Source organism: Lactuca sativa, chromosome 8, assembly GCF_002870075.4.
Source record: "Lactuca sativa cultivar Salinas chromosome 8, Lsat_Salinas_v11, whole genome shotgun sequence".
Classification (NCBI taxonomy): domain Eukaryota; kingdom Viridiplantae; phylum Streptophyta; class Magnoliopsida; order Asterales; family Asteraceae; genus Lactuca; species Lactuca sativa.
Genome location: NC_056630.2, coordinates 249,933,876 through 250,005,964, shown reverse-complemented (window position 1 = coordinate 250,005,964; position 72,089 = coordinate 249,933,876).

Sequence of the window (72,089 nt, the reverse complement as noted above, 5' to 3'; positions counted from 1 at the left end):
TTCATACAACTTAATAAACTTAATAATTAACAGAAAATAATTGTCATTAACACATAAAGATCTTAATTTAACAAGCTTGGCATGATAAATTAAACATAAATAAACAATCCAATATAACAATTAATGCACACATCAAGGTTTTATGTAATCATAAAGTCAAAGGAAATGGTTTTGACACAAAAAGCAGAAAGTAAAAACATAGTAGTATCACAGTGGATTGCTAAACATGGCCACGATAACAAACCACATGATTACCGACACGAATTCACTCTCTAATCCTTCAGATCTTCGCTCTGGTCACCTTAACAGCCTTCCGGCCGCCTTCTAGACCCTCAAAATGGCCAAATATATGTTACTTGTCGACTAAGGATTGATGGTAGTCGAAATCTTTCTTCAGGTTGGCCAATATTCTCTTTTTATAACCTTCAGAACCGACATACGTACGCTGGGCGTAGTGAGAAAACCATCCCGATCCATTATTTGGAATCAAGCCCAGTACTCTGGGCGTATGTAAATCTTTGTGGGGCGTAGTCGTTGTCTCATCAGTACGCTAAGCGTAACTTATATTATGCTGGCTGTAATGGCAGCCTTCAACAATCTTTCTTTCTTTTTGCTTCTAAGCCCGAATTCCGCTCCAATCTTTTCTTTTCCGTTCTATTGACAACTAACAACTATAAATTATAATTCAAATCATTATAAGTACCTTTTAATTCTAAATAAGAATAATAAAGGCTAAAATATTAAGATATAATGTATAACAATATGTATAAAAATACACATATGACTACCGACAAACAATTTACAATTGGATTACGGCATCCCTCTTCCGAATTGTGAATTATTATGTTGGGTCCTACGGTTAATATTTCATTTGGGTGTTATATTAAGGATTGAATCAACTAACTTGAATTTATTCCCTTTAGAGATGTCTAGTCTTGAAAACTATGGTCATCCTCAATCCTTTGGAAAAGGCTTTTCATTCGAAGATGATATTCCACATGACAATCGAGGTGAAAGATCAATCCCTTCTTCGTGTATTGGTGGAACTTATCTTCCTCCAAATCCTCCGATTATTCTCCCTGGCCCATGTGTTTGTCGACTTGAAAAGCTCAAGGTTACTCAAGCCCTGTTAGCAAGCAAACACGAAGATGGAAAGTCTGTATGTGCTCATGTCTTGGAGACGAAGTTGCATATTGACGGGCTGGGAATGTTGGGTGTCGATGTCGCAAGGAAGCTGGTTGTTGACTTGGTTCTTCAATCACTTCCTAGGTCATATAGTGAGTTCATTAAAAATTACAATATGTTAGATCATGACGTGGTCCTTATCGATCTAACCTACTTGTTAATTGTTGTTGAATCAACAATGATTTTGCGCACTGGTCAAGTAAATTTGATTGGAGGTTCTGCTTCCCATGTTTCCATAGATAATTGTGATACTCCCGAAATGATTTCTTCTTCTAAGAAAGAGAAATTGGCCAAAGTCAAAAGGTTTGATTTTAACAGAATGGCCAGTTCAGGAATTGTCTAATGCACCGATGCAAAAGAAGCCATCTATTTTTATTGTCATTTGAAGGGACATTGGAAGCGAAGCTGCCGTATCTACCTGAAATATCGCAAGGATGGTAAAGTCAAATTGTATGACTCTACATTAGGTACATTCACTGTCTAAATTCTTTAGGTTCCTATTTGTAGATTCTTATTATGATGTAAAGTTATATTTTGATGTTTGCAGAATCTAAAAGAAAGAAGGAAGCTTAAAAGAAAATTAAGTTGAGTCTGATCATGAAGAAGTGGATTTCGGTCGCATGGTTCAGTGATCATATTTTTGAGTTGTTGCTTAGGAGTTATGATAGATTGCTTAGGAATACTTAGAAACATAGTTTTCATATGTATTTGTGTTGTAAAGACATGTTTTCTGCACATTATTAATAAAAATGTTTTGTTTACTTCATGTTTCCTTGCAATGGAATTTATGGAAAATTGGTGTTTATATATTTCTATTATTAGCAATGTTGAAAATAGATTTGATTCTTGGTTATATCGCTTACGGTAGTGTCATAATTTTCCAAGTCAGGAAAGATTCTCATCACCCAAGCTTCAATTGGACAGAAACTTGGAATCGTACGATTTGAACTGTATGATGTACGAAAATCTTGATCCTTGGGAAATTGGGATTGATCCCTTATTCATATATGTATGTTAATAAGTGAAAGACTAAAGGATCTAGTACACATTGATGTGTACTGGTCAGATCCATCGCAAAGGACAATAAGTCTATTCGTCAAGATTTACTGATGGTTCAGTAAATATGGTTATGCTTACAAGTTTAAGTGTAATTCTGATACATTGAAAAGTTTCAATATATAGTAGAATGAATAAGAAGAATCAAAATTTGGCAGAAAGATAAAAGTTTCTCCAATATGAAAGGAAAGGAGAGTACTTTAGTATCATGTTTTATGATCTTCTTAATGATTTAGGAACCACGTCACAATTGATCCTATAAGGGCACCTTAGTCCATATGTATGACTAAAAGGAGGAATCAGGAATTGTTGAAATGGTTAAATCAAAAGGATGAGTCGTACTTCATTCTGATATCAAGCTTTGGAGTTATACTCTAATTACTCAAAGATTGTACCTTGAGTAACATGTTCTAAATAGGTTTATAACACCTCATGAAATGCGGAGTAGAATTTTTTTCTAATTCTTGCACATTTGAAATTGGTAGTTGTGATGTTTTGTATTAAAAAAAAGACCAATTAAGACCAATTATATGAAGTGTTTCTTGATAAGAACCCACACTAACTCTTGAATATTTGCTTGTTGAGGAATTCCCTTTGACAGAGAATCTTATATGTCAAGTGGTCAGTGGGAGTCTTAATGGTCTTGAATAGTTTCAAGAACTAATCAAGAATAAACCATTTAGTTATCACTAGCACACGACCTGAGGTTAACAACCTATCATGTTGACATATTCTTATTTATGTGCCTATTCTAGTTAAATTGAATATGCATGTGAGTTCTATGAGTTCTCATTTGATTGCATAAGGCAAATCACCTTGATCAATATAAGTACATTGATCAATGTAGGTGATCTGCTCAATAACCAGGAAGCACTATTAGGCCCTTGTGCTGCTGGATGGCATGAAATTAAGAATAAGCATGTTCAATCCATATGAGTTTGAATTTGTCATAAACCTTGTCTTATGATATTGGTTGGAGATGACAAATTAACATGGATAAGAACACATACATCTTAAAATCTAAGTGGAAATAGGTTTCTCTCTTGTTCATGAAAATGATTGTGAGGAAACACTTTCCGTAGTAGATTTTAAAGGATTAAAGTTAGCAGTTGTGATAATTGCATTCTTAAATTCGAATATGATTACGACATCCCTCTTCATAGTTCCAATTGTGAGAAATGGCAATTAGTTTGAACATTCGGGACTTATTGCTATCAGTTCTGAAAGGTTTAGACACACACATAAGCTGTCTAATGAAAGGTGTATGAGCTTGAGAAGTCTAGGTAAAGAATTATTGAAGCACCATGTATCAAAAATCTGAATGTTGGTAAGAAAGTCAATAGGTATCGATTTCTAGAAGTCCAATTGATCTCTGGGTACATGTGAAAGCTAGTGGGAGCATAAATGTTATGCTGGTAAGAACATAATTGGTATGCTAGTGGGAGCATGATTATTATGTAAGGTGTTACAAGTTAGCAATGCTATTTATAGGAAACAAAGTTATAAATTTGTAAAGTTGCAGAATTTGAAAATTGTTTCACTATAAAGGAGAAGGCCTTTACACTTTATTTCAAATCTAAAAAGCTTAGATTGAAATTTTTAATCAAACTTAGTCATGTTCATATATGAATATCATGTTGGAATATTTCAATATAGGAAATTCTATATATGGGAATATTATAGCGAGAGACCAGTCCAGTATCATGTGTTTATGTTAGACATTATGAATTGTATCCCATATGCTTCGGGTATAGGATCGATTACATATGCTATAATATTCGCTTGTTCTGATTTTTCCAAATGCCTAATGCGTTAAGAGGAAAAAAGCACTGGAACCAGATATGACTAAAGTTGTTAAAAAACTATCAAGGACAATCTAAGGTTTACCGAAGATTGGTTGCTTGCGGACAGTTGAAAGTATAGTAATTGATGGACCATATTGATATAATTATGAATAGATAGGATTCTATTAAGAATAGATTGTCATATGGGAATTATGGACATGTTTCCATAATGGGAGTTGGATACTAAGAATCTATGTGTAAGTTGGAAACTTTTATGAAAAAAGGATGTTTAAGGAATGTACCTTGAATGTGGGACTTCATTTCCGCGGAATTGTCTTGTAACAATCTAAAATTGAATACTTTGTAATATCATTGGTCAAGTCTCTATGACTTTGGAACCTCAAAATTGCAAAAGGATCATTGCATGAAAGGTTAGACTCTAACACATTTTATTAGTGGCAAGAATTTTGTATTCTTACACTTACAATAAGGATTAGGGAATTATGAGATGAGCATCATTGGAAATATGTTCAATTGGTTTATTTCACAAAGGAATCACCATAGATCAACATAGTGTGCATGCTTGGAGCATGGGGTGACTATTGTTTTAATTCAAGTATTTAGTTGATTGATCGAAACATTATACAATGAGTAAGGTCTAATTAATATGGTGATTAAATAATAAGTGTTTATTTATATTCAAAAGTTTGAGACTATTTTAGATTAGGTTATTCTTGTGTTTCACTTCGCATGTTTTACTTCCCGAATAATAAGATTATTCAAGCATCCATAGTCGATCATAATTTGGAAGTAAGTAATCAGGTAAGACTGTCATGAATCCGACTGTAGATTGTCTAAGTGCTTAGACATAGTAAATGTTTGCTACAGCGTTCGTGAGTACTCCTGAAATAAGAATTTGAGTATTGGTTTAAACTCACGCTCCTTTGAATCACTTCATTGATTATATCACGAGTGACTGTGAGACGATAATATCTTATATTCTTGAAACGAAGACATATAGTTGTTGTTTGCGAGTTGGTTGCACATTGATGATACTTAAACGTATCAGTAACTTGATGTTATAAAACATATTGTTGTGTGTGATTTGATGAGTAAATAGTACAAGAATATGAGTCGAATTTTATCCGTTCCTTTTACCTATAATGGGGTAAAAGTGATATATGTGGGCCCCTCGATGATTTAGTGATGACAAGCTAAGCGTTTGGCCAAGACTGGAAAATTTTGATGTGTTCAATTATAGTCTGAGTTAGTCATCATAAATCGGAAGTCGAGAAAGAAACCTTGGACAGAGAGAATGATTATAATCCATGTCTCGTGTCCATACAACATCTTGTAGAATGGAGGAATATTTGATCCTTTTATCTAAAGTACACGTTTATGATATGATCAGAGTTTGACAATGAATTTTGAGAGCTACGATTGCTAATCGAGTTATGAAGTTACATTGGCAATTATAGTTATTAGAATTATCCAAGTGGGAGACTGTTGGATTAGGTGTCTAAGCCTATAACTATAATTGGTATTTACTTGACACGATAGTAGCATGGTGCTTTTGGGTTGCCTTCACGGAGCAATATTATAGGATGGATATTTGAGAAAGAGGTTATTTATGATTTATTAATATATTATATGAATAATATATTAATTGAGAAATCATATTATTTAATTTCTATTGATCAAGAGTTAATTTGGAATTAATTTAGTGATCAAAAGAGACTGATTAAATTAACGGGGACTGATTAGGTAAATCAGTAATACTTATAGTTTGGACTAATCATCCATCTTAATTAGCGATGGACTAAATCTATGTGAGAGTCCATGAAGATTTAGTCCAAAGGGCCTATCATATGGGTTATTGGATTGATTAAGGCCTAATCATATGAATTAGAGTTTCCGAGATGAAACCCTAGAGATTCCACACTATAAATACTAACCCTTGCACTCCCAAAATCGGCACTTGTGTTCCAAGAAGAAACCCTAGCCGTTTTTAGTGCCTCCTAGCCTCACTCTCATAATACTCCATTTGCTTTTGGTGTTTGTGACTTATTAGAGGTATCACATTTGAGGTACTCAGCTCTTGAAAGGCCAAGAAGTACAAGCTACAACTAAGAGGTATTCATCAAACTATATTTTTTTGTTGTAAATCTCCAATTGTTTGCTAGTTAGGGTTTATGCTTTGGATGAAATGAAATTGCATGTACAACTTAAGAAAACTTAGATCAAAAGCATTAGGATTGTATGTGCACCATAGGATTGTTATGGTGCTCAAAACCCATTAGAAATACCATAATCACCATGTTTTCTTTCTTTCCTTTATCAATTATGTGAGACATACACTAAACAATCACACACTTAGATACATATAATAAGTTCTTTGTTCCAGATCTTCGACCTAGAACCACTAAACCTCCCTTAATTTCCATTTATGCTTCTAATACTAAAAAAGACCACCATCACACTTCTCAAATGTCCTCTGCGTTTAGTGATCCGCTTCAAAATTTTCTTATCCCCAACTTTTTATTCTGAATGTAAAACGACAAAGGAGACAATTCATGTTTAGGTTCAATTAAGAGTAACAAATTGAAGTGAAAACATATATTTATGAAAGGAAACAAAATAGGGTTTGGCCTAATTAATTACAAACCAAGAGATGTTTCAATGCACACAATGTATCACACCCTCGGTGGTCGGCGAATACGTCGGGTTGTGCGATGTTAGAATGTTACATCACAAATATTGAACAATAAAAAGACAATATATAACATAAATATCTCTCCCATTTATTGGTAAACATTACATCGAAAAATGTTTTGAAATTCTAGAGTTTCTAAAACAAAAGGGTGCATTAACACTTAGTTAGGAATAACACTAAATGATGGTCGACTTGTAGTAGTTTCATCGATCCACAATTGCTCAAGGAGTGCAATCTTCCATCTCTTGGTTTCCTAAGAATACATGTGGCTTTAAAAACGTCAACTAATATTAGCGAGTTCACAGGCTTTGTATATTTACACTTTAAAAGTACTTTTTGTATATAACTTTGTTAAGTTGTAAAAGTATTTTAATTCTTTGAAAAGAGTATTTTACTATTCATAGGTACTAGGATTTCCGTCATTCTCACTCATCTTATATACTATTAGTATATCCATATCTTAGAAGTATAATTAAGGAAAGGAGTGATTTTTAAGACCAGACTAAATTAAGAGTGAACTCAATGTAGGTTGGTTGGATACAATCCAACCTTTTCTTATATAACTATATACTTATGACTTAAATAGATTTTCCATGTTTCATTGTATAATTATAATTAATATATATATATATATATATATATATATATATATATATATATATATATATATATATATATATATATATAATTATTTTAAATAGATTTTCTTAGCGAAGCCAAACTAGCAGAGTGACAATATAGCCATTATTAGAGTTGAGTGACGACATGACATACTATCCGTAGTGATGGTATAATATATTACTATTAACCGTTTAGATTGAGGGTAGCGACGGTATAATATACTACCATTATATGTATGCAGTGACGACATGATATACATTCTTGTGCGAAGTAATGGCATAGTGTACTATTATTAACCATTTAAATATTTGATAGAGTAATGATTTGGTATAATGTTATTCTTTTGGATATACCTCTAGGTACTATGTTACCCTATAGAAATGGCCTAGCATAATGTTTACGTATTAAACTTATTCTTTAGATTTGGGCAGCACTAGGTACTATGTGCCCTAAAGAAGTGGTTAGAGTAATGACTAGATACAATACTATTCTATAGACTTGATAGACTCTAGGTACTATGTTAACCTAGAGAAATGGTCAGCGTAACTACTAGGTCTTATGTTATCCGAGAGGTTTGGCCAGAATAACGACCCGGTACTAAGTTACCCTAGAGATATGACCAGTATAACGACTAGGTGTATTATTATTTATGAAGATTTGATAGATTATTTACAAGACATTATATTATATCTTAAGAGTTTAGCAGAGTAACGATAAAGTATACTTTTTATTATTTTATTTGAGCAGGGTAGCGATATAAAATAAATATAAATTTTTATAGTGAACGATATAATAATTATTCATGTACCCCTACAATAAATTTGATAATTTTTTTTGAAAATAAGGTCGTGAAACTCACCATAGCATGCTTTAGTTGCTCCCTAAATATGATCAGAGGCTCGGTTTACTTAGGCTCTAGGGAAAAAGAGAAAATAAAAATTAAAAATAAATTTTAATTGGAAAAAGAACGTCTAAGTGGGAAATAAGAAGACATGTATTTAAGTTGGAAAGTGATTCTTGTGATTCCACGTTAAACGAACTTGGGACACCTTATATAGGCACATTTTTGGCCTTGTCACGTCGTGAAAATATGTCACTTTGTGGAAAATCCATAGGGCTATATTAGATGCCGTCATGTGTCTGATTTTTGTAGGTCCGCATACCCCACCTTCTAGAAGGTGTGCGCACACTTAAAACGCTACGAGTTCCATTTTCAACATTCTTTACATCCACGTGTAGCTCGATAAGTACTATAACTTTACTTAAGGTTGCATTGGTTAATTCTAAATTTACTTTTAGCCTTATTTTTATACGATTTAATGATTTTGCGAAAATCATATATCTCTCGTACTAACTTCGTTTTTTAGATTCATTTTCTCAAATATCTTATCTCAATGAGTACTATGATTATCCTTTTGATGGCTTTGGTTAAAGTTAGCCATTATCTTTGTAGTTTTTTACGTCGTCTGTTTCTTGTGTGCCACTGACTTTTATATCTTATAAAAATCATATCTAATAACATTACTTTTTGTACACCTATTTTTACGGATTATATGCGATCTGGTTGATTTTTCCTATCTAACTTAATACGAAACTTTATATTTTATCATATATATATATATATATATATATATATATATATATATATATATATATATATATATATATATTACATAATAAGTCTATTATACTCGACGTTTGTTACTTTTCGTAATTAATGATCGGTAGCAATTATCACAATTGATACCATTGGAATCAATATCTCCCCTTTGTCCTTCAACCAGATCGCAACCACTATTCTTGTCAGGGAGTATGAGATCTACCTCGTGTAGTTTGTGCCATGGTGATACATGTGTGGAAGTGACAAATTCTAAAAATAATAATGGTTATAAGGTAGATTTAGGAGGAGACCATGGAGTGCATGCTACCTTTAATGTTAGAGATCTTTCACCTTATATTGATGATGATGGACTTGAAGAATTGAGGACAATTCCTTTCAAAGGGGGAGGGGATGATCCATGCATGGATCATGAAAGCCCAAAAGGTGATGGATTAGTGATTACTAGTGGGCTAGAAGGTAGTTTGGGCTCAATGGTTGGATTGTGCATGGTAACCCACAAATTGAATTAGGGTTGCATGAAGGCTAGGGCAACATTTTTAAGGCTTCATAAGTGCTAAAAACGTTACTTTTTACTTCATAAAGCCTCATAACCGTTTTTATCACTCTTTGGTGGATTAGGGTTACACTTTAATGCTTATGATGGCTCATTAATGCTTCTTATGGCTCCTTAATGATGCATAGACGTTTTTTCTTCATCCTCAAGTGTCTTGGACGTTTTTTTTGTGTTATTTCAAGAGTTTCCTTAATTTTCATTTACTAGTTTTAATGAATAAATGGTTGGTTGGCTTGTAACCACCAAATTTGTAATAAAGGCTTCATATAAAGCCATGTTTATGCATGGAAAAAGTAATAGACGAATTTCTAACAAAAAAAACTTTTGTTCACTTGGAATTATTGTTATAATTCACAAATTATCTGATCCATGCATTGATCATGAAAGCCCAAAAGGTGATGGATTAGTGATTACTAGTGGGCTAGAAGGTGGTTTGGGCTAAATGGTTGGGTTGTGCATGGTAAACCACAAATTGAATTACGGTTGCATGAAGGCTAGGGCAACATTTTTAAGGCTTCATAAGTGCTAAAAACGTTACTTTTTACTTCATAAAGCCTCCTAGCCGTTTTTATCACTCTTTGGTGGATTAGGGTTACACTTTAATGCTTCTGATGGCTCATTAATGCTTCTTATGGCTCCTTAATGAAGCATAGACGTTTTTTCTTCATCCTGAAGTGTCTTGGACGTTACTTTTTGTGTTATTTCAAGAGTTTCCTTAATTTTCATTTAATAGTTTTAATGAATAATTGGTTGGTTGGCTTGTAACCACCAAATTTGTAATAAAGGCTTCATATAAAGCGAAGTTTATGCATGGAAAAAGTAATAGACGAATTTATAAGAAAAAAACTTTTTTTCACTTGGAATTATTGTTATAATTCACAAATTATCTTGTTAGGACGTGTTCTTGACTTGATACGAACTCAATCCAATAGGTCTTGGATTGTTTTCACCGGTATACAACTTAATAGGTCTTGAGTTGTTATTAATCTATCCATTTCTTTCCATTCACATATCATTTGTGGTTGCTATTCTTTCTTAATTTACCTAAACACTACCCTTCTCACCAAATCAATCCCATACACGTATCATAGTGGTATCAGAGCCCAGTTCCGATTGGGTGTTGTTGAGTTCTTGTTTAAAAAAATCCCTACTAAGTTTGTTTGATTTCAGTTCCTATTCAGAAGTTGTTGTCCAAAAATGTTGCACAAGTTATATGATGAAGAAAACATTAAGGAGGAAGAGGAAATTGAAGAATAAGAGGAAGAAGATTCTGGTCCCATCTACGACACCGATGGGGAAGGGGAATTTTGTGAAAGAATAAATTTCTTGGTTGAAGAGGAATTTATTGAAGAAATTGAAGAAGGAACTAATTTTGTGATTGGAGATGAAATTGTCGAAGCAATTGTGGAAGAAATCAATTTTGTTGATATGCACAAAATTGTTGAAGAAATGGTGATTTTTGTTGAACAACTAAAATCATTCCGAGAGCTCACAACCTTGAGAACCAATGACTATAAGTGCCACAATTCCTTTTCTAGAGTGTGGGGGATTTTCATTTTTCATCTTTATTTTCGTTTCAAAGTGTGGGAGATTTTTACACTTTGGATGCCATGGAATGCTTATATTTTGCATTCTGAAGGCCTTGGTGACAAGAAGAAGTATGGTGAGAGGTTGGATTTTTACTAATTATGATCTTAATAGTGATGTTTTTGTTTTGTCTTCATTAATTGATCAAAAGGAGAAAAAAGACTTGCATATTACTTTTGATAAAAAGTTTTGTGCAATTGGAGATGTAGACTTTTCATTCAAGACTCAAAAACAGCAAGACCAATTATTTTTAGATGATGACAGAATTTTGTATGCTCCAAAAGGCAATATGATGATTTCCAAAACAAGATGTGTTCATGGTGGTGGCAATCAGTCACGAAAAAAGACATTGTGTGACAATTCTTATGCCAATTTTTTGTGTTGTCCACAAACAAAAGATATCTTAATTATTTCTTCATTCGTTGTTCAAAAACACCAAGAGCGAAGGCTTGAAGTTTGTGGTGAAAGAAAGACGAACGATGGTATCCATCTTTCTACAAACCATCTTTCTACGAGCAAAGAAGAAAGAATTAATCAATATGAAGATCTAAGTCCCAAGTATTTACATGGGAGGGTGCTCATGAAGTTTGGACTCATATTCTTTTGGTGTGCCTTAAATTGGGAAACCATGATATTGAGGCATACAGCTCATCAACTTACAAATACAAACCACGATCCATTCTTTAAAATGACTGGTATTAACCATTTAAATTATTGCAAGGTTAATTTGCATGGTCAAGTTCATGAGAATGTACAAACATGGTTTTTGATCCAGAAATGGAAGATAAGGTTAGGTTTGAACTATATGAGTTCTTTGAGTTGTTTGAAGAACATGTGTATGTGGAGAAAAGACCAACTTGGAGTAAAGAAAACGTCAAGGAATTGTCCTCAATTCAATAAGCACCAAATTGTGTTGTTTTCCCATATGAACCTTCCATGACAGTAGGTCTTGAAAAGAAACTTTTATTGCAGAATGTGACGTTTTCCTTACTCCAAGTTGGTCTTTTCTCCACATACACATGTTCTTCAAACAACTCAAAGAACACATGTTCTATAAAATATTGTGTTATGCTTATTTTTGTACCTCTGTTAGGTACTTTCTTAGTGAACTCAATCCCTGTACGTGTATTGTTTGACTCGAGCGTGAGTCTGTCCTTTGTATCTCGATCGTTCAGTCAGGAGTTTGTCTTGCCTATTCGGGAGTTAGAGTGTCCATTGCGAGTCTCTATCGCCAACGAACACAAGATTTCTACATCATCAGTATATCATGGATGTGTTCTGGAGATCTTCGGGGGTATCCTTTCCGATCGACTTGATCTTTATTCCCATGGGGGATGTCTGCGTGATTGTAGGGATGGATTGGCTTAGCCGTTTGGGTGCTATGATTGACTGTGGGGGACAACACATAGTAGTTCGGACCCCTAGTGGGGGAGAACTGATTATCTATGGAGATGACACCAGGATGGGTTCAGGGTTTTGTTTTGCAGCCAGAGCTCGACAGTATATTCAGCACGGGTGTGTGGGTTATTTGGCGTATATGGTGGATACGCAAGTCAGGGATCAGGTTTCAGCTTCAGAGGTCTAGGTGCTCAGTGAGTTTTTCGATGTGTTTCTAGAGGAGTTACCCGGTGTGCCTCCTAAGAGACAGGTCGAGTTCAGGATCAACCTCGTGCCAGGTGCGGCCCCTATTGCCAAGGTGTCGTACCGTTTGGAACTGCCTGAGATATAGGAGCTGTCATCTCAGCTGCAGGATCTGCTAGGCAAGCAGTTCATCCATCCGAGCAGTTCTCCATGGGGAGCACCGATTTTATTCATCAAGAAGAAGTATGGTTCACACTTGATGTGCATCGATTACTGTGAGTTGAGAAAGTTAATGGTGAAGAATCGTTATCCCCTTCCCCGGATAAATGATCTCATTGATCAGATACAGGGAGTATCTTGGTTCTCTAAGATAGATTTTAGGTCTGGGTACCATCAGGTCAGGGTGAGAGAGGAGGACGTGGAGAAGACCATGTTCCGAACTCATTACGGGCACTACGAGTTCGTGGTGATGCTATTCGGGCTCACCAATGCGCCTGCGGTATTTAGGGATTTGATGAATCGGGTATGCAGGTCGATGCTCGATCGCTCGATTATCATGTTTATTGATGATATCTTGGTGTATTCCAAGACCAAAGAGCAGCACGAGGAGCATCTTCGCGAGCTTCTAGAGGCTTTATGGCGAGAATGGCTTTATGCTAAGTTCTCTAAATAAGAGTTTTGGTTGTGAGAGGTTCAGTTCCTCTGACACTTCGTTAACCAGGATAGGATTTTGGTCGATCCGGTCAAAATCGAGGCGGTGATGCACTGGGAGGTTTCGAAATCTCCCTCGGATATCAGGGTTTCTTGGTTTTGGAAGGATACTATTGAAGATTTATTTAGGATTTCTCCAACATTTTAGTACCCCTCACTCATCTGACGAGGAAGGGGGTGGATTTCTGATGGAGCCCCGAGCAACAATCAACATTTGATACCCTTCGGTAGAGAATTTGCGAGGACCTAGTTTTGACCCTCCCTCAGGGAATCGAGGATTTTGTGGTTTTCTGTGATGCATCCATCACAAGGTTGGGGGTAGTTCTCATGTAGACAGGACGAGTGATAGCTTATGCTTTACGGCAGGTGAAGCTGCATGAGACAAGATATCCCACGCATGATCTTGAGTTGAGGGTGGTGGTTTTCGCCCTCAAGATTTGGAGGCATTACTTTTATGGGGTCCATTGTACTATCTACACGAATCACAAGAGTTTGAGGCATGTTATGGATCATCCAAACCTGAACATGAGGTAGCATAGGTGGCTAGACATAGTCAAGGATTATGACTGCGAGATACTTTACCATCCATGTAAAGCGAATGTGGTGGCAGATGCCTTAAGCCTCAAGTCGGTTGAAGCTTCTGTTGAGGTGTCATGTATGAGGATATTTGTGGATTCTCCCCTTGTGGGGGTTAATTAGGGAGGCTCAGGCCGAGGGAGTGCAGGAACAAAATTGGAAGATTAGGAGGATCAGGGGCGAGATCACCAGGTTTGTTCCGAACAGTCGTGGTTTGTTGACCTGTTGCGGTCGGGTATGGGTTCCTTTGTCTGGTGGGGTCAGATAGATTGTGTTGGAGGAGGCTCATAAGTCTCATTTTTCTATCCATTCGGGGCCACCAAGATATATCAGGATTTGCGGTTGCGCTATTGGTGGCCTTTCATTAAGAGAGAGATCGCTTGGTACGTTGAGAGGTGCTTGACCTACAGTATGGTCAAGGATGAGCATCAGAGGCCGCATGACAAGCTGCATATTCTGGAGGTTCCCATGTTGAAATGGGAGCATATATCGATGGATTACGTCACCAAGTTGCCGAAGAAGGTAAAGGGTTTTGATGTTATTTGGGTCATCATGGATCGATTGACCAAGAGTGCCCATTTCCTGGCGATTCGGGAGAGCTCATCGGCCGAGAAATTGGCCGATGTGTGCATTTGCGAGATCATTGCTCGCCATGGGGTTCTGGTCTGCATTGTTTTAGACCGTGATTTTCAGTTCACCTCGCATTTTTTTGGCAGAAGTTCCATGAGGAACTGGGCACGAGGCTGCACTTCAGCACCACTTATCATCCGCAGACTGATGACCAAAGTGAGTGGACCATTCAGACTCTCGAGGATATGTTGCAAGCATGTGCATTGATTTTGGTGGGAGTTAGAACTCCTACCTACCTCTTGTAGAGTTCTACAATAATAGTTTCCACTCCAGCATTGGTGTTCCGCCTTTTGATCTTTTATATCGATGGAGATGTCACACCCCATTCTGTTGGGGCGAGGTTGGTCACAGGGTCATGGGTCGGTCTGTGGTGGTTCTTCAGACTATAAAGATAATTTAGCAGACCAGACAGAGATTCCAGACTGCTCAGAGTCGGTAGAAAAGCTATGCCGACCGGTGCCGATCTTAGTTGGAGTTTTAGGTCGGTGACATGGTGTTGCTGAAGTTCTCACCTTGGAAAGGTGTGATTCGCTTCAGGAAGTGGGGGAAGTTACGCCCTCGATATTGTTGGATTAGGTGTCTAATCCCATAAGTATATTTGGTATGTACTTGATTTGATTATGAGCTTCGTCCTTTTAGGTTGCCTTCACTCATGCAACTTGATATGATGACTAGAGGAGAGAGAGAAAGAGAGAGAGAGAGATAGAGTAGGATTTATTATATGATTAATAAATTGGTACTTATAATGATTTTATTAATATATTACAAGATTAATATATTATTTGGAAATCATATTATTAATTAGTAATTAATCAGAAATTAATTTGATATTAATTTTGTGATTAAAGGAATTGATTAATAAAGTATGGGTTATTTTGCAAATCATTGGTAGTTGTGAAACTGGGCCTAGGGACTTCTTGATGGTAGTGGCGAAATTTATAGCTTGGACTTATAAGATTTCGTCCAAAGGCATCTTATGGAGGTCTATGGGTTGCTTTGGGCTTAAGTTACGAACTAGGGTTTCCTTATCGAAGTCCAGCTTCAAGACTAAGCAACCTAGCCATATTTAAACCCAGAAAACCCTAGGATTTCCGGAGCTAAGCATATGATACTTACCCTGGCTGGAAATCCTTATCTCCCTAATTCATCCTTTTTGTGTTGAGTGTTTGTGACTCCATTAGTGGTGCAACACTTGGGGCACTAGGCTTCCAAAAGTCAAGATCTAGCAAGGATCGTTCTTGTTATTACAATATAACAAGTGACGTAATCTTCTAACCCTAATATATATATATATATATATATATATATATATATATATATATATATATATATATATATGAATTTCAAATTGTATATACTAGATCTAGGGTTTTGCTTTGGATAATTGATTTACATGTATAACTTGAGAAAAACCAAGATCCAAGGCATTAGGGTTGCATGTGCCCCATAGGAAATTTTGTAATGCTCAAAACTCATTAATGATATCAGACCCTAGGGTGTTTTTGTGTTATATTTGATGCATTGATGATTTCTTCAAACCTGAAAGAAAAAAATCATTTTTGTCTCTGCCTGATCAACACGACGTGTTCATAGATGAGCACGACGTGTTATGGGATGACACGACGTGGAGACTCATCTGTTGGCAGATTTTCGTATTTTTTGGCCTAAATTAGATTTGGATAATTACCATAAGTTTTTTTTTACTAATTAAATTTGAATTTTCTGATATGGTAATGGATATCCTCATCTAAGTGAAACATAATTATTAGATTTTAAGATAATTATGAGATTTTGTGAAATATTAATTATTTGTAAAATTTGATTTGAATTTTCTTACCAAGTAAAATAGATAAGGTCAAATGTATAATAAGGATAATATATATGATTAATTTAATTGTTTTAAATTTGATCTAGAAGTTTTGAAAAGTTTCAAAATTTTCCCTTAAGTTTTGGAATTTAAAATATGATTAAAACTTTTAATTTTGAGATATTAAATTCTAAACCCTCAGTACTTTAAAAGTTTAAAAATATACCCACATGTATTTTATTAATTGTTTAATTAAATGTTTTAATTAAAAGACTATTAATAAATCCATAGATAGGTTTAAATTTAATTAAATTAAAAGATTAATTTATTAAAAGTTAAACCACTTAGTATTTTAAAAGATTAAAATACACCATTATACAATTATAATATTAAAGGTTTAATTTATATATATATATATATATATATATATATATATATATATAAGAAAAAGGTCAGTCTTGCCGTTAGTAGGCCTCATTCACGAAGCTGGTCTATAAGAGGTGTTTAACGGAACGAATTGTAAAATGACCGTCATTGGGTATCCACTCTTACCCATCGCACACTTGACTAGTGGAGGTTGTTAGCCGAATAGGTAGGATAGGACTCTACACTCTCATTAAAAGTATAATGAATTATAAGGTAACTAAATACTTTTATAAATTCCCAAATCTTAGTTACTCTAGGAAAATGTGAATCTGATGCTAACCCATGAAATTGCACATTGCACCCTATTGGTTAGTTACTGAGGTGTGTGTGGTTAACCGGCACACTAATATGGATTAATGAAGGATGGCGATGGATTTCTCGTAAATTATCGTTGATCAATGGAGCGTGTGTGGTTAACCAACACATTAATTAGGTGATAAATGACATCGAGAGTACCAAGCAAATTCCCATGGTTACTCACACCTTTTTTGTGATCATCGGTATCCCAGTCACAGACTTGAAGGGCATAATCGAGATTAAACATGCCATTGAAAAAATTTAATAAATCTCAAAGGATCTAGGAATTTCATCTAAAACCTAATTCGTTTAAAATTTTGTATTCTTGGTAGAATTGGTAAATCATCATTTACCTACCTTCAAAAAATTTATAATTGGGTTACAACATCCCTTTTCCGAATTGTGAATTGTTGTGTTGGGTCCTAGACTTAATCTTACATTTAGGTGTTATATTAAGGATTAAATCAACTAACTTGAATTTTGTCCCCTTGTAGATGTCTAGTTCTGACAACTATGGTATTCCTCATCCTTTTGGAAAAGGATTTCCTTCTGAAGATGATGTTCCAAGTGTCGATCAACATGAAAGATCATTCTCTTCTTCGAGCATTGGGGGAACTGGAAATCACACTTCTCTTCCTCCACCTCCTCCAGTGATTCTCCCTGACCTACGGTTTCACCAACTTGAAAAGTTCAAGGTTACTCAAGCCCTATTGGCATGCAAACATAAAGACGGAAACTCTGTATGTGCACATGTTCTAAACATGAAGTCACACCTTCATAGACTGGGAATGTTGGGTGTCATTTTCCCAAAGGAACTAGCAGTTGACTTGGTTCTTCAGTCACTTCCTAAGTCATATGGTCAGTTTGTTAAAGACTACTATATGGAAGATCACAACGTGACCCTTATTGATCTGACTTATTTGCTAATTGATGCTGAAGCGGCAATCCTTTGGCACACCTATCAAGCAGATTTGTCTGGAAGATCTACCTCCCAAATTTCCATGAACATTGGTGATGGCAAAGGTGATATTCCGGAAATGGTTTCTCCTCCTAAGGGAGAGAAATCAGCCATGGTGGAATAGTTTGATCATAAAAGAAAGGCAAATTATGAGATAGTCCCATGTGTCATTCCCAAAGAGTCCATATGTTTCTATTGCCAAGGGAAAAGGGATTTGGAAGCGAAGCTGTTGTACCTACCTGAAAGATCACAAGGGTAGTAAAGTAAAACTGTATAACTCTACTTCCAGTAAATCCACTATCTAACTCTATTAAGTTCCTATTTATAGATTCTTAATACATGATGTCATAATATTGCATTTTGATGTTTTATAGGATAGAAGAAAATGAAGGAAGCTTAAAAGAAGAGTACGTTGAGTCTGATCGAGAAAAGATGGATTTTAATCACATGGTTCGATGATCGGATTTTTGAGCTACTGCTTAGGAGTTATGATAGATTGCTTAGGAATATTCGGAAACATAGTTTTCATTTGTATATGCGTTGTAAGGACAAGTTTTTCCGCTATTTTTTTAAATAAAGTAAAATTTGATTTTATCTTATTTTACGTTTCCTTGCAATGATATTTATGAAAATTGGTGTTTATATTTCTATTGTTAGCAATATTGAAAATGGATTTAATTCTTAGTTATATCGTTTGTGGTTGTGTCTTAGTTTACCAAGTGAGGAAGGATTCTCATCGCCCAAGTTTCAATTGGACAAAAACTTGGAATCATGAAATACTGAATTGTGTGATGTAGGAGAATCTTGATCTTTGGGAAATTAAGGATAATTCCTTGTTCACATGTATATATGAGTAAAGTAAAAGACTAAAGGATCTAGTACACATTGATGTGCACTGGTCAGATCCACCACAAAGGAGGATAAAGTCTATTCGTCATGATTTACTGTAGGTTCAGTAAATATGGTTATACTTACAAGTTTAAGTGTAATTTTAATACCTTGAAAAGTTTTAAATGAATAGAAGAATGATTAGGAAGAATCAATTAGGCAGAAAGATAAAAGTTTCTCCAATCTGAAACGAAAGGAGAGTACTTTAGTATTGTGTTTTATGATCATCCCAATGATTATGGAACCATGTCACAATTGATCCTCTAAGCACCTTAGCTCATTGACTAAGAAGAGGAATCAAGAATTGTTGAAATGGTTAAAATCAAGAAGATGAGTCATACTTCATTCTAAAAACAAGTTTTAGAGTCGTACTCTAGAAACTACCTTGAGTAACATGTTCTAAGTAGGTTTATTACACCTCATGAAATGTGGAGTAGAAATGTTTCTTACTCTTACACAATTGAAATTGGTAGTTGTGATGTTTTTATTTAAACAAAGACCAACTAACTCTTGAATATTTGCTTGTTGAGAAATGTTCTTTGATAGAGAATCTTATATGTCAAGAGGTCAGTTGGAGTCTTAATGCTCTTGAATAGTTTCAAGAACTAAACAAGAATAAACCTTTTGGTTATCACTAGCATGCGACCTGAGGTTAACAACCTATCGTGTTGACATATTCTTATTTTAGTGCATATTCCAAGTAAATTAACTATGCATGTGAGTTCTATGAGTTCCCATTTGATTGCATAAGGCAAAGCACCTTGATTTGTGAAAGTAGATTAATCAGTGTAAGTGAGCTGCTCAATAACCTGGAAGCACTGATAGGCGCTTGTGCTGCCGGATGGCAGGGAATTAAGAATAAACAGGTTCAGTCCATATGAGTTTAATTTTTCGTAAACTTTGTCTTATGATAGTGGTTCGAAATGACAAGTTCACATGGATAGGAACACATACATCATAAAATCTAAGTGGTAAGAGGTTTCTCTCTACTTCATGAAAATGATTGTGAGGAAATGCTTTCACTAGTAGATTTTAAAGGATTAAAGTTTGTGATAATTGTGTTCTCAAATTTCAGTATGATTACAGCATCCATTTTCATAGTTCGAATTGTGAGAAATGTCAATTAGTTTAAACATTCGAGACTTATTGCTATAAGTTATGAAAAGGGTTTAGACGCACACATAAGCTGTCTAATGAAAGGTGTATGAGCCTGGGAAAAGACTTATCAAAGCACCACGTATCAAAAATATGAACTTTGGTAAGAAAGTCAATAAGTATCGATTTCTAAAAGTCCAGCTGATTTATGGGTACATGTCAAAGCTAGTGGGAGCACAATTGTTATGCTAGTGGGAGCATGATTATTATGTAATGTGTTACAAGTTGGCAATATATTTATAGGAAACCAAGTTCTAAATTTGTAAAGTTGCAGAATTTGAAAGGTGTTTCGCTATAGTAAGACTTGAGGGATAGAGCACTAATTCTTCATTTCGGATCTAATAGCTTAGATTAAAATTTTAATGGAAGTTAATCCTGAGAATATATGAATGTCATGTTGAAATGTTTCAACATAGGAAATTGTATATATAGGAATATTTTAGCAAGAGACTGGTCAAGTATCATGTCTTTATGTAAAACATTATGAATCATATCCTATATGCTTCGGGTATTCAATCAATTACATATGCTATAGTATTCGCTTATTCTGATTTTTCCAAATGCCTAGCGAATTAAGAGGGAAAAGGGACCGGAACCGGATATGACTAAAGTTGTTAAACAACTGTCAAGGACAATCTAAGGTTTGTCAAAGATTGGTTGCTTGGGACAGTTAGAAGTATAGTAATGTATGGACCATATTGATATAATTCTAAGTAGATAGGATTCTATTAAGAATAGATTGTCATATGGAAAATATGGAAGTGATTCCATAATAGGAGTTGGATATTGATATCTGTGTGTGAGTTAGAAACTTTAATGCAAGTATGATGTTTAAGGAATGCTCCTTGAATGTGAGAATTCATATCCAGGGAATTATCTTATAACAACCTCCAATGGAATGCTTTGTAATATCGTTGACCAGGTCTATGTGAATTTGGAGCCTTGACATTACAAAAGGATCATTGTTTGAAAGGTTAGACTCTAACACATTCTATTAGTGGAAAGAATTTTGTATTCTTACACTTGTAAGGATTAGGAAATTATGAAATGAGCATCATTGGAAATGAATTCTATAGATCTATTTCACAAAAGAAGGACCATAGATAAACATAGTGTGTATGCTTGGAGAATGGGATTACTATTGTTTTAATTCAAAGTATTGAGTTGATTGTTTGAAACATTATACAATGAGTAAGGTCTAATCGATATGGTGATTAAATAATAACTGTTTTATTTATATTCAAAAGTTTTGAGACCATATCGGATTAGGTTATTCTTGTGTTTTCACTTTGAATGTTTTACTTCCCGAATAATAAAATTATTCAAACATCCATAGTCGATCATACTTTGGATGTAAGTAATGAGGTAAGACTATCATGAATCTGACTGTAGATTGTCTAAGTGCTTAGACATAGCAAATGTTTGTTGCAGTGTTCATGAGTACTCCTAAAATAAGAATTTGAGTATTGGATTTAACCCATGCTCATTCGAATCACTTCATGGATTTTATCATGAGTGATTGTGAGATGATAATATCTTATATTCTTGAAACAGAGACATATAGTTGTTGTTTACAAGTCGGTTGTGCATTGATAATACATAAACGCATCAGTAACTTGAGGTTATAAAACATATTGTTGTGTGTGGTTTGATGAGTAAATAGTAGAAGCATATGAGCCGAAGTTTATCCGTTCCTTTTACCCTAGATGGGATAAAAGCGATATCTGTGGGCCCGTCGATGATTTAGTGATGACACCTTAAGCTCTTGGCTAAGCCTAGACTAAGTTAATGTGTTCAATTGTAGTCTGAGTCATTCGTCATAAATCGGAAAGTCGAGAAACAAACCTTAGACAGAGAGAATGATTACAATCCATGTATCAAGTCCATACGATATCTTGTAGAATGGAGGAATATTTGATCCCTTATCTAAAGGACGCGTTACTGATTAGATCAGAGTTCGACAGCGACTTTTGAATGCTACGATTGCTAAATTAGATTTTGAAGTCATGCTTGCAATAATAGTTATTAGACTTATCCAAGTGGGAGACTGTTGGATTAGGTGTCTAAGCCCATAACTATATTTTTTATGTACTTGATTTGATTATGAGCATGGTCCTTTTGGGTTGCCTTTACTCATGCAACTTGATAGGATGACTAGAGGAGAGAGGGAGAGTAGAATTTATTATATGAATAATAAATTGGTACTCAAAATGATTTTATTAATATATTATAAGATTAATATATTATTTGGAAATCATATTATTAATTAGTAGTTAATTTGAAATTAATTTTGGGATTAAAGGAACTAATTAATAATGGAGGTATTGTTTTGCAAATCATTGGTAGTTGTCAAACTGGGCCTATGGACTTCTTGATGGAAGTGGACGAAATTTATAGCTTGGGCTTATAAGATTTCGTCCAAAGGTATCTTATGGAGGTCCATGGGTTGCTTTGGGCTTAAGTTAGGAACTAGGGTTTCCTTATTCAAGTCCAGATTCAAGACTAAGCAACATAACCATATATAAACCCTCAAAACCCTAGGATTTTCTGAGCTAAGCATATGATACTTACCCTGGCTGAAAATCCTTGTCTCTCCAAGTCATCCTTGTTGTGTTGAGTGTTTGTAACTCCATTAGAGGTGCAACACTTGGGGCACTAGGATTTTAGAATTCAATATCTAGCAAGTATTGTTATTCTTATTAAAATATAACAAGTGAGGTAATCTTCTAACCCTAATATATATGTGAATTTTGAATTGTATATACTTGATCTAGGGTTTTGCTTTGGATAATTGATTTGCATGTATAACTTGAGAAAAACCTAGATCCAAAGTATTAGGGTTGCATGTGCACCATAGGAATGTTGTAATGCTCAAAACCTATAAGATATATCGGACCATTCTGGGTAATATCTAGGGTTAGCAAGGTTGCCTAATGATTAGACCTTCCCGAGGAGCTCAGTCAGATCCATAGCACTTTGAATTTTTTGCAGCTGCAGAAGTGCGTATTGGATGAGGATGCGGTTGTGTCATTAGATGACATTTAGGTCGATGGGCGCCTAAACTATGTTGAGAGACCCATAGCTATTTTGGAGAGAAAGGTGAAGGTTTTGCGGAGTAGGAAGTACCTCTGGTAAAGGTACGATGGTAGCATCAGAGGGGCTCCGAGTGGACGAGGGATCTAGAATATGAGATATGGGAGCATTAACCAGATCTCTTTTATGCATCAGACTTTAAGGACGAATTCTAGATTAAGCAGGGGAGAGTTGTAACATCCTGGGCTTTCATGTATTTTCAAATCATTCATTTTGCAATTTAAATTTGTCATTTTCGCCCTTGAATTGGTTGGAATTAGCCCTAATGGCAAATTGGTAATTTCTTGGGAGCATGAGTAGTATGATGGGTGTACATGTGGCTAGGCTAAGTATACTAGGTCACGCCATAGTATGCTAGGCGTATGTGTGTCCGGGTGAAAACCCTAATTTTTAGGGTTGATGGAGTATTTAAGCATCTTTATGGACCCTTTACCCCCATCTTTTCAGCCTCCAAGTGCTAGAATCATTTTTGGCAAATCTTAACTTCTCTAGTGTGTATGTGTTTGAGCTAAGAGTGTGTTTCTTGTGTGGTTGAAGAAGAAGAAGTTGCATCAATGTGATTGGAGATTGAAGTAAGCTAGTAGATCTTGGATTATCACTTCATAAAGAAGCTCCAGAAGGTAAAAAGTTACCACCTTTATGCTTGGTTTGTTTGGATCTCATCTCGGTAGATTTATGGTGTTATTCTTGTCCTAAAAGTCCCATTGATATGCATGTTTTGTTTTGGACGTGTTGGGTTGTCCTTTCAGACCCTAGGATGGGTCCTAAGACATAAAAATAAGGTCCCTTTAGCTAGTTTGGTTCCTTGTTCTTTGTTGGAGGTCTTAATGGATTAATACCATGTTTTAAGGACTTTTTGGACATCCAAAGTCTTAAATTTTGAGACTTTATGATTCTAGAGTACTTTTGAGTCATGGATCTGAAGTTTGAACTTAGGTGGTTAATCCATTAAGCACTTATAAGGATTTTAAGACCTGCGAGGGTACGCCCCACGTAAGGTGATGTACACCCTGCATACTGAGTCAACCACCCTAATGTTGGTCAATGCGAGATGGAGTACGCCCAGCGTGCGAAAGGGTTACGTCCTGCATACGCCTCCTGTTTGGACTTCGGACTTTGGGCTTCGGGTTTTGGGCCACTTTTTCGTCTTGAATGCTTGGGCCCTCTTTGGACTTTTGGATATGAGTCTTTGGGAAGATTGTAGAGTTGGACCTTAGGATAAGGCCCAATAAGGAGTTGCACCCAGTTTGGAAATTTAGGCAAGGTGTGGGCCTTGAATTAATCTAATTTGGATCAAGATTCGAACTTGGGCCTTGGCCCAATTAGGGAAAGGGTAAAATAGAAATTTACCCTAAGTATGGATCCTTAGTCAAGAATGGTATTCCAATTGTTAATTGGATGTTTGTTTACTGTGATAGTTCAGGATTTTCTATGAGTCAGCAGTAGGAGGTTTCAGCACAGTTTGACATTGTGAGGTGAGTTTTCCTCACTATACTTTCGGGTCGAAGGCACCAAGGCCGGCCCATTAGTTTGATAACCTGATTTTGTTGATATTCTGAGTATGGTATAGATATGCATGCTAGTCTTCATATTCTTGTCTGATAGATCTGTAGGACTACTTGTGATACTGTCTGTTTATCATTATATGATATTATCTATTATATGTCGACATATTGTGTGGGTTGGGTTGAGGTTGTACTGCTCCGTTTTCTAGCCAACAAACCCTGGGTATGCCTTATATGAGTTGAAGGTTAGGGAGGGCATGCTAAACTCATACTGAGGACTCATGAGCATTACAGATATGAGTTCAGGGCCGGGAAGGGCAAACCAGACTCGTATTGAGGGATTAGCAGTATTCAGTCCAAGGACAGATTAGGCCAAGGAGCAAGCCAGACATAAGTAGTGGGCCAAGGGCAAGCTAGACTTATGTTGTAGGTTCATGGGTAATCCAGTCTGTTAAGTTATGTACCCATTACATGCTGTTATTATATTTGTGCTATTTGTTATGTATCAGTATTTTGGAGGAACTCACTATGCTTTGGGCATACAGTTTTGGATTGTGTTTAAGGTACCTTAGAGGATCGCGGCAAGGCGAAGGCGTGACCATGCACCTCCTCATGTTTTTGTTTAACGATTTTGGGATTTCTCTGATGTGAAACGTATTTTGAAAACAATTTGTAAAAAGTAATGGTTTTGGGTTTGTTTAAAGACTATGAACTTTTCAATAATTTTATGAATGTTACAGGTTGGATAGTGTTGAGTTTTTCAGTATTGGGACTTCGACAATACGAAGCCCCCGACTTTTTGATGGGGTGTAGGACCCGATCATTGCCATGAGATGGCTGTCTGATGTGGAGGGATGTTTCTTCACTTGTTCGTGTCCAGTTGACTAGAAGTTTAGGTGCGCTCTGAACCTTCTGAGGACCGGAGCAAAGGATTGGTGGAGGCTTGCTACTAGTTCATATTCTATGCAGTAGAGAGCTGCTGTGTATTAGGAGCAATTCTCTAAGATGTTCTGCTCTTGATATGTGTCGCTGGTGGTGTAACGTCCTAAAAATAAAGAAATAAAATTTCATTTTTAAATTAATAAATAGTTAATACATCTCATTTCCATAAAAACAAGGTAGTCAAGATTTAGAAAAACATCATTAAATCAGGGTAAATCACAGAATGCGGAAACATGCAGTGTGTGCCTGCAATCATCCTAAGGTCTTCCATTTTTTGAAAACCGGACCACCTGAAACATTAACTGTTAATCGTAAGCACAAATATTAGTGAGTTCTCCAAAATACCATATAACATACATGAAAATAACACGTAATGGGCCTTGCCTTGTCATCGGGCCCCGCTTGACATTGGATCACGTCCGGCATTTGGCCCCGCCCGGCGTCGAGCCCTACTTAGTAATAGATCGAGCCCCTCCCAACATACATATATCAAGTAAACATATACACATGAAATAATCACAATGATATCATAAATATTGGTCATCAAGCCCCCCCCCCCCCTGCGGCATCGGGGCTCGCCCGACATCGATCCCCGCTCGGTAATAGATCAGGCCCCGCCCAACATACACATATCAAGTAAACATATACACATGCAATAATCACAAGGATACAAAGCATACAAAATGGTCATCGGGCCCCACCCGACATCATGCCCCACCCGATAAGCACATAAACACATAACACATGCAAAAGTCTTGCAGACAGCTAGCATACTAACATAGCATAAACATGGGTTAACATTGGTGCCTTTGACCCGCTAAACCCGGTGAGGAAACTCACCTTGATTGACTGATAACATAATCCCTCACTCGTTGCTTTTGCATACTGGCTCCATACACTAAGCCATGCCAAACTGATCTAAATTAATAATCACGGATAATCCCAAAACATAGGACCAATGATGGCCCAATCTAACCCGACCCACTAATGGCCTAAAACAATTGGGCCTACTAAGGCCCAAACCTAATTTGGGCCCACTAAGGCCCAACCTAAACTCCTTCGGCCCAAACTTGGATATCCAACTAGATAAGTCCGAACATGGCCCAAAACAGAAAGTCTAACCCCAAAATAAAGTCCATATCAAAAAGCCCAAAGAGTCAATTGAGGACCTGAACGTGCGGCGTTCCCGGCCAGTGTCCAAAAATTGTACTAAGTGTAGCATTGACTCTTCAAGAAGTTCATTCTTTCTTTTCAAGCACCAAAACACACAAAAATCACCATGAAGCTCAATAAATACACAAATGGGGGATAGGATTTTGTTCTTAGGGTTAGAGAGGATGGAGGCTGAATGAAATGAGGGTTAGAGGTGAGTTAAGGTCTTTAAATAGGGTCCAAGACCCTAAATTAGGGTTTTAATCAGGCCTAATGAATGCAGAGCATTCCCTTGGGGAATGCAGGGTGTTCCAGAATGCTCCCATGTCCAAATTCCTGTGTACGCCATGCGTACCACCCTTGTACGTCATGCGTACCCGGTTTGGTCCAAACCTTTCTAGCTTCAAATGATCATAACTTTTGCATCCCTTATCCGTTTTCGACGTTCTTTATATCCACGTAAAGGTAACAAGAAACCCTACACTTCTATCAACTTTATTTAACCTAAAAACAAACCGAAATTAAATCCAAAATTCCTAAAATGCCCGAACCAACACCTTTATTGATACTCTTGGGCTATAAAACACAAACCGAACCCTGTCATCACATAACTAACACCACCCACATCCAAATAGGTCTAAACCTTTCTTCCCAAAGGCCTTGAGCCTTATGATAACTGATGATCGGGCCATGGTATTTAATAATAAAGTGATTTGAAACAGGGCATTACAACTATCCCCCACTTAAATTCAATTTCATCCTCGAAATCATTCCTTACCATCCCCAGCAATCCTAACAGCCCGAGGGACATAATCACAACCTTGAGCATACAACAACCTTCCCAAGGAAACCAAACCCAACCCAAATAGAAATTTTCAACATGAAGAAGGCGAATCCATAATCCTATGTAGAAAACCAACCCTACTTTACCTAAAATCTGAAATCTCGAATTGATCTGACTCCCCGAGAGACCGCCCATACTATACCAATACCAGACCAAAACCTCACTGAATCCCAGGCTTAAATAGAACACTTCCAACCCTATATTGACTTGATGCTTAAAAAGAAGACAAAATCAATAACCATTATTGATGTGGAACACTCATACTTAGCTAAAGGCTCACATAATCCGTTGAGTAGAAGACTCATCCCTGCAACAATTAGACTCAAACGAGAGCTATGTTAAAGGGTCAAATCTTTGACTATGAGATTATTTAACCCAAACTGCAAGTGACCTAACATATTCTCCGAACGAGCGACTCCATACACAAGATCCAAATTGCTAATACTGCCTTGACTTATCTTGACGCCCTTCACCAATAGAACCAATCCAAGACACAATCACAAGAGCTTGATCTATCACCATAACTGAATCCATTCCTTACCCTTGAACCATTATATCGATGTCCTCGGCATATAGATACCCTAAATTCTTATCCCTTGAAAAGAAAATCCTGCACATAAACACTCATGATTCCCAACTCGAGATCTCACCAAAAAATCCAACCCGATACTTAACTCATAACCCGAAATCCATGGATTTGTGCTTGTATTTCACCTAAAACCTTCTGATTCACAACAACCCTTCACTAGAATGAGATATAAAGCTTCCCAAACCATCACTGAAACTACAAGTCTTTCACCTGGTCCAACCACCAAGTTCCCAAGAGTCCAAATAACAAGGCTAATCAGCCTGTAAATCCCTATGTGTCACACACTGACTCCCTCACTTGATCTTGCAACTTAACATCCAAAAACTTAACCTAACGGTCTCTAACAGGTCCCACCTGTATTGCCATAATTACACAGGCCTCGCCCACGGGTCTCACCCAACTATACCACGGAGCGGCCTCGCCCATGGTCCCACCCATCTAGAGTTACACAGGCCCGACTATGCTTCAGACCCCAATGGTCCTCAACTCAATCAGAGAAATACTCCTTGAAAATATCGTCCGTTGTGCCTAAGGAACGAACTGATTCCCCCTTTACGCTCATGACCACCTCCAATGGTAGTCTACCTCGAACTGGTGAATGCTACGATCCCATCGCATCCTTATGTCACACCCCCAAACCAGAACGGTGAAAACGTTCGGGGGCGGACGACGTCATATTCTGTATCATAACAGTTCATAGTAAGGAAAGTACACACCACCATATATATAAAGGTTTCAAAATGTTTACATAATTGTATTTGTTACATGTTCAAAATATAAATACATAAACATCTTTCAAAAGAAGTAATTAATGCCAGAGCGTTAATCCCCAAAAGTTGGTTTCCAAACCTGCTTAGCGGTTCCCTGAAAATACAAGTTACTTCAAGGAAAAGTGTCAACAATTAAGTTGGTGAGTTCATAAGCGGTTTTGAGAAAATGTATGTCATTCCAAAGTTCGTGTGTTTTCCAAGAAAATCCCTTATTTTCTTATAAAAGTATGAAATGCATATGAATGTTCGCGTTGTGAATTGTAAATAGTTGTACCAGGAAAATCCCTTATTTTCCTATTAGTTGATTGTTTTGGATACAAGAAAATCCTTATTTTCCTAAAGTAATAGGCAGTCTCTAATGTCCAAGCCCAAAAATCGCAAGCAACTAACATGCTTAAAAGGTTGAGGCGTAGTTTTATATAATAAAGCTATAAGAAGATCGCACTTGTTAGATGAAGAATAGTTTTAATAGCTACTCATTCATAAAATCAGAATACCATAATAATTGTCTATCCGGTGAGTTTTATAACCATACTAAACATAATATGCCTGCGGCGACGGTCTTCAAGCGTCCAAACGTTATGACAAACTGTCACACAAAGGACTGTAGCTAACAGTCAGGATGCGGGATCATGACTTCCCGTATAGATCTGTACACATTTGACACGCTCTCCAAACGGGAGACTCTGGTTATAATAGATAGGACTTTAGGTAGTACCTTTTAACAAAAAGGTAGCATTGAAGATGTAATCGTCTCACGGATTCTCAACTAAGTCTGTATTAAAATAATAGTTTTGTATGCAATGTTTATCCTCTTTCACAATGTTTGACAAACCATAAATCATAAGTTCTTTGAATGCATAAAAATTGTTTAACAAGGATGGCTACACTGGATACTATGCATTTTGTATAAATTTAATGCATGCAAAGTATAACAAGAGTTTTCACGTTTTCACTTAGAATCAACTGTGTGTTTACTTGTATTCTCCCCCCGAAATGTATTAAAAGTACATTATAAAGTATTTGAAAGTGTATAAAAGGGGGTATGAACTCACTTGATTGAAGTGGTTGTTTTGAAGTAGTCGAGAGAAGAATCGAGCAGGACTTCGACTAGTGAGAGTTGAATTGTCGGGAATCTCAGGAGTGTAGAACTTCCTTCTGATCTTGAGTATGAAAACCAGGATGTCGGGATGGCTTCGAGTGGAAAAACGCAAAGCAATAGCGCGGGAAAAGAGAAGAATTGCACCAGAAACTCGGAACCCTAGCCTGCCTTTTATAGGAGGCTGAACCCCCTTTGTATGCTAGGCGTACACTCTTACGCGGGGTGTAGCGTACGTCAGCGCTTATGTAAGCCTCCTGACGGATGATGGGATGTCTGCTGCCGAAGGGACTACGCCCTTATCACCTGGTACGCTGGGCGTACCCCTTTATGTGGGGCGTAAATCGATTTCCAGAACTACTAAATTCCATAACTCTCGCGTACGAGCTCCGTTTCTGGCATTCTTTATATCCACGTGTAGGTGAGACTGTACTCTAAAACTCTTATTTAGACTCCATCGACTATTTTTGACTTTATATTTAATAATACCTTTTTAGCAGGCCGAGACTGGAAAAGTCCGTTAAAAGTCCATAACTTCGTCATCCATCGTCCGATTTTATCTATCTTTTTACCGTTGTATTCCTATGGTTAGGGTCTTCAGCTTTCGTTTAGGCTGTGTTAGCTAAAGATCGCTCGATCTCTAATTCGAGTTTTTAGCTATCTACTGCTAGGTTAGAAACTTTGTAAAATCATAACTTCCTCATACGAAGTCAGATTTGGGCGTTCTTTTTATGTGTAACAGCCCAAAATCTCAAGTATTGTTAAATTGCATTTTGGGGTGTTTTAAAGGGGAGACTCGGCGAGTTGGAGCCAGACTCGCCGAGTAGGGTCGCAGAGTTGGTCGCGGGTTCGCGACTGGACTCGACGAGTCCAGGTATGGACTCGGCGAGTCGACGCTGTTCAGCAGAAACCCTAGCCGTTTCGTATTGGGTCGTATTTAAGGGTTGTATGTCGTCATTTCACGTCTTTTGGCCGATTGTGGAGAACCCTAGACGACTGTGGCATTTGGAGCAAAACTTGAAGGCCATTATTGACTTTGAAGAATTTGTTAAGCAAGAAGAAGAAGAGTTTTGGCCAAAGGAATATCAAGGGATCGAGTTCTGAGGTTTGGAGACACAGAGGGGGTGTTATTCAGGTAATATTCCGGATCATTTCTGCTATATTGATGTGTGCACGATTTTAGGGTTTATGAAACCCATTTGGTGATTTGATGGATTATTATGTTGTTATACATAAGTTTATACCCAAGTAATAGGATGATTAGAGGTCCAGAAGTCCCATGAGTGTGTATTGCGGGATAATATGTATCTCAGGAAGCAGTTTGATCGACTGCATGGCATGGATTCGCCGAGTCGGATGATCAGACTCGGCGAGTAGCTTGAAGATTCACTGGGACTCGCCGAGTTGTTCTTCAGACTCGGCGAGTGGAGTCGGGGTGGCCCCGCGATTCTTCCAGGAGTGACTCGTCGAGTCAAAGAGGATACTCGACGAGTAGAAGGGGAATCCCAGAGGATTGAAGGACGACCAGACTCGCCGAGTCGCCAGGGAACTCGCCGAGTCCAGTCGAGCTGACAATGGACTGTTGACCAGAGTTGACTGGTGTGATTTCTTAGGGTCAGTTAACGTGGAAGATAGAAGTATTAAAAAGAGATGTATGATGAGACAGGGAGCTTGTAGCTCGGAGGATCAAGTGCAAGAGGTTTCAGGAGTCGCTATCTTCCAGTGTCCGCGAGGTGAGTCTTCTCACTATACTTCACCCGGAAGGGTTTGATTGTGTGACCGGAAGGTCAAGTATGTTATGTGTTATGTTTATATGCTATAAATGGAAAGTTAGCTGCTACGCGTGATATACATGCTTATATATGGGCCGGAAGGCAAAGTATTATGTGACAGAAAGGTCAGGTATGATATATGGTGTATGTGCTTTATGTGTTAGAGTATTTGCATTATGTGTTATATATATGTATGGGCCGGAAGGCGATTATATTGTGGACCGAAAGATCCGGGGCGGAAGGCAATGTTATGTGGATCGAAAGATCCGGGCCGGAAGGCAATGTTATGTGGATCGAAAGATCCGGGCCGGAAGGCGATATGTTATGTGGACCGAAAGGGCCGGGCCGGAAGGCGATATGTTATGTGGACCGAAAGGTCCGGGCCGGAAGGCGTATGTGCGTAAGGTATATTGGGGAACTCACTAAGCTTCGTGCTTACGTCGTTTATGTTACGTTGTTTCAGGTTCTCACAGTAACGCGGGATGGCAACGGTTCGATTGTACACACCGAAGAAAGAGTTGTGTTTTGGAGGATCCTGGTCTTCTTTTATAACGGAAATGAAACTACGTTTTGTAATTTGAATGTGAATAAGATTTTAAACAAGTGTTTTTAATATTAAAGTGATTAATTAAATGAAAATTTTATTTTTGGAAATCTGGGTGTTACAAATTGGTATCAGAGCCTTGGTTTGAGGGATTCGGACGCGCCTACGGGTAAATCTGGACTCAAACTGAGGAAGTAAGAAAAAGTTTTCCAAATAAATGGTTTTCTAAAAGTGAATAAGAGTTCAAAGGGAAAGCAAGAAAGAGCAGTGTGTACAATCAGCCAGAGCCAGACGGTGATTTCCCAAAATACCCTTACTTTTGTATTATGAAATATCTATTATGCACTTTATGAGACATTATTGCATGCTAGAGACAGGCTAGGTATTTCACACCTTAGGACTAGAGTGGCCTGATTTGTGATGCCTTAGTCTAGGGTTGCTGTTATATGTGCGTTATGCTCTTGTGTGTATGTGATGAGTGAGGGTATCTAGTTAGAACGCACGAGGGATAGAGCTACAGAGTACAGTAGCACATCCGAGGATGAGCCGAGAAGGTGGAGCTATCACAGCTAAGGAGTCCTATGTATGCTTCGATGCTCGAATGCTGCTTGCTTCGTGCTTTGTGGAGTTCTCGATGATGGGAGACAGTTACTAAGTGAGTATGACGATACTCAGGAGGTAGATGTTTGGCATCATCAGGAGCTCTTCAGCAGCTGATGGCAAAGAAGTGGGAGGACGGCGGAAGGGGCTAGAGATTAAACCTAGCCAAGATGAGTGCGCTGGTAGAGTAGAGGATTTCGCTGGAAAGCGAGCACGCACGATGAGATGGGTGAAAGAGCAGGTTTATCAGCTACTTAGGAGCTCTGGGATGGTCCGTGTGGAAAGTATGGGTAGATGTGGCAGGTAGTATGGGCCCGTACTACTGAAAGCAGAGGACCCATACTTGATACAGGGGGCATTCTAAAGGTCCTAAGGAACAGATTGAGGGGTGATGTTATGGTTCGGATACCATACATCGAAGCGGATACAGAGTGATGTTATGGTCCGGGCACCATACATTGGAGCAGATTGAGGAGTGGTGCTGTGGTTCAGGTACCATACACCGAGGCATGTTGAGAAGGGATGTCATGGGATGAGTACCATGGTTCGTAGTGGATGATGCTTGTGGCTATCTTGTTATCCGGTTATCGATCGGACGAGCACGAGCGAGTGGGATGCGAGGATTCGCGAGATCCGGCGTGATGAGGTTGCTGCATTGTTGCGGGTTGAGTCGCCAGAATTGTTGGGTCGATCAGGACCACTATGATTGAAGTAGTGGGATGAGCGATATGCGGCTTTCGCAGAGACGGCTGCCGCGGCGGTTACAGCGGCCGTAGCAACGGCAAAGAAAGGGGCTAGTCGGGGTTTCAGTATCGGGACTTCTATTATGCGAAGCCTCCCGCATTCGATGGAGTTTAGGACTCGATTGTTGCTATGAAATGGTTATCAGACATGGAGGGGTGTTTCTCCACGAGTTTATGCCCTGCTGATCAGAGGGTGGGGTGCGCTCTGAACCTGTTGAGGCTCGGGGCGAAGGAGTGGTGGAGAGTGACCATGAGGTTATTTTCCGATGCGCAGAGGGCTGCGGTTTCATGGGATCAATTCAGAGGGATGTTCAGTACTCGCTATGTTCCGCGGGATGAAAAGGAGAAATTGGCTCGGAAGTTCTTTAAGCTGAGGCAGGATTTGGAGTCGGTGACTGAGAGCACCGGGGTGTTTATTGAGAGGGCGATGTTTTGCCCTGAGTTCGCTTCGGAGCAGGCTCAGATGTCCCGAAATCCGAGTATGCTCAAGAGGGGGAGTATCAGACAGTTTGTGTCTGCGCAGAGACGCGAGAGGTCTGGTGTTTCAGTTTTGGGTTTGGGAGTACACCCTGCAGGTAGTTATTGATAATGACTTTCCTCAGAGCATCAGGTAGCGGGTGTACCGCGAGACAGAGATTTACCGTGAACAGACAGTCAGTTGGGGCTGAGATAGTCGAGAACCACACCACACCTAATTGAGAATAACAGGTTGGGTTATAGTGGTAGCAGTGAAGAGTTCAGACGAGTTTTGCAGTGCGGAGACTTGTCGTCTATGTTATGAGTAAGTCCCTGTCCTTGGGACAAATCCGGCGTTGGATACGGGTTGATGGGCTGAGATGAGAGGAACGATGATGCTGCGGTGCAGTCTGCGAGCCAGATATGTTATCGAGCAGTGCAGGTGCTTAGTATTAGATCAGTATGGGATTTGGAGCGATTAGAGGCAGCCGTGATAAGAAGTTCTTGGAGAGTTAGCTAGAGGATCAGAGTATAGGGGATTGATTGACTCCATAAGGGGAGGGACTATCGGGTGTTGCACAGCACTTTTTCTGGATCAGATACGACTTCGCTGGTGAAAGATAGTCGTGGGTTGATTGTATACTAATTGGTGTTGGCTCGAACCCTAGTGGGGGAGAACCGGGTGCAGTATGTAAGAGAGTAAGAATTGTCAGGAGTAGTAATAAGTGGAGTATAGAGATGCAGTAGGAAAGCATGAGACTATAGGTGTCGATGATCGAGTAAAAAAAAAGGGGTTACATCGGAGCTTGCGGGTCCGGTGGTGCATGCCGCAAGTGCGGAAAGGAGGGGCACTGTGCACGGGATTGTTGGCAGTCAGTGCCAATTCGGGATTTGAGGAGGACAGGATGAAGCGGAGCCCCAGAGGGCTCAGGGTCGTGTTTATCTGCGTGCGACAGAGGGAGACGGAGCAGTGCCGGAGACAGCTGCGGGTATGATGCTTTCATGATGTCTTAATTGCCTTGCATTGTTTGGGCGTATGGTTTGTGCTGGTATCTCGTATGGATTTCGATGCGGTATTCGTTGTTCCGCGGGTCTGGCATGGTTATGGATTGGTACTTCAGGTTTTCGCTTTGGCATTCGTTATTCCCTGATGGTTGGGTATGGTTATAACTGGTATTTTAGTGTCAGTAGTCTTGTACGGTTTTCGTTGTGATGTTCATCCTTGGGCAGGTTGTGAGTTTGGTTATGGGTTATTGTCGAGGAATCCTTTGGTCATTGTTCGTGAGGGTTGATAGTGGAGATGCGGCACTGGGTTGAGTGTCGGGTAGCATCTGCAGTTGTGGAATGGATAATTGAAAGATCAGAATCTTGTGAGTGGGTTGATCAGGGAGGAGGTGTGTTTTGCTGAGGGTTGCTTGCGCTTGTGGGAAGTAGTCAGTGGGTAAATGTTCTCTTTGTGCAGGATGGTTCTGAAAGGTCGTTAATGACGATCGGTGGCAGTTAGTCAGTGCTTTAGTGGGGGAAGAACTAGAAAATTTTCCGGGAGATCGATGAGTATATGAGGGTGCGTAGCTGCCGGGAATCAGCAGTGTTTGTCAGCGCAGAGTATAGGCTGACGAGAGCGAGTGTCGGGTATGCGGGGCGGGATACAGACCTAGGGCATTCGATTGTGGAGGCCTGAGAGAAGGTAGGGATCAAGTTTGAGTAAGTGACCGGGGTTATGTGATCAGAGTATTGGTATGTTAGAGATACGTGATGGGTTGTACTGCATTAATCCCACGGGATTATGTTGTGCATGTTTCTAGAGCTGGAACCGGAAGGTTCCGGAGTTAGAACCTGAGGGTTCGCAGAGTTGGGTGTACGGACCCACAGAGACATAGCCTCGAGTGGCTAGTATGTGTTATGAGAGTCGGTCCAGTCATGCTGGAGACTCTGTTGGTATTGCTGGATCAGTTTGAGATTGCGGATGGTGTATGTTGCAGTGTGATTGCGTTGGAAGGTCTGGCCCCGGGTTAGTGATCTTGTTTAGCTGAAGTAGTGATCTTGATGAGTGGAGAGAGTGCATGAGATTGAGAGCCCTGCAATGGGAATCAGAGTATGTGGATAGCGGTTATGCAAAAAGGGTGGTGTCGCCTGGGGCGAGCACCGTGGCACCGGTTGGAGTGGCGTTATGGCCAGGAGGGTTCCTTGGAAAAAGGAAAAGAGGAAGGTGTGTAACTCCGAAGGGGTGCAAGTTCACGAAAGTGAAAGCTGCAGAACAGAGTTATAGTTAGAGTATTTCGAGGATGGTTTTGAGCATCGTGTTCGCGGCAGTGGAGTAGGAACCCATCCGGTTGGGATGTCTGTTGAGGCTCAGAAGGGATGCATGGAGAGAGAGAATTTTAAATTCTCAGAGTGAATCTGATCAGAGCGTAGGGTGGATGTAGTGGTTCATCTTGGGAGGTGTTCGAGGATATCATCAGGGTATCGGGTCTTTCCACCTGCGGGTGTTGGGACTAGTTCAGTATGTGTATGTAGTGGCAAGGGGAGAACTTGTGAGAGTTGCTCTGAGAGTGAGAATGGATCTCTCACTCGGTCCGGAATGGACAAAGTGGGCTCCGGATCGGGAATCCGGTGGTTTAGGGTTTCCTAACCCTCATGGGTTGAGTGATCGTTGAGGTTTGGAGCAGAGTGCATCTTGGGTAATTTCCGATTGCAGGGAGTGATGAGCAGTTCAGAGTTCGTACTTTAGTTGGCAGGGCAGAATCAGCAGGTTAAAGAGAGTTAGTGATCGTCTAGAGTTAACAGGAAAGTTATGCAGGTAGACGTCGTTACGAGCATGTGATTCCGGTCGGCGACTCCGTATTTCTGATCGGGTGCTTCGATTTAGGAAGAAGGGTAAATGGGGGGCCCCGGTATGTTGGGTCTTTTCGTGAAGGTGCGAAGGTAGGAAGGCTGGCCTATCGTTTGGAGCTGTCAACGGAACTGGGGCGGATCCATGACACTGGTATGTGTCGCAGTTGAATAGGTGTATAGCGGATGAGTCAGCAGTGGTTCTACTAGAGAACGATTAGGTGGATGCGAGCTTGTGTTACGTCGGGAGACCAGTGGCCGTCGGAGATCGGAAGAGCAAGGTTCTGAGGAACAAGGAGGTACCTCTGGAAGTGGTTCAGTAGCGACCTTGGAAGATATCGGAAGTGTTTAGGGAAGCCGAAACGTGTGATGCGGGAGCAGCATCCAGAACTATTTGCAGAGTGAGACTTCGAGGGCGAAGTCTAATTCTAGTGGGGGAGAATTGTAACAGCCCAAAATCTCAAGTATTGTTAAATTGCATTTTGGGGTGTTTTAAAGGGGAGACTCGGCGAGTTGGAGCCAGACTCGCCGAGTAGGGTCGCAGAGTTGGTCGCGGGTTCGCGACTGGACTCGACGAGTCCAGGTATGGACTCGGCGAGTCGACGCTGTTCAGCAGAAACCCTAGCCGTTTCGTATTGGGTCGTATTTAAGGGTTGTATGTCGTCATTTCACGTCTTTTGGCCGATTGTGGAGAACCCTAGACGACTGTGGCATTTGGAGCAAAACTTGAAGGCCATTATTGACTTTGAAGAATTTGTTAAGCAAGAAGAAGAAGAGTTTTGGCCAAAGGAATATCAAGGGATCGAGTTCTGAGGTTTGGAGACACAGAGGGGGTGTTATTCAGGTAATATTCCGGATCATTTCTGCTATATTGATGTGTGCACGATTTTAGGGTTTATGAAACCCATTTGGTGATTTGATGGATTATTATGTTGTTATACATAAGTTTATACCCAAGTAATAGGATGATTAGAGGTCCAGAAGTCCCATGAGTGTGTATTGCGGGATAATATGTATCTCAGGAAGCAGTTTGATCGACTGCATGGCATGGATTCGCCGAGTCGGATGATCAGACTCGGCGAGTAGCTTGAAGATTCACTGGGACTCGCCGAGTTGTTCTTCAGACTCGGCGAGTGGAGTCGGGGTGGCCCCGCGATTCTTCCAGGAGTGACTCGTCGAGTCAAAGAGGATACTCGACGAGTAGAAGGGGAATCCCAGAGGATTGAAGGACGACCAGACTCGCCGAGTCGCCAGGGAACTCGCCGAGTCCAGTCGAGCTGACAATGGACTGTTGACCAGAGTTGACTGGTGTGATTTCTTAGGGTCAGTTAACGTGGAAGATAGAAGTATTAAAAAGAGATGTATGATGAGACAGGGAGCTTGTAGCTCGGAGGATCAAGTGTAAGAGGTTTCAGGAGTCGCTATCTTCCAGTGTCCGCGAGGTGAGTCTTCTCACTATACTTCACCCGGAAGGGTTTGATTGTGTGACCGGAAGGTCAAGTATGTTATGTGTTATGTTTATATGCTATAAATGGAAAGTTAGCTGCTACGCGTGATATACATGCTTATATATGGGCCGGAAGGCAAAGTATTATGTGACAGAAAGGTCAGGTATGATATATGGTGTATGTGCTTTATGTGTTAGAGTATTTGCATTATGTGTTATATATATGTATGGGCCGGAAGGCGATTATATTGTGGACCGAAAGATCCGGGGCGGAAGGCAATGTTATGTGGATCGAAAGATCCGGGCCGGAAGGCAATGTTATGTGGATCGAAAGATCCGGGCCGGAAGGCGATATGTTATGTGGACCGAAAGGGCCGGGCCGGAAGGCGATATGTTATGTGGACCGAAAGGTCCGGGCCGGAAGGCGTATGTGCATAAGGTATATTGGGGAACTCACTAAGCTTCGTGCTTACGTCGTTTATGTTACGTTGTTTCAGGTTCTCACAGTAACGCGGGATGGCAACGGTTCGATTGTACACACCGAAGAAAGAGTTGTGTTTTGGAGGATCCTGGTCTTCTTTTATAACGGAAATGAAACTACGTTTTGTAATTTGAATGTGAATAAGATTTTAAACAAGTGTTTTTAATATTAAAGTGATTAATTAAATGAAAATTTTATTTTTGGAAATCTGGGTGTTACATTATGTATGTTGGCGGTTTAATGATATCTACGACTTTCATTTAGATACCTAAAGCTAAAAGTATTTTATTGAAATTTCTCGTTTTATGCTTAACAACGCTTTACCGGTAGTGTTACGAATCTTTGATTGGTCATAACTCATTCGTTATAACTCGGATTTTAGTGTTCTTTATATTTTTTGAAACCTTATCACGGTATCTACCACATAGTGTACTCAAACGGAGCTTTTTGAACATTTCATTTTCGATGATATTCTTATTACTTCACAAAGAGGTTACAAGACTCAACTTTTAGACATGACATTGACCTGAAATAACGTGTTGTTACACCTTACAACACTATAAACCAACCATGGTTACCACCCATGGCCTAACCATACTTTAACCATCACAACCCCACCTATTCAGAGCAAAAACTTGCATCCAATCAGGTGTTCGGGTCATGCTGCGAACCCCAAAGCCTTCATCAAAGAAGAATAGGCAGCGAGGCTCTAATGTAACTCTCGTCCTAGATCCATTCGCAAGCCTGCTATGCATAACAAAAAAAGGTGCCGACCAGATGTTGGAAGTTTCCTAGACTTCCAACTTACACAACTTCAATCCAGAAGGCCACTTATTTCGTCTCTCCTCCTGATTGGGTTGTGAAACTTACCCTGGTTTCACACCCGATCCGACTCCCGAAATTTCTAATCGATACTCCCCCACGTGGACTCGACAAAGCTTTCTCATTCCTTAAATCTGATGGATTCCCAACCCATCAACCTTTTATAGCATGAACCGTCTATAACCTACACTAATCAATACTAACGCTCCATTACTAGCCAAACTCAAGGATTCCCCACTCCTTAAATCCTGGAGAATGCCCTTGAAATCTTAACTCGTCTGGTAATACAAATCACCTGCCATGATACCATACCAGATCCTTGGGTTCTTATGTTGGCAACTAGAAACCACAACCCTTGACCTGCATCGAGGAACATCCACCCAAACTTTTGTTCTCAAAGAACCACTAAACTCTAACCGTCTAAAACTCATGTGAATATACAACTCACTTGACATATCCAATAACCAACAACTCATGCAACCGACATCACTATCTTCCTACTACCGCACCTCCCCAAGCAACGGTAAGGTTTAAACCCAAAAGTTCTTTCATAGACGACTACCAATCCCACCAAATCAAAAGATAAAACAACTGAACCCTGACTTCACTAGAGAACGAACCCGCTAATCCTAACCAAAGATCCTCTAAACAATACCCCTGAATTTATCCTAACATAGACCCGGATCAGCAACCGAAAACACTGAAACCCGCTCAACAAGATACGACCCTCTAATGATTCATTGAAGACTCTCGGCATGAAAAAAGGCATATAACAATCCTTGATAACCCAAAAAATAGACGAGAACTGACCCAAAATATAACTTATTCAAACCCAATCAAAATTCCAAAGCAATACAAATTCCTGATAATCACCTTGAAGAAGCGGAAGATAACATACCCACAAAACATCTGAAGGAATCCTGACCTCCTCCTCCTGAGTTACCCCGACCATCCTGAGGACATGGTGCAAAGCTCGCCTACAATAGCAAATGTCAAGATCCAACAATATGATCCTTTTTCCTGAAGGATTCTAGAGATCCACAAGCTTCGGGCTCCAGATGAGCCCCCAACTGCCCTGTTATAATCTTGGCCCCAAAGGCCCCGAGACGACCATCCAGAAACTCCAAATTCCCTACCTTGACTAAACCAAAGATCACCAGGGTCCATTCCAGGATACTGCGAGTAACCTCTAATGAGATGAACTCGCACGTCTGCGGATCGATGGGCTCAGTACATGCTACTAAGTCGGGACTAGAATCTAAACCCCATACCTGAGTGCTCAACACCATACAAAAAGCAACATGCAAGAGATCCGAATATACCCATGAATCCTCATCCCAAAGGCTTCCTAGATTCTCCAAGACTCTCCCTGATTCGAGTGTGGATCATGTGCTTTCAGTCGTACGGGCCCAATACTACCTTCCACACTTATCCATACTTTCCTAGAGAATCCTCCCGAATCCTTTAAGTCACCTTCTCAAATCCATACACCAAACACTCGCTAACCAACGCAACGAAACCCACTAAAGAAAACCCTAGGCCTTCCTAGGTTCCCAACCTCACCCTACATCAACTGCTAAAGAACTCCCCATAATGCCAGTCACCCACCTCATGAATACAATCATATGCAAAAAAGCTTAGACAATCCTTCAAGTAATAGACTCATCCCTACAACGGTTGGACTCAGACAAGAGCTGCGCAATAGGTTCAAATCCATCACTCTGAGATAATTCAACCTTTGTCACATATGACTTGACATATTCACTTAGTAGATAACTCCCATCACCTAAGAGTTCCACAAAGCACAAAGCAAGCAGCATTCGTGCAGTAGCACTCCAGTCCACCGAATAATCACAAGCATCCTATCCCACATATTGCAACTCATAATAGGAGCTCCCACTCCTGCTATTGATTGCCTCACACATACAAACTATACTCAATCTAGCATCCCATGCTTCCTGGGCTACAAGGCATCACATATCAATACCACCTATCAATGGCAAATCAAAACTAGCTTGCAAGTCTACAAGCTAATACAATCCGCATGCAAAAGCATCTCTCCTAGCATTCTACCATGCAAAACTGAGCAGATCCTCAGCCTTAACTAGCATGTGATTCATAGATTTACAGATCAAATCATATCAGATAACATGTATGGGTAATTTGGGAGAAACTTACTTGAGCTCAGCTGATTGCATACACCACACCCTTTCTTCTTTTAGAAATATCTTTTTTCTAAAATATATTTTTTTTTTGAAAAACTTTACCAAATCCTCAGTTTGAGTTTAGACACATCCAGATTGTGTCCGAATCCCTCAAACCAAGGCACTGATACCAACTTGTAACGTCCAAAAAATAATGACATAAATTTTCATTTTTAATTTAATAAACCGGTAATACATATCATTTCCATAAAACCAAGGTGGTCAAGATTTAGCAAAACATCATTAAATCAGGGTAAATCACAGAATGCGAAACATGCGGTGTGTGCCCTACAATCATCCCGAGCTCTTCCATGTTTTTGAAAACCGGATCACCTGAAACATAAACCGAAAATTGTAAGCACGAAGCTTAGTGAGTCCCCCAAAATACCACATACCATACATGTCGACAACACGTAATGGGCCCCGCCCTATCATCGGGCCCCACCTAACATGGAGCCCCGCTCGGTAGTAGATGGGGGCCCGCCCAACATACATATGTGAAATAAAGATATATATATATATATATGCAATAATCACAAAGAGACATAGCATACAAAATGGTCATCGGGCCCCGACCGACATCAGGCCCTGTCCAACATACATATATCAAGTAAACATATACACATGAAATAATCACAAAGAGACATAGCATACAAAATTGTCATCGAGCCCCACCCAATAAGCACATAAACACATAACACATGCAAGAGTCACGCAGACAGTTAGCATACTAACATAGCATAAACATGGGCTGATATTAGTGCTTTCGACCCGCTAAACCCAGTAGGGAGACTCACCTTGATTGACTAATAACGGAATCCCTCACTCGTTGCTGCTACAAACCGACTCCACACACTGAGCTGTAACACCCGGTTTTGAAAGTGTTTCGTTGCTCAGGGCAGCGGCCCAATTATCATTTGTAATGAGATTTAAGGCCTTGGGAAAGGAAGTATTTAGCCTAGTTCGAAGGTGGGTGTTATAGTATAAGTGATCCGAGCGTACACTTATGTCTTCAGAAGCCAAGGGTATAATTGTAATTGGGTACCTCGGTCTTTTATGCATGTTGGGTTTAATCTGGATAGGTTTAAGGATTGGGCGAGTTATTAGGAGTGTAGGGATTCTCGCCACCTTTTCATGGATTTAAGGTTCGTTGGAAAAGGACCTCGGAAGAGGAAGTTACGGCACTTTGAAATTATTGACAATTTTAGTCCCTAATGGAGATAAGTGGCTAGCCAGTCGCATGCATGCAAGGAACACATGCGTGTTTTTGGCTGGGTATGCCCAACGTAAGTTGGCTTATGCCCACCATATAAGGTCATTTGGTCGCGGGTGGTTTGTGAGTACGTCGGGCGTACCAAGAGGTATGCGAGGCGTACTCCAATCAGACCAAAACCCTAATTTTAGGGATGATCACTATATAAAGAACATTATGTCCTTAAATATCAGTCACCCTCTCACCCTTATATAGCTTTCACAAAACCCTAATACCTCCTTGTATGTTCTTGGAGATTGGAAGGCCATTAGAAGAGTATTTTGGTGCTTTTGAAGAAGGTGTTCACTCTTGAAGATTCATTGAAGAAGATAGAGCTTTTAGATCCAGAACCCCATCAGCTTTTAACTCTCATTCGAGGTATAAAGTCTTATACTTGATGGTTATTTCCTTATATCTCTTGTTTCGGGTTTTGGACGTTTTTGGTCCCAAGGATGAAGCTTTATGGTTCAAATTTGTTTCCTAGGCTTAGGGTTGCCACCCTTGGTTCTATTTGAGTCCCCGAGAAAGAAAGTTTCCATCTTGAAGTTCTTGATGCTTTCATGCATGAGATAAAGCCATTTTTATGGAAGTAGAATGACATTTTTGGAGATTGAGCTTATTTGGGGAATGATAAGTCACCAATTTAGTGACTTTACGGGATTAGACGTTAAGTAGAGCTCAAATCTATGATTTGGTCCCTTCGTTTGAAGTATTAAGTGCTTAATAGCAAAAAGGACTTAACAGAGGAGTGCGTTGGGCATACAACCTGGTAGGTGCAGCGCACAGGTCACGAACCCAGTACACGCTGCATACAACTGAGTACACCCTGCGTACTTAGTCAAAGTGGGTTTCGCACAAGTGGGCCTCAGTTTGGTCCATTCACTGGACTTTGCTACTTGGGGCCTTTGTGGGCCATCAGAAATCATATATTTTGGGCTAAGAATATGTTGGACTAAAAGGGAAGGCCCATTTGAGTTGGGCCCAATTTGGAATATTAGGCCATTAGTGGGCTTGGGGAAGCTAAGTAGTAATTGGGCCTTTGTGTGTAGATTTGGGCATTAGTTATGAATCTTATTGGGCTAGGGATAAAATGGTCAACTTACCCCCAAGTATGGATTATGGATCTTGGTTTGGGACCCAATTGCTAATTGGGTGATATTTTGGTATTGATAGCTCAAGGAATTGTCAGGGCAACAACTAAGGATTTCTTGCAGGGAGTTTCAGCAATCGAGGTGAGTCACCTCTCTGTTTATATGGGTCGAAGGCACCAATACCGGCCTCTTTGGTTTATGTACTGTAGGAAGACCTGAGGGTTAGCCCTAGGCATTATGTATGAAAAACTAGGAGGCGGCTCCTGGCATACTATATGATATTATGTATTGTAGGAAGACCCGGGAATTAGCCTTAGGCATCATGTACGCAAGACCAAAAGGTGGCTCCTAGCACACCGTATGCTAGTTAGCTAAGTAGAGTAGTATGTATGCTAGTTGTCTTTGTGATGCTTCTATCGAAGACCGGGAGGTTTCTCTTAGCACTTTTCTGTAAGACCCAAGGGATGGCCCCCGACTTAGCAAGAAAGACCATGTGGCGGCCCATGACATAATGGCAAGACTATGTGCGGCACATAACACCTTTGTTGACTATGATATATGTATAGGTTACGGATATGTATGGAATGTATGGATCAGTTTTGTATGTTTGGTATGTGGTATTTGGGGAACTCACAAAGCTTCATGCTTACGGTTTAAGTTTTGGTTTCAGGTACTTCTAGTTTTCAATAAAGGAGCACGGGACGATCGCAGCACATACGCCTCTGTTTTTCCGCAATATGTGATTTCTGGAAATAAACTCTGATAAATGTTTTATTTAAAATGCTTTTCAACGTGTGGACAAATTTACAACAGTGCTTTAGTTATATTAAAAAATGAAAATTTTACGCTTAAATTTTAGGATATTACAAGTTGGTATCAAAGCCTTGGTTTGAGGGAGTTTGGCATACTCTCGGGTGTGCTTGAACGCAAACTAAGGGATTGATGAAAGTTTTATAAAATAAACATTTTATTACAAAAGAATTTCTAAACAAAGAAATGGGTGTGATGCGTGCAATCGACCGAGCACAAGTAAGTGGTTCCCAAAAAACCAATACATGTTTGTTATGTGAGATGATATGATGATGTGATTCGCATGCTTGATTAGAGCTAAGGATCTAGGAGAGATGCCTTTGTATGCTTATATGCGCTTGTAGATTTTCATGCTAGAATTGATCAGCCAGTGGTAGGATGGCCTACTTAGGTTATGCCAGATTGTATGATCCTTCGAATTGCATGCTAGTATAGATTCCTGTTTAGAGGATAGAATTGTTTGATTGGAGTATGTTGGTTAGTTTTTCCATTGTCCGAATGTTGCTTTCTTTGTTCTTTGTGGGACTCTTAGCAATGTGAGTTAGCTACTAAGTGAATATGCTAAGTCACATGTGGCACAGGCTGGATAATCTTAGAGTGATGGATTTGACCCTATTGTGCAACTCTTTCCTGAGTCCAACCGTTCTATGGTTGAGTCTTTTACTCGAAGGATTATATGATCTCTATTGCATGTGGCTATATTCATGAGGTATCTAGTTGACATTAATGGGAATCCTTCAGCAACTAAGGACTGCATGGGTTCAGAAACCTAGGAAAGCCTAGGATATGATACAGTGAGTTAGTAGTAAGGTTTAGTGAGTACTGGCATAATGATTTGAAGAAGTTACTTAGAGGATTCAGGATGATTGATCAGGAATGTATGAGTAGGTGTGGAAGGTAGTATTGGGCCCATACTACTGAAAGCACAGGATCCATACTCGAATCGGTGAGAGTCTTGGAGAAACTAAGAAGCTTAGGGGAGGAGAATCCTTGAGTATGTTTGATCATTGGTTGTGGTTTTTTAGTTTAGAGATGAGCAGTCAGGGAGGTGGTTCTGGCTCTGGTGCAGGTACTGAGCCGATTAACGAGTAGTTGCGGGAGTTCATTTCATCAGAGATCTCTTGATGTGTTTCAGAGATAGTGGATGAGCACTTGGGCGCGTTCCATGTGGAGATTATGGCTATCATTAGAGCACGCACACTGAATTCCAGGAGTTTCGTGCTTGTGGAGCTCCTACGTTCCACAGGGTAGAAGGACCCCATTGTTAGTAGGAGGTGGTTAGCAGATATGGCTAACATATTCAGAACGAGTTTCTGCCCCGAGGAGGCGAAGGTCAGATATGCTTCCTGCCTGTTGAAGGATCGGGCACATGATTGGTGGGAGGAGATCGGTAGTGAGTTGGGTGATGATGTAGTCGATGCTATGTCATGGGATGACTTCTCAACTAGGTTTCAAGCTGAGTTTGCACCGGCGATTGAGGTGCAGTAGTTGGCGCGAGAGTTCCTAGATCTCCGCCGGACTACCGAGACGGTGGCAAAGATCACTGCCAAGTTCCGCGAGAGGGCATTATTGGTACCACAATATGTAGCAGACGAGGAGATGAAGAAAGTAAGGTATCACGATATGATGCAGGATGACATCAGGAAATTCGTGAGTATTTCAGTGTGAGATAACCTGAATGATGTGATCTCTAGATCCTGAGAGCAGGAGATTTGCTTGGAGCACATCAGGAAGAGGGGGTCACATTAGGTGCACATATTGGAGGGCCCCGAGACGAGACCCAAGACTTCCGATCAGCTTTTGAGAGGCCAGCATGACCGGATTCAGTGCAACACGTGTGAGAAATTACATGATGGAGTTTGTCGCTCTAGGAGTTTAGGCTACTACAAGTGTGGCAGGGTTGGTCGCGTCAGCAAGGATTGCCCTCAGGGGGCAAGCCCATTATGTTTTCACTATGATTGGGTGGGCCACAAGAAGGCCAAGTATCGGACGTTGAGGGGAGGAGCAGTGAGCATGCCTACTCCAGATTCTTTGAGGATCACTGATCGACGAGAAGGTAGGGCAGGAGCCCCAGCAGAGAGGAGTTGAGTTCTGCAAGTATGTATCTTTTGCCTTTTTTGGGGTTATTTATGTTCGTGGTTATGGTTATTGGAATCTTGCATCCGTTTGGGTAAATCATATATCCGATTCATTTCCTTACTCATGTATGAGTTATATATTCAAGTAGTGTCATATGCCATTTACATACCGTAAATTGTTAGTGGTTAGTGTAAGGTCGTTTCACTTTTGCTGGTTCGGGGTGTTCAGTGTTATCTAGGCTCATAATCAAGATTGGTTCAGTGGCATTATGTGGAAGGTCTGCGGTCAGGGTTCAACAGGGTGGTTATCACCCTCGTTAGGATTCAGAGGGTTCAATCATTGTGCTCACATTGACTCGTGGGGTTGCCAAGGGAAGTTTTCTACTACCGAATTTTTGCTCTAAGCATCGGTTAATTGGACTTCAAGATTTGAGTACGGTATCATTCCAAGGCATCTGGAGTTATCAGTATTTTTGGGAATTAGAAAGTGTTCATCTAGTCTTCAGAGGTTGTATGGTCTTGTAAGTTCGACTAGTAATGAATCGCTAGCATTAGTAAGCGCTGGTTGTCAGCAGATCGATCCTTGGAAGGTAGGAAGGATCAGAAATCCTTCCACTTCTCGTATGATGTGGAGACTTAGTCAGATCGAATTGGGGGAGAACTATTTAGGTACCTAGGACAGAAACAAGCATGAAATTGGAATGAGCTCGTATCCCCATTAGGAAAGGATAGGTGGCCCAAGTGGCTGCCTGTATGGAGGATAATGTGAATTGGAAGTTTGGGAAACTTCCCGACTTTGGGACCACATCTGATTGATATGTAGCAAACTATGGGGAACTAGGTTGAGGATCCCAGTCTAACATGAGTTCAGTGTGGGATGTTAGGTCGTGTGTGTGCTCGACTTTGGATGTGTTTGGATTGGTAATCAGCAGTTGAGTTAGCATGGGAAGTGATGTAAGATTGTGGGATAGCCGTAGCATTCACCAGCAGCCAGATAGCATGGAAGGTTTTGTAAGACTGTGGGATAGCCGTAGCATTCATCAATAGCCAGATAGCATGAAAGGTGTGTTGGATTAGTGACTAAGTCCATAACTATTTTGGTATGTACTTGACTCGATGGTGCATGGTCCTTTGGGGTTGCCTTCACCAAAGCAACTTGATAGGATGAATTATGGAGAGAAAGAATTAATTATGATTTATTAATATGTTATGAGAATAATATATTAAAGGAGAAATCATATTGTTTAATTAATATTAGTCAAGAATTAATTGATAATTAATTTTGTGGCTAAAAGAGATTAATTAAACTTAAGGGACTGGAACTGTAATTATAAGATAATTGCATTTCGGAGATGGATCACGTTGGAAAAATAGGTTGGACGAATTCTATGGGGAAACCCATTAGAAATCGTCCAAGGGATATTCTAAAAGGGTCCATGGGCTGCTTAGGGCTTAAGCAGTCAGATTAGGGTTTCCTAGTTGAAAACCCTAGTAGCCTACATGTATATAAAGTGCCCCTAAGCCCCAAAAACGTCTCTATGAGTTCCACTAGTGTCACACCCCAAAACTGAAGGCGGAAACGTCTCGGGGTGGAGGTGACTTCATAGGAATATCATGACCAATGTACATAGTAAGCAAAGTAAAACACAAAACATTACATTACATGGATTTCATTACATCAGTTGAAAAGTAAAGTAGTACAAGTTTCATAGATACATAGTTTAAACAAAAGAAAGACGATTCTTCTACGCACTCCGTCTTCACCAAAAGAGATCGTCGGGTACCTGTCTAAAGCGGACCTGAGAATACAAGCGGTTTGAAAATCAGCATAAAGCTGGTGAGTTCATAAGCGGTTTGTTTTATGAAAAGAACGAGTTCCTTTAGTTTCCTTAAAAAGTGGTTAACCAAGAAAATCCCACATTTTCTTAAGTGTTAGATACCAAATCCAAATTGTAATGTAAAAGATGTATACTGAAAACATGATTGTTCTTGTGACTTATAAAGTTTAGTTATCTAACTTGTTATACTTTTCTGGTTACGTACTACTATTACTCAGGAAAATCCTATATTTTCCTAGATGTGTGTGTGTGAACTGTTACCAATTCCGATTATGTTCAATGTTATCCCCACGAAAACCCCATGTTTTCCTGAATGTGTGTGTGTGTGAACTGTTACCAATTCCGATTATGTTCAATGTTATCCCCAGGAAAACCCCATGTTTTCTTGAATGTGTGTGTGAACTGTTACCGATTATCCTCAAACGTACATTAGTTTTACTACGTACATAAAACTAATAAATAAGTGTAAAGCGTTAATAATCTTAATTGCGAGTCCTTAACCATACTTCAGACTAGATATGACTCGAGTCGTGGCCAGTATCCTTTTTATGACGTTCGTCACCCTTGAACCTTTCGGTTCGGCTGTAGCTAGCAGCCAGGTGCGGGATTGTCAGTCCCGTATAGATCTATACACTCAAGTCACGCTCTCCTACGTTCGGAGATTCTGGTTATAGGGGTAGTCCTCCACTCTCGTGCCATGGGGCGTGTTACAAAGGACGTGTCTCCAATCTTTAAGATTACTCATTACTTCTCGCCTAGGAGAAGTAGTATCTATGACTAACTAAGTTCTAATGGAGCCTGTCCTTTACACTCAAGCCTAAATGTTTTCTATTACAGACATTACAAATGTTCTATCTACTATCCTCCACACTCGCGTATCTCCGTGGAGTGTTACCGAGGACAAAACAACATATTAAGTTTCCTGTTCAAAGTTTAAAGGTTATGTTTTTAACTATTGAAATGAGGAAAATCATTTGTGAAAATATAAAATACGACAATTTATAACGTATTTCACAAATACTATGATAATGAAATCTGCAAGATCAAACGGTTATCAGTGTTATGATTAATAGTGTTAAAAACATAAGTAGTATGAAACACAACACATATAAAATAGTTTTGAGTACAAGTATTACTTGTACTTTGCTTGTATTCCCCCCTGAAAATAGTGAAAAACATTGAAAAAGGGTAGGGGTATGAACTCACCGAACGAAAAATGCGTCGAATGGGATGCTAGACGTCGGATCAAGGCTTGAAAACGAGCGAGGTTCCTATGTAATGATAAATTATACACAAAGGTATCTAATTAGAATTTAAAACACTAATCAGATACGATTTTACACTCCAAGACACGAAAACACCTCAAATTAAGTGTTTAGAGTGACCCGGGTGACTTTTCTGGACATGAATGGCTAGGATATGGAGTTTACTCTCCAAGAGTAAACTCTAGGGAGTGTTCACGGCCTTAAGCACCTCATCCCCATGAGTTTATGGCTGTAAACTCATGGTGGGGTGTTTTATATGCTAAATGGCCTTAAATCAAATGAAGGGTGTTGCTAGGTTTGGTTCTAGGGCATTATCAAGGAATTAAGTCAACCATAAGGACCAATTTATGAGTTTACGGCCTTAAACTAAGTGTTTACGGCCGTAAACTCTCACCCACATCATCCTTAATTGTTTTGAAGGCCAATGATTAATTACAAATGATTCAACTCAATTTGACAAGACTTGGGGTGAGTTTAGGGCATCAAATGACACATATCTAGGAGTTTATGGCCCTGGAGCATATGCTATGGCCGTAAACTCTCAAATGGAGGGCTTTTGTTATGTTTAAGGCCTCCAAATAATTTGTGGTTGATTGTAGGATTTATTCCAAGGCTTATGAGGTGTGTAAGTTGCATTTTAACACCCAAAAAGGAGTTTACTCCCCATGAAATGGTGTTTACGGCCCAAGCTTGTTCTTGGGTAGTAAACTCATGTTTACTCCTCAAAAATGATATTCAAGGTGTTCTAAGTCCAATACAATAAGTCCTTAAGCCATACCTAAGCTCCTGTGGTGATTTGGGTGGGTTTTAAGGCTCGAAAACCCCATTTACATGTGCTCACGGCCTAAGGCTGTTCCAGGGCCGTAAACACATGTTTATGGTCCTATTCCATGATTTGAACATGAACATGAAGGCTAAGGATGTTATACTAGGAGCTAGGATGATTACCTTGGTGTTTTGAAGCTTGAAATGGATGATTTTGGATCAACAAGTTGGATTTGAGGAGAGAGGTTAGAGAGAGAGTGAAAAGGCTCCAAATGAGTCTTAATTCACTTTAAATATGGTTTGAATTGGATACACGTTGAATTCTACCCGATATCGACGTTAACCGATGCTTTGGGTCGCACCCAATTAAGTTGTCGTTACCCGATATGGTCGAAATTAAAATTTTTCAAATTACTAGTTTGGGACGTTTTCACATGTTTCCAACATGTTTGGATACTTACAAGGTCAAAATAAAAGTTTTAACTTAATTGACCTAGTTCGAAGACGAAATCAGAACAACTCACTTAAGACGAGTTTTATTAACGAAACGGTTACGGCGAGGGAACAAAATTTCGGGTTGTTACATTATTCCCCCGTTACAGGGAATTTCGTCCCGAAATTCAAGAATTAAGATACATGTTATGGAAAAGGATGCGGATGTCTCTGCTGTATCGGGTCTTCGCGCTCCCAAGTGAATTCAGGTTCTCGCTTAGAAGTCCAGCGAACCTTCACTAACGGGATATGGCTTTGTTTCGTACATTTGATCTCTCGGTCTATGGTCTCGATTTGTTTAAAAGGAATTACTAAGGTTTCATCGGACAAGTACTTCTAAAGATTCAGAACATGGGAGATAGGATGGATGTTTCTAAATTCTGAAGGTACTCGGAGTTTGAAGGCTACGGGGTGGATCCTAATGAGGATCTCGAAGGGTCTAATGTACCACTAGTTAAGCTTTCCGTGCTTTTCATAGTGCATCATGTCTTTCCAGGGTGAGACCATTAACAGGACACGATCTCCAGCTTGGAATTCCAGAGGTTTATGTTGTATATAGGCATAACTCTTCTATCGATCTAGTGAAGCTTTCTATGGGTGTCTTCGGTGTCGAACAATTCTCTATTGATTCGATCTTAAGAGGATCCACGCGTGTGTCTTCATCGCCTACTACATGACCGGAGGAAAATGGTTTGACCGAAGGGTATCAATACGAACTCTTAGTGATCATATCGAGTCTTGAATGCTGTCTTTGAAGCATCACTCTCATGAACTCGTAACTGATGATGTCTCGACTTAGGGTCTATCTTCGAGGAGTAGCTAGCTCTTGAATTCAATCGAAGAAGTCATCTACTCAGGAAAGAGGATATCGGTTTTGACGGTCAACTCATTAAGTCGACTGGATAACTCCTGCATTTCTGCTGGGGCAAAATGGTACGGAGATTTGGCTATGAATATAGTTCCAGGGATTAAGTCGATACGAGACTCGACTTGACGTTCGGGAGGAATTCTCGGGAGCTCTTCGGGAAGATATCAGGAATATTACAGTTTCGTGGGAAGCTCTAGAGGTCTTTAACTTCTTGATTCTCGCTGATTACATGAACTAGGAATACCTGACACTCCTTTTTGCAGAAGCTTTTGAGCTTTGATACAGGAAATGATGCGAAGATTTGGGCCAAGCTTGACACCATATATCATGAGGGTCTCGTCAGAGAGGAAATTGAGATGAATAACTTTTTCATAACAAAGTGTATCAGTATGATCAGGACTCAACTGATACATGCCAAAGATAACATCAAAGCTCTTTATTGAAACTGACATCAGGTCAATAAGGAAAGAATGATTACTCGAGATAAGGATACAGTTCAGAGATAAGTCGTTAGTGCACTCATTCTCACTGGTAACCATCTTGACGGCAAATGTTTCGGTTATTCGACGAGGACTATGTTTACGAAGGTATCTGAATGAATGACTAACAAAACTTTCTTGACACTAGATTCGAAAAGGATGCGAGCATAAGAATTGTCGAGAAGAAATATACCCGCGGTGGTGGTGGGATCAACGCTTGCCTCCTCTTTCCTTATAGCTAAAACCATCTCGGCATTGTTGACATTGTTGGCGGTTACGGCTTTTGGGCAATTCCGCTTGAAATGCCCGATCTCTCCACAACTATAACAAGCACGCACGGTACTCGATCCGGAAGCTTGGCCAAATATTTGAATTGGCGTTTTGCAGTTTCGAGCGAAGTGGCCCTTTATGCCACATTTGTTGCAAATCTTTTCAAAACACGGACCGGGGGTATAATGGTGATATTTGCACTTCTCGCACCAAGGGAGATTACCAGCATACCTAGCGGTAGGTGCTGAGCTGTAGGCGCAACAACAGGAACAGTGGTAGCTTGAACTATAGGAACAGCGGCAGGATTAGTAGCAATTTGGACTACCCCAGTTTCATGCTTCTTGGAGGGTCCTTGAGAGCTCTGACTCTTTCGATTTTTCCTGAAAACTTTCTTCTTTTTCTGATTACTCTCATTTTGGTGCTCTTGATCATCTTCATGGTTTTGAGGGTACACGACACTTCCGGGACCACTGGGCCTGCCAGAGTTCAAAATCGCCATTGTAGCAGCCAATGCAGCGGTAACAGCTGTTTGAATCAGGACATAGTCGGGCGAATAAGAGTATGACGGCGGAGAGTTGTTGTTCCTTGGGTTGGGTTCTTTCTTTGAAGACATTTCGATCTAAAAAGATTAGGAAAAAGAGGATGGTAAGTCCTCTAAATTAATTCAAGAGATATGGAACAGGGGATATCTCTTTACGACTGACGTATAATTCTATTAAGTGATAAGGCAGGAATGAATTATCATAGCAGACAAACTACCGCAAAAGGGATGATCGAAGGGGCAACGCTTGAACAAAAAATTTCTACGACAAAGTTGGATCTAGAAATACTCCCATAGTATTTCATGATTCACTGCGACGACGATTCGTTGTTTGTGGTATTTGGGTAAGTTTTAGGTATGCCGCATTCCACAGTCACTCCCAAGCACATGTTGGCCGTGTCTCGAATGAATATAGTTGATCAGGCTATATTGATCCTAGACACGACTACATAACTGCCCAGGTTTAACTGTAGCATACAACACCCATTTACGTATGTTCTGTTCTACTTATAGATACGATTCTCGACGGTTAGGTATACTTATATACTTTTTGAAAATACTTATATTTTGAGGTATACTTTTAGTTAAGAGCACATTAGGCCCCTTAGTGTTTATAGTCTTATACCATGTAAAGTTTGGTATACTTAGTTCACTATAAACAAGGGCTCTGATACCAATCTGTCACACCCCGAAACCGAAGGCGGAAGCGTCTTGGGGTGGAGGTGACTTCATGGGAATATCATGACCAATATACATAGTAAGCAAGGTAAAACACAAAACATTACATTACATAGAGTTCATTACATTAGTTGAAAAGTAAAGCAGTACAAGTTTCATAGATACATAGTTTAAACAAAAGAAAGACGATTCTTCTACGCACTCCGTCTTCACCAAAAGAGACCGTCGGGTACCGGTCTAAAGCGGACCTGAGAATACAAGCGGTTTGAAAATCAGCATAAAGCTGGTGAGTTCATAAGCGGTTTGTTTTATGAAAAGAACGAGTTCCTTTAGTTTCCTGAAAAAGTGGTTAACCAAGAAAATCCCACATCTTCTTAAGTGTTAGATACCAAATCCAAATTGTAATGTAAAAGATGTATACTGAAAACATGATTGTTCTTGTGACTTATAAAGTTTAGTTATCTAACATGTTATACTTTTCTGGTTACGTACTACTGTTACTCAGGAAAATCCTATATTTTCCTACATGTGTGTGTGAACTGTTACCAATTCCGATTATGTTCAATGTTATCCCCAGGAAAACCCCATGTTTTCCTGAATGTGTGTGTGTGTGAACTGTTACCAATTCCGATTATGTTCAATGTTATCCCCAGGAAAAGCCCATGTTTTCCTGAATGTGTGTTTGTGTGAACTGTTACCGATTATCCTCAAACGTACATTAGTTTTACTACGTACATAAAACTAATAAATAAGTGTAAGGCGTTAATAATCTTAATTGCGAGTCCTTAACCATACTTCAGACTAGATATGACTCGAGTCGTGGCCAGTATCTTTTTATGACTTTCGTCACCCTTGAACCTTTCGGTTCAGCTGTAGCTAGCAGCCAGGTGCAGGATTGTCAGTCCCGTATAGATCTATACACTCAAGTCACGCTCTCCTACGTTCGGAGATTCTGGTTACAGGGGTAGTCCTCCACTCTCGTGCCACGGGACGTGTTACAAAGGACGTGTCTCCAATCTTTAAGATTACTCATTACTTCTCGCCTAGGAGAAGTAGTATCTATGACTAACTAAGTTCTAATGGAGCCTGTCCTTTACACTCGAGCCTAGGTGTTTTCTATTACAGACATTACAAATGTTCTATCTACTATCCTCCACTCGTGTATCTCCCTGGAGTGTTACCGAGGACAAAACAACTTATTAAGTTTCCTGTTCAAAGTTTAAAGGTTATGTTTTTAACTATTGAAATGAGGAAAATCATTTGTGAAAATATAAAATACGACAATTTATAACGTATTTCACAAATACTATGATAATGAAATCTGCAAGATCAAACGGTTATCAGTGTTATGATTAACAGTGTTAAAAACATAAGTAGTATGAAACACAACACATATAAAATAGTTTTGAGTACAAGTATTACTTGTACTTTGCTTGTATCCCCCCCCCCCTGAAAACAGTGAAAAACATTGAAAAGGGTAGGGGTATGAACTCACCGAACGGAAAATGTGTCGAATGGGATGCTAGACGTCGGATCAAGGCTTGAAAACGTGCGAGGTTCCTATGTAATGATAAATGATACACAAAGGTATCTAATTAGAATTTAAAACACTAATCAGATACGATTTTACACTCCAAGACGCGAAAACACTTCAAATTAAGTGTTTGGAGTGACCCGGGTGACTTTTCTGGACATGAATGGCTAGGATATGGAGTTTACTCTCCAAGAGTAAACTCTAGGGAGTGTTCACGGCCTTAAGCGCCTCATCCCCATGAGTTTATGGCTGTAAACTCATGGTGGGGTGTTTTATGTGCTAAATGGCCTTAAATCAAATGAAGGGTGTTGCTAGGTTTGTTTCTAGGGCATTATCAAGGAATTAAGTCAACCATAAGGACCAATTTGTGAGTTTACGGCAGTAAACTAAGTGTTTATGGCCGTAAACTCTCACCCACATCATTCTTAATTGTTTTGAAGGCCAATGATTAATTACAAATGATTCAACTCAATTTTACAAGACTTGGGGTGAGTTTAGGGCATCAAATGACACATATCTAGGAGTTTATGGCCCTGGAGCATATGCTATGGCCGTAAACTCTCAAATGGAAGGCTTTTGTTATGTTTAAGGCCTCCAAATAATTTTTGGTTGGTTCTAGGATTTATTCCAAGGCTTATGAGGTGTGTAAGTTGCATTTTAACACCCAAAAAGGAGTTTACTCCCCATGAAATGGTGTTTACGGCCCAAGCTTGTTCTTGGGCAGTAAACTCATTTTTACTCCTCAAAATGATATTCAAGGTGTTCTAAGTCCAATCCAATAAGTCCTTAAGCCATAACTAAGCTCCTATGGTGATTTGGGTGGGTTTTAAGGCTCAAAAACCCCATTTACATGTGTTCACGGCCTAAGTCTGTTCCAGGGCCGTAAACACATGTTTATGGTCCTATTCCATGATTTGAACACGAACATGAAGGCTAAGGATGTTATACTAGGAGCTAGGATTATTAACTTGGTGTTTTGAAGCTTGAAATGGATGATTTTGGATCAACAAGTTGGATTTGAGGAGAGAGGTTAGAGAGAGAGAGAGAGTGAAAAGGCTCCAAATGAGTCTTAATTCACTTTAAATATGGTTTGAATTGGATACACGGTGGAATTCTACCCGATACCGACGTTAACCGATGCTTTGGGTCGCACCCGATTAAGTTGTCGTTACCCGATATGGTCGAAACTAAAATTTTTCAAATTACTAGTTTGGGACATTTTCACATGTTTCCAACATGTTTGGATACTTACAAGGTCAAAATAAAAGTTTTAACTTAATTGACCTAGTTCGAAGACGAAATCAGAACAACTCACTTAAGACGAGTTTTATTAACGAAACGGTTACGGCGAGGGAACAAAATTCCGGGTTGTTACATTATTCCCCCGTTACAGGGAATTTCGTCCCGAAATTCAAGAATTAAGATACATGTTATGGAAAAGGATGCGGATGTCTTTGCTGTATCGGGTCTTCGCGCTCCCAAGTGAATTCAGGTTCTCGCTTAGAAGTCCAGCGAACCTTCACTAACGGGATATGGCTTTGTTTCGTACATTTGATCTCTCGGTCTATGGTCTCGATTTGTTTAAAAGGAATTACTAAGGTTTCATCGGACAAGTACTTCTAAAGATTCAGAACATGGGAGATAGGATGGATGTTTCTAAATTCTGAAGGTACTCGGAGTTTGAAGGCTACGGGGTGGATCCTAATGAGGATCTCGAAGGGTCTAATGTACCACTAGTTAAGCTTTCCGTGCTTTTCATAGTGCATCATGTCTTTCCAGGGTGAGACCATTAACAGGACACGATCTCCAGCTTGGAATTCCAGAGGTTTATGTTGTATATAGGCATAACTCTTCTATCGATCTAGTGAAGCTTTCTATGGGTGTCTTCGGTGTCGAACAATTCTCTATTGATTCGATCTTAAGAGGATCCACGCGTGTGTCTTCATCGCCTACTACATGACCGGAGGAAAATGGTTTGACCGAAGGGTATCAATACGAACTCTTAGTGATCATATCGAGTCTTGAATGTTGTCTTTGAAGCATCACTCTCATGAACTCGTAACTGATGATGTCTCGACTTAGGGTCTATCTTCGAGGAGTAGCTAGCTCTTGAATTCAATCGAAGAAGTCATCTACTCAGGAAAGAGGATATCGGTTTTGACGGTCAACTCATTAAGTCGACTGGATAACTCCTGCATTTCTGCTGGGGCAAAATGGTACGGAGATTTGGCTGTGAATATAGTTCCAGGGATTAAGTCGATACGAGACTCGACTTGACGTTCGGGAGGAATTCTCGAGAGCTCTTCGGGAAGATATCAGGAATATTACAGTTTCGTGGGACGCTCTAGAGGTCTTTAACTTCTTGTTTCTCGCTGATTGCATGAACTAGGAATACCTGACACTCCTTTTTGCAGAAGTTTTTGAGCTTTGATACAGGAAATGATGCGAACATTTGGGCCAAGCTTGACACCATATATCATGAGGGTCTGGTCAAAGAGGAAATTGAGATGAATAACTTTTTCATAACAAAGTGTATCAGTATGATCAGGACTCTACTGATACATGCCAAAGATAAAATCAAAGCTCTTTATTGAAACTGACATTAGGTCAATAAGGAAAGAATGATTACTCGAGATAAGGATATAGTTCAGAGATAAGTCGTTAGTGCACTCATTCTCACCGGTAACCATCTTGACGGCAAATGTTTCGGTTATTGGACGAGGACTATGTTTACGAAGGTATCTGAATGAATGACTAATAAAACTTTCTTGACACTAGATTCGAAAAGGATGCGAGCATAAGAATTGTCGAGAAGAAATATACCCGCGGTGGTGGTGGGATCAACGCTTGCCTCCTCTTGCCTTATAGCTAAAACCATCTCGACGTTGTTGACGTTGTTGGCGGTTACGGCTTTTGGGCAATTCCGCTTGAAATGCCCGAGCTCTCCACAACTATAACAAGCACGCACGGTACTCGATCCGGAAGCTTGGCCAAATATTTGAATTGGCGTTTTGCAGTTTCGAGCGAAGTGGCCCTTTATGCCATATTTGTTGCAAATCTTTTCAAAACACGGACTGGGGGTATAATGGTGATATTTGCACTTGTCGCACCAAGGGAGATTACCAGCATACCTAGCGGTAGGTGCTGAGCTGTAGGCGCAACAACAGGAACAGTGGTAGCTTGAACTATAGGAACAGCGGCAGGATTAGTAGCAATTTGGACTACCCCAGTTTCATGCTTCTTGGAGGGTCCTTGAGAGCTCTGACTCTTTCGATTTTTCCAGAAAACTTTCTTCTTTTTCTGATTACTCTCATTTTGGTGCTCTTGATCATCTTCATGGTTTTGAGGGTACACGACACTTCCGGGACCACTGGGCCTGCCAGAGTTCAAAATCGCCATTGTAGCAGCCAATGCAGCGGTAACAGCTGTTTGAATCAGGACGTAGTCGGGCGAATAAGAGTATGACGGCGGAGAGTTGTTGTTCCTTGGGTTGGGTTCTTTCTTTGAAGACATTTCGATCTAAAAAGATTAGGAAAAAGAGGATGGTAAGTCCTCTAAATTAATTCAAGAGATATGAAACAGGGGATATCTCTTTACGACTGACGTATAATTCTATTAAGTGATAAGGCAGGAATGAATTATCATAGCAGACAAACTACTGCAAAAGGGATGATCGAAGAGGCAACGCTTGAACAAAAAATTTCTACGACAAAGTTGGATCTAGAAATACTCCCATAGTATTTCATGATTCACTGCGACGACGATTCGTTGTTTTTGGTATTTGGGTAAGTTTTAGGTATGCCGCATTCCACAGTCACTCCCAAGCACATGTTGGCCGTGTCTCGAATGAATATAGTTGATCAGGCTATATTGATCCTAGACACAACTGCATAACTGCCCAGGTTTAACTGTAGCATACAACACCCATTTACTTATGTTCTGTTCTACTTATAGATACGATTCTCGACGGTCAGGTATACTTATATACTTTTTGACAATACTTATATTTTGAGGTATACTTTTAGTTAAGAGCACATTAGGCCCCTTAGTGTTTATAGTCTTATACCATGTAAAGTTTGGTATACTTAGTTCACTATAAACAAGGGCTCTGATACCAATCTGTCACACCCCGAAACCGAAGGCGGAAGCGTCTTGGGGTGGAGGTGACTTCATGGGAATATCATGACCAATATACATAGTAAGCAAGGTAAAACACAAAACATTACATTACATAGAGTTCATTACATTAGTTGAAAAGTAAAGTAGTACAAGTTTCATAGATACATAGTTTAAACAAAAGAAAGACGATTCTTCTACGCACTCCGTCTTCACCAAAAGAGACCGTCGGGTACCGGTCTAAAGCGGACCTGAGAATACAAGCGGTTTGAAAATCAGCATAAAGCTAGTGAGTTCATAAGCGGTTTGTTTTATGAAAAGAACGAGTTCCTTTAGTTTCCTGAAAAAGTGGTTAACCAAGAAAATCCCACATTTTCTTAAGTGTTAGATACCAAATCCAAATTGTAATGTAAAAGATGTATACTGAAAACATGATTGTTCTTGTGACTTATAAAGTTTAGTTATCTAACATGTTATACTTTTCTGGTTACGTACTACTGTTACTCAGGAAAATCTTATATTTTCCTACATGTGTGTGTGAACTGTTACCAATTCCGATTATGTTCAATGTTATCCCCAGGAAAACCCCATGTTTTCCTGAATGTGTGTGTGTGTGAACTCTTACCAATTCCGATTATGTTCAATGTTATCCCCAGGAAAAGCCCATGTTTTCCTGAATGTGTGTGTGTGTGAACTGTTACCGATTATCCTCAAACGTACATTAGTTTTACTACGTACATAAAACTAATAAATAAGTGTAAGGCGTTAATAATCTTAATTGCGAGTCCTTAACCATACTTCAGACTAGATATGACTCGAGTCGTGGCCAGTATCTTTTTATGACTTTCGTCACCCTTGAACCTTTCGGTTCGGCTGTAGCTAGCAGCCAGGTGCAGGATTGTCAGTCCCGTATAAATCTATACACTCAAGTCACGCTCTCCTACGTTCGGAGATTCTAGTTACAAGGGTAGTCCTCCACTCTCGTGCCACGGGACGTGTTACAAAGGACGTGTCTCCAATCTTTAAGATTACTCATTACTTCTCGCCTAGGAGAAGTAGTATCTATGACTAACTAAGTTCTAATGGAGCCTGTCCTTTACACTCGAGCCTAGGTGTTTTCTATTACAGACATTACAAATGTTCTATCTACTATCCTCCACTCGCGTATCTCCATGGAGTGTTACCAGGACAAAAAAACTTATTAAGTTTCCTGTTCAAAGTTTAAAGGTTATGTTTTTAACTATTGAAATGAGGAAAATCATTTGTGAAAATATAAAATACGACAATTTATAACGTATTTCACAAATACTATGATAATGAAATCTGCAAGATCAAACGGTTATCAGTGTTATGATTAACAGTGTTAAAAACATAAGTAGTATGAAACACAACACATATAAAATAGTTTTGAGTACAAGTATTACTTGTACTTTGCTTGTATCCCCCCCCCTGAAAACAGTGAAAAACATTGAAAAGGGTGGGGGTATGAACTCACCGAACGGAAAATGTGTCGAATGGGATGCTAGACGTCGGATCAAGGCTTGAAAACGTGCGAGGTTCCTATGTAATGATAAATGATACACAAAGGTATCTAATTAGAATTTAAAACACTAATCAGATACGATTTTACACTCCAAGACGCGAAAACACTTCAAATTAAGTGTTTGGAGTGACCCGGGTGACTTTTCTGGACATGAATGGCTAGGATATGGAGTTTACTCTCCAAGAGTAAACTCTAGGGAGTGTTCACGGCCTTAAGCGCCTCATCCCCATGAGTTTATGGCTGTAAACTCATGGTGGGGTGTTTTATGTGCTAAATGGCCTTAAATCAAATGAAGGGTGTTGCTAGGTTTGGTTCTAGGGCATTATCAAGGAATTAAGTCAACCATAAGGACCAATTTATGAGTTTACGGCAGTAAACTAAGTGTTTATGGCCGTAAACTCTCACCCACATCATTCTTAATTGTTTTGAAGGCCAATGATTAATTACAAATGATTCAACTCAATTTTACAAGACTTGGGGTGAGTTTAGGGCATCAAATGACACATATCTAGGAGTTTATGGCCCTGGAGCATATGCTATGGCCGTAAACTCTCAGATGAAGGGTTTTTGTTATGTTTAAGGCCTCCAAATAATTTGTGGTTGGTTCTAGGATTTATTCCAAGGCTTATGAGGTGTGTAAGTTGCATTTTAACACCCAAAAAGGAGTTTACTCCCCATGAAATGGTGTTTACGGCCCAAGCTTGTTCTTGGGCAGTAAACTCATTTTTACTCCTCAAAATGATATTCAAGGTGTTCTAAGTCCAATCCAATAAGTCCTTAAGCCATAACTAAGCTCCTATGGTGATTTGGGTGGGTTTTAAGGCTCAAAAACCCCATTTACATGTGTTCACGGCCTAAGTCTGTTCCAGGGCCGTAAACACATGTTTATGGTCCTATTCCATGATTTGAACACGAACATGAAGGCTAAGGATGTTATACTAGGAGCTAGGATTATTAACTTGGTGTTTTGAAGCTTGAAATGGATGATTTTGGATCAACAAGTTGGATTTGAGGAGAGAGGTTAGAGAGAGAGAGAGAGTGAAAAGGCTCCAAATGAGTCTTAATTCACTTTAAATATGGTTTGAATTGGATACACGGTGGAATTCTACCCGATACCGACGTTAACCGATGCTTTGGGTCGCACCCGATTAAGTTGTCGTTACCCGATATGGTCGAAACTAAAATTTTTCAAATTACTAGTTTGGGACATTTTCACATGTTTCCAACATGTTTGGATACTTACAAGGTCAAAATAAAAGTTTTAACTTAATTGACCTAGTTCGAAGACGAAATCAGAACAACTCACTTAAGACGAGTTTTATTAACGAAACGGTTACGGCGAGGGAACAAAATTCCGGGTTGTTACAACTAGGTTTTCTGGACATTTAGGGCAGCCTCCTCTCTCCTTATTCTTCATCCTATTGATCTTGGTGTTTGTGAGCCATTAGAGGAGTGACAATTGTGACTCTAAGCTTTGTAAAGCTATTACAAGGAGGATTTGAGATTGTTATTGCTACATAACAATCAAGGTAAGATCTAAATCCCATTCTTATGTTAATATGATTAATTGTATGCTAGAACTAGGGTTTAAAGTCTTGCATGGATGCATGTACAATAGAGAAACCTAGATCCAAGCATTAGGGTTTGCATGAGCACATAGGATGTTCTTATGGCTAAAACCCATTAGTGGTATCAAAGACTTGATTGGTTTCTATTGTATTGATGCGTTGTTTATTTGTTGAAGCTTAAAAATCGATTTTCTGGCCCCCTGACTGATGAACTCGGCGAGTAGCTCCAACTCGGCGAGTCCATAGAGGAACTCAGCGAGTTCGAGCGTCAGTTAGAGCAGATTTTGGGATTTCTTGCTGTTTTGCTTGAGGATACTCGCCTTAATTGTTTTGGGTCATAAATATCCAAATTTTATCATGTATTTGTGTACATCCTTGACCAAACAAAAGATAATTACCATTTGATTGAACAATAATTTTCTTATATGATAATAATTGATTATTTGGATTAGATTGGTGAATTATCTTGCAAGAATTTGGACTAGGTCAAATTAGATAACCACCAATTAATTGTTAATTGCCTTATTTGAATTTTGTGATCTAGAATATTGTTGACAAAGTTTGGAAAAGTTTCAAATTAATCCCTTTAGGTTTTATAGTTTAAATTTGAACTTAAAAGTTTTGTTTTTGAAATTTAAATAAGTTAAACCCTAATGTTTTGAAATGTTTCAAAACTTTCCCTCAAGTTTTGAAATTTAAAAGTTGATTAAAAGTTTAATTTAGAAATGTTAAATTCTAAAACCCTAGTATTGTTTTGAAAAGTTCAAATCACACCCTTATGGCTTTATTAATTAATTAAAGTGTATAATTAAAAGAGATTTAATAAATCCATAAAGTTTTGGTTTACAATTGAATTAAATTAAAAGTGTAATTATTAAATTTGACAACCTAGTATTTTAAAAGTGTAAAATACACCCTATACTATATATTACATTAAAACTCTAATATTATATATATGTATGAGTAAAAGTCAGTCTTACCGTTAGTAGGCCTCATTCATGAAGCTGGTCTATAAGAGGTGTTTAAGGAAATTGCCTATAAAATGGCGATTAAATGGGTATTCACTCTTACCCACCACACTCTTGACTAGTGGAGGGTCGTTAGCCGAACGGGTAGGATAGGACAGAAACCTTCCATTATAAGTATAATGAAGTACAAAAGTAACTAAATGCTTTTACAAATTCCCAATCTTAGTTACTTTAGGCAAAAGTGAATTGATGTAATTCCATGAAATTACACTGTGTGCCCTTGCAAAGACGTTAGTGGAGCGTGTGTGTTTAACCGGCACACTAAATGGTTCTAAGCAATGGTAGCAAAGGGTGACTCATTGTTTTTCATAGTTTGATGGAGCGTGTGTGGTTAACCGGCACATCGAATAGGTGACTGTAACATTGGGGGCACCATGTAAGTTTTCATGGTTATTCACACCCTGTTTTGTGATCCTCGGCCTCCTAGTCACAAATCGAGGGGCATACCGAGATTCAAACATGCCATTGAAAAGTTCATTGAATCTCATAGGATCTAGGAGTTTTCAAAACATTTAAAACTTAATCTATTTTTCGTTTTTCATGGTGGAAAATTAATGAATCGTCATTCATTTACCTTCAAATGTTCTGCAATTTGGGTTACGGAATCCCTCTCCCAAGTTGTGGAATATTTTGTTGGGTCCTAGCCTTAGTATCTCATTTGGGTGATTTATTAAGGACTCAATCAGTCAACTAACTTGAATTTATTTTCTCCCGTTTTGTAGATGTCTAGTTGTGACAATCATGGTCTTCCCAAATTCCAAGGAAAAAGTGTTCCTGCTGAAAATAGGTTGTTCCGCAATTCAAGTGAAGAATCAAGATGGACTAGCTTGATTTCACTTCCTCCTCCTCCCGTTGTTCTCCCTAACCCACAAGACCGAAGAATTGAAAGGTCCAATATCACTAAGACCCTATTGGCAATGAAACATGAAGATGGTAAACCCGTGTGTGCTCACGTTCTAGGAATGAAATCACACATCGATAGGTTGATTATGGTGGGTGCGTCATTCCCTGATAAGTTGGCTGTAGACCAGGTTCTGCAGTCACTCCCTGAATCACATAATGAGTTCAAAAGAAAGTATTATATGATGGATCATGACGCAAACCTCATTGACCTAACTTATATGCTCATTGCTGTTGAATCAGAAATGATTTGGCGGAGTAGTGGAGCATATTTGTTTGGGGAATCAACAAACCATGCTTCCAAGGACATTCTAGGAGAACCGACCTGCATTTGCTGCCAAGAGAAAGGGCATTGGATACAAGTGTGCCCTAAGAACCTGAAGAGTCCAGAAGATGGGAGAGTCAAAGAGTATGGCTATGTTTCAGGTGAAATCCACTATCTAACTTTAACTAAGTCCTATTCATTGATTCTTAATGCATGATGTGATAAGATTACATTTAGATGTTTTTGCAGGATCAAAAGAAAAAGAGGAAGCTTGATGAAAAGGCAAGATGAGTTTGATCATGAAGAAATGGATTACGGTCGCATGGATTCGAAGATCAAATTTTGAGCTTAAAGAGTTATGATAGATTTGTTAGGAATATTTAGTTACATAGTTTTTTAGTTGATTTTGCATTGTAAGGACATGTTTTCCACTGCTTTTATGAATAAAATAAATTTTGGTTTAACATATTTATTTATTTATTTCTTTGCAATGAAATCATTATGAAAAAAATTGATGTTTACATATTTCTACAACGAATGGATGTAATTCTTAGTTGAATTATTTATGGAAATATTGAGATTTTCTTAGTAAGGAAGGATTCCCATCACCCAAGTTTCGATTGGACATAATCTTGGAATCATATGATTTGAATCATGTGATGTATGGAAATCTTGGTACTTAGAAAATTTAAGACTTATTCCTTGACAAAGAGTCAAGTGAAGGACTAGGAGATCGGGTTCACAATGTCGTGCACCAGTTAAGTCCGTCATAAATAACAATAAGATTATTCATCATATTTATTAAAAGGTCTGGTAAATACGGTTATGCTTACAATATTAAGTATAATTTTGAATTAATTGAAAGAGTTTCAATCAATAGCAGAACGAATAAGAAGAATCAAGTAGGCAGAAAAATAAAAGTTTCTCTATTCTAAGAAGAAGGGAGAGTACCTTTTATTATGTTTTATGATATGTCTTAATGATTAAGAACCATATCTCAATTGATCCTCTAAGTGAGTCTTAGTGCAATTGTATGTCTAAGAAGAAGAATCGAGAATTGAAGAAATGGTTAAATCAAGAAGTCAATCATACTTCATTCCGAAACCAAGTCTTAGAGTTAAGATTGTGACATTGAGTGACAAGTCTAAAGAAGGTTTATAACATTCATCAAATGCAGAATTTGGAAAAAGTTTTTCTTATTCTAGCACATTTGAAATTGGTAAGTTGTGATGTCTTGGAGATGACAAAGACCAACGAGGACCAATTTGTGAAGTGTTTTCTCTTGATAAAAACTGCACTAACTCTTGAATATTCGTTTGTCAAGAAATGTTTCTTGACAAAAGAATCTTATATGTCAAGGAGTCAGTGAGAGTCTTATTGGCCTTGAAAGGTTTCAAGAAGAAATCAACAATAAACCTTATCGATCATCACTAGCACAGGACTTGAGGTTTACAACCTATCGTGTTGACATTATTTTGTTTCTGTGCCATTCCAATTGAGTTAATTATGCATATGAGTTCTATGAGTTCTCATTTGAATGCATAAAGAGAAAGCACCTTGATCGATGGAAAGTACATTGATATGTAAGGGTAAGTTGCTAAACTACTTGAAAGACATGGTGGGCACTCGTGTTACCATAAGGCAAGAAATCAAGATTGAGAAAGTTCGGTCCATATGAGTTTGGATTTGTCGCAAACCTTGGTTTTGACAAATTTGCATGGATAGGAACACATACACCATTAAAATCTAAGTGTCATAAGATTACCTCCTTCAGGAAAATGACTGTGAGGAAATGCTTTCACTAAGAGAATTTTTAAGAAGATAGTGATTGTAAAATTTTATTCTCAAATTCGATTATAGCTACGGTATCCCTTTCAATAATTCGAATTGTGAGATTTGGCAATTAGTCTAAAGTGTTTAGACACACATATGAGCTATCTTAGGAAAAGGTGTATAAGTTTAAGAAGCTTAGATAAAGGCTTATCGAAGCATCTAGTATTAGAAATCTAAAAGTTCAGCTTATTTCTGAATACATGTCAAAGCTAGTGGGAGCATAAGTGTTACGCTTGTAATAATCATCATGATAGTGGGAGCATACATGTTATGCTTGTATGATTATTAAGGAAAATATTGCAAGTTAGCAATATTAATTATAGAAAACAAGAGTCATACTTTGCAAAGTTGTAAGGGTTGAATAGTTGTTTTGCTATAATTGAGGGAGAGAATATTATGCTTCATTTCAAATCTAAAGGCTTAGGTTGTAGAATGTTAATAAATTTAGTCAAGGATACATAGTGTGTTCTCAAATTTCGATTATGATTATGGCATCCCTCTTCATAGTTCGAATTGTGAGAGCGTGGCACATAAAATATTATGGCAGAAAATTGATAAAGTATCAAATCTTTATGTAAGACATTATGCATCGTGTCCCATACGCTTCGGGTAAAGGATTGATTGCAGAGAAAATTAATAATGTATCAAATCTTTATGTAAGACATTATGCATCATGTCCCATACACTTCGGGTAAAGGATCAATTGCAGATACTGTAATATTTGACCATTCTAAAATTTTCCAAATGTCTGGCGCATTAAGGAGGAAAAAGGACAAGAATCGGTTTTTGACTAAGATAATTAAACAACTATCAAAGGACGATCCAAAGCTCGCTAAGGATTGGTCGCTTGTGAGTAGTTGGAAGTATGGTATTGGATGGAGCATATCGACATTATTATGAATAGATAAGATTCTATTAAGAATAAGTTGTCATATGGAAAGTATGGAAAGGTTTCCATATTGGAGAGTTGGATATTGAGAATCTATGTCTAGATTAGAAACTTTTATACAAGAAAGATGTTCAAAGGAATGTACTTTGAGTGAGAGACATCATATCTATAGAATTGTTTCTAATAGAGATTGGCCAATTCTTGATGATTTTAAGTTGTGACTTTACGAAAGGATCATTGCATAAAATGTTAGAATCTAGCATATTCTATAAGTGGCAAGAATTTGATATTCTTACACTTGTGATAAGTATTGGGAGTTGTGAAATGAGTATGATTGGAAATGTATTCATTTGATCTATTTCACAAAGTAAGGATTGTAGGTAAACATTGTGTGCATGCTAAGAGCATAGGACAAGTGTAGTAATAATTCAAGTAAGAAGCTGATTACCCGAAACAACAAATAATGAGTAATCAATATGGTGATTAAATAAAATGTTTTATTTATACCCAGAGTTTGGGGCCATATGGGATTAGTATTATTTTTGTGTTTCACTTTGCATGTTTTTGACTTCCTGGATAATTAATTATTTCGGAATAATCAAATTATTCGAACGGACCACAGTCGTTCATATGTTGGAAGTAGGTACGAATGAAGACTGTCATGAATTGGTGTGTGGATTGTCTAAAGTGTATTAGACATAAGCAAATGTTTGCTGCAACGTTCATTAGTGCTTATCAATATGATTTGAGCATTGGATTAAACCCACACTCACTTTGATCACTTCATGGATTTTATCACGAGTGATTGTGAGTCGGTAATATTGTATATTCTTGAAACCGAGATGTGTGAGTTGTATCTTGCGAATCGGTTGCACATTGATAATATGTAAATGCACCAGTAACTTGGTGTTATAAAACACATTGTTGTGTGTGATTCGGTAAGTGAGTGCAAGCAAGCATTGAATCAAAGTTTATCCGTTCCTTTTATCCAAAGTAGGATAAAAGCGATATATGTGGGCCCCTCGATGATTTAGTGATGGCACATAAGCGCTTAGCCAAGCCGAGACTAAGTTGATGTGTTCAATTGTAGTCTGCTGTCAGTAGTCATAAATCGGAAGTCGGGAAAGAGTATAGAGAGAATGATTAAATTCGTGTCTCATGTCTATACGATATCTAGAATGGAGGAATATATGATCCCTTATCTAAAGGACACGCTATCTGATAAGATCAGAGTTGACAACGGCTTTTGAAAGCTATGATTGCATATCAGGATCTGAAGTCATACGCAAAATAGTTATTAGACTTATCCAAGTGGGAGACTGTTGGATTAGTTTCTAAGTCCATAACTATTTTGGTATGTACTTGACCCGATGGTGCATGGTCCTTTTGGGTTGCCTTCACCAAAGCAACTTGATAGGATGAATTATGGAGAGAAAGGATTAATTATGATTTATAAATATATTATGAGAATAATATATTAAAGGACAAATCATATTGTTTAATTAATATTAGTCAAGAATTAATTGATAATTAATTTTATGGCTAAAAGAGATTAATTAAACTTAAGGTACTGGAACTGTAATTATAAGATAATTGCATTTGGGCTATGGATCACCTTGGAATAATAGGTTGGACGAATTCTATGGGGAAACCCATTAGAAATCGTCCAAGGGATATTCTAAAATAGTCCATGGGATGCTTAGGGCTTAAGCAGTCAGATTAGGGTTTCCTAGTTGAAAACCCTAATAGCCTACATGTATAAAAGTGCCCCTAAGCCCCAAAAACGTGGCTATGAGTTCCACTAGGGTTTCTGGACATTTTGGGTAGCCTCCTCTCTCCTTATTCTTGATCCTATTGCTCTTGGTGTTTATGAGCCATTAGAGGAGTAACAATTGTGACTCTAAGCTTTCTAAAGCTATTATAAGGAGGATTTGAGATTGTTATTGCTACATAACAATCAAGGTAAGATCTAAACCCCATTCTTATGTTAATATGATTAATTGTATGCTAGAACTAGGGTTTAAAGTCTTGGATGGATGCATGTACAATAGAGAAACCTAGATCCAAGCATTAGGGTTTGCATGAGCACATAGGATGTTCTTATGGCTAAAACCCATTAAGGTGTTGTAAGCCTGCGAGATAGCCGTAGCATTTGCCAGCAGTCAAGTATCATGGGGAATGTGGTAAGATTGTATGGTGGCTCGTAGCATTAGTCAGCAGATAGTGTAGAAGTCTTGTAAGACTGCAGGGTGGCCCGTAGTAATCACTAGTTAGCAGGTAGTCTAGAAGTGTTATAAGACTACGGTGTGGCCTGTAGCATTCACTAGTTGGCAGATAGAGTAAAGGTGTTGTAAGACTGCGGGGGTGGCCCGTAGCATTCACTAGTTGGCAGATAGAGTAGAAACATTGTAAGACTGCGGGGGTGCCCTGTAACATTCGTTAGTTAGCCACTAGTATATTAGTATAATAAGACTGTAGGGGTGGCCCGTAGCATTCACTAACAATCAGTTAGTATGGGAGTGTTGTAAGACTACGGGGTAGCCCATAGCATTCACCGGTCCCTATTTGACAGTGAGAATGTGACAGATTTGTGATTCACTCACAGATTCCTTCAGATGATTTAACCCAGGGCGAGTCAGCCTCACGAATGTGAGTATGACACAATATGATCAGATTAAGGAAATGGTAAGTCATTAGAGACCAGGCGTGATGTAAGACCACAATGGTTCTGGTAGCATTCACCTTTCGTATTAGATTGTTATGATTAGGAAGATCATAATGAAAATGGAGCCATGAGTGGCAATATGGTTATGGTTAGGGTAGATTTCGATAGTTGAAGTTCTCTTTGGAAGTTGCGTGGGGCAACTATGAGGATGCTCTTTGCTCAGCAACTGGGCAGGAATTCAGTATTCCAGATAAGTTGGGGACCAGGGAGGTCTCAGTTGCCTTTGGAAAGTATATAGGAGGTAGCGTGATGTTTCAAAAAATAGTAGTGATTTTAGGATACGTGTGTGTGGATTAGCTTGATGATCGAAAGTACTAAGTCACATGCAGCGGGATTAAATAATCTCAGAGTAAGTGATTTGACCCTGTTGCACAGCTCTTGTTTGAGTCTAACCGTTGCAGAGATGGATCTTCTACTCGAAGGATTATCTGAGCCTTCTGTTAAGTATAAGTGCTCTACAGTTGATTATGGTCGGTGATTTTATTTCTAATGCTAGCATCGAGATAATCAAGGTTGGAATTGTGCATTTGGTCGGTCATTTGAGGAAGATTAAGCATGGTAAAGCTCATCATGGGTGGTCTGTCAGGAAGTCAGACCAATGCGAATTTCCGGTTTTAGAAAGGTAAAAGTGACTTCTTTCAGAGGCTCAGGGTTGGTTTCTTCGAGATAGAAGTTCAGTTTGGGTTTCAATTGTCTTGAGAAGATTGTCTGATGCGTAGAATTACCAATTGCGTTCCTCAGATCAGTTGTTAACATATAGGTGTTACTAAGGAGTGATTTCAAGGACGAAATCTAATTTAAGTGGGGGAGAGTTGTAACACCCGGTTTTGAAAGTGTTTCATTTTTTGGGGCTGCGACCCAATTATCATTTGTCATTAGGTTTAAGGCCTTGGGAAAGGAAGGATTTGGTCCAGTTTGGAGGTGGGTGTTACAGTATAAGTGATCCGAGCGTACACATGTGTCTTTGGAAGCCAAGGGTATAATTGTAATTGGGTACCTTGGTCTTTTATGGATGTTGGGCTTAATCCGGAAAGGTTTAAGGCTTGGATGACTTATTAGGAGCATAGGGCTTCTCACCACCTTTTCGTGGATATAAGGTTCGTTGGAAACGGACCTCGGATGAGGATGATATGGCACATTGAAGTTGTTGACAATTTTGGTCCCTAATGGAGATAAGTGGCAAGGCAGTCCCATGCATGCAAGGTATATATGTGCGT